The sequence below is a fragment of the Drosophila miranda genome, assembly GCF_003369915.1.
Source record: "Drosophila miranda strain MSH22 chromosome Y unlocalized genomic scaffold, D.miranda_PacBio2.1 Contig_Y3_pilon, whole genome shotgun sequence".
NCBI lineage: Eukaryota > Metazoa > Arthropoda > Insecta > Diptera > Drosophilidae > Drosophila > Drosophila miranda.
Genome location: NW_022881625.1, coordinates 372,629 through 443,659, shown reverse-complemented (window position 1 = coordinate 443,659; position 71,031 = coordinate 372,629). Strand labels below are relative to the sequence as shown.

Sequence of the window (71,031 nt, the reverse complement as noted above, 5' to 3'; positions counted from 1 at the left end):
AATGCTAATGTCAATGTAATGTTAATGTTAACAGCCCCAAATTTTAAAATTGCATTATTGTTGTAAGTTAAGCTTAAATGTAAGTTGCCATGTCCTAGGTAATAAGAAAAAGCTGGAAATAAACTCCGTCAGTAGCAAAACTGGCGGGCGAGTGTGCGCAACGTAGGCGTGCACTTGCATCAAAATTACCTCGAAAAAAAAAAAACAGACGTCTGCTGCCTCTGGCCCACGCACTGGGCGACGACGTCCAGAGCAGCCATTGAGCCATTCCCAGGCACCACAACAGCAGCAGCTACAGCAGCTGCAACAGCAGTCGTAGCGCGAACAACAACAGCGACAGCAGCAGCAGCAGCAGTTTGCCAACAACCGCTCCCGGCCTGCTGCCTCTGGCCCACGCACTGGGCGACGACGTCCAGAGCAGCCATTGAGCCATTCCCAGGCACCACAACAGCAGCAGCTACAGCAGCTGCAACAGCAGTCGCAGCGCGAACAACAACAGCGACAGCAGCAGCAGCAGCAGTTTGCCAACAACCGCTCCCGGCAGAAGATGCAGGGATCCCAGCCAGGAACTATTGGAGAATACGCAGAGGATGACGCGATTGGAAAAGAGGCTGGAAGTGACGATGTAACTACTCACATCGCTCATCCAATCCCAGGCAGTGACGGCAACTCCAGCAGTTGCAGTTACATCGGAAAATCCACCAACAATGGCAGCAGCAACAGTGGTTGCCCCAGCTCCAGCAGACAGGCGGTCAAAGAAACCACCACGATCACAGCCACCACAAAAAACGTTAGGGCCAACGCCAGCCGCCATTCCAGAGACGGATCCTGAAATGGATGAAGAAAATGATGACGATGAGATGTGGACAGATGACGACTCCATGGATGACATTAAGGCCTACGCCCGCAACATGAGGTACCATCTTGACAACCAGATATCCTGGAACGCTGTGTACTAATTGGACACATCTCTGCCACTGCATTGGATTAAATGACAAATGCATATCACTCGCATGCCACAACAAAAATGAACAACGGACGCTGCCGCCATCAAAGCATTCAGAGTGCCATGTATACCTGGAATGGAAATACACACACACACACAAACATCCATTACACTTGGGCGGCCGGACCTGTGCCGTTCGAGTTATGTGTGTCGTGTCCGCCATCGTCCTTAGTTGGTGGCCGGATCCAGTGCCATGGCATTCAGAGTGCCCTATGGTCCTGGAAAAGGAACAAAATCCATCAGCCACACATACGAAAAAAAGGGCTCTCAAAATACTTACCGCCAGCCATTCAGACACACACACACAAACACTTGGGCGGCCGGACCTGTGCCGTTCGAGTTATGTGTGTCGTTGTCCGCCATTGCCCACAGCTGGTGGCCGGACCAGTGCCACTCGCTCTACATTAGGGCCACAATTGCCGACGCACACACACACTCACATCCATTTCACTTTGGCGGCCGGACCCGTGTCGCCACAGTAAAATGTGTGCCATCTACTCCTGGCTCCCAGCTGGTGGCCGGACCAGTGCCACTCGCTCTACATTAGGGCCACAATTGCCGACGCACACTCACACTCACATCCATTTCACTTTGGCGGCCGGACCCGGGTCGCCACAGTAAAATGAGTGCCATCTACTCCTGGCTCCCAGCTGGTGGCCGGACCAGTGCCACTCGCTCTACATTAGGGCCACAATTGCCGACGCACACACACACTCACATCCATTTCACTTTGGCGGCCGGACCCGTGTCGCCACAGTAATATGTGTGCCGTCTACTCCTGGCTCCCAGCTGGTGGCCGGACAAGTGCCACTGGTTCTCCAAGAGGGCAGCCACAGCCACAACGACGACGACGAGGTGCTAATTGCACCTACTTCTGACGACTTCGGATGACGCCAATTTCGACGACCAGGGGGGACGACGGGGTCGGCCGGTATGCAACGCAATGTCTTTACAATCATTGTGTTTTGCTATGCCGGCCGATGATCCGCTGTTTCTTGTCTTCCCTGTAATTATAGAAAAAAAAGATATAGACATTATTTTAAATTGTTATGTTTATTGTAATATTGTAAACGTAAATCAATTGTACCTGTTTTGTCTCGTCTTTGTTCCAGTGTAGTATCTCTTTTATTACGTGTTTTACCTGTTTTTCCGTCGTCTTCACTCCAGTCTACTACTTATCTGTATTGTTATTTCTGCAAGTGCTTGTCTCTTTTATTTTTATTTTCCACGCAAAGCACCTGCATTGTTTACCTTTTCTCGTTATCTATTCCTCAATTGACTACGTGTTGCAACACTGCACTTTCTGAATTTTCGATCTCATTTCTTTAACCCCTTCTTCCCCCCCCCCCCCCCCATTGTTATTTTCGTAATACAAAAATATTACAATCTGTGATAAAAATCTTCGGCGGCAACGGTGCTGACAATTGATTATCGGTTTCAAATCGACTTTCAAATCAGCATCAGTTGCCGCCACACCACCATCACTACGGCCTAAATTGAGCCAAAAATGCTAGTCTTCGCAAAAACAATTACGCCCCCTATAAACTGCCCGCCCACATGTACATGCTACATTCCTAGTCGTCTGCCCTCAGCAGGCGGCAAGGGTAGTAGAGGGGACTGAAGACCACACACCGCATTACAGCCAACAAAACATCAAGTTGACGAACTCACAGGGGATTGCAAATCAAATTTTTAAGTTAGGGGGAATTACAAAGGGAAGAGACAGCATACTTTTGAGCGTGGCCCCACTTTACTTTCTTGACTCACACCACACACACACACACACACACACTTGACACACTATTACACACACTTGACGAGTCCCCCCTCCCCACTCTTGACAATTCGTACTTTTGGAGCCTTTTGCCCCGATCGTGGATTGGTCTCGAGTCTGGGTCTCTGTCCAAAGGAAAAGTCGTGTCGTGAACGTTGTGGAGTCGAGACGTGTTCGAGGTTTAGTTTAGTCCCTCCGTCAAAGTGCCGAATATTTTGTGTCTCTCTCTTTTTCCCTTTCTCCCCCCCCCCCCCCCCCCCCCCACCCTGCTGGCTGCGGGCCTATTTCGAGGTTACAAGTGTTTCGTTGCTGCAGTATTATATGTTTGTAAAGTTTATTGTGCCATCAAATGTACTAGTGTGTGTTTGAGTGTCATTTAAAGTTGTATTGTAAAACAAACACAAAAATGTACATAAATTAAATCAAGACATATACAAAAATTAATAAATCAACGCGCTTGGTTGCTGGCGGCTCACACCCCAGCCTCTCAGCCCCTCCACTGTTGGAGCACTGAGAGCCCTCAACCCAAAGCGGGTATATATTGAAAAAAAATCCAATAAAAAACTGTGTGAATAATTTGTCTTGAAAAAACTCCACTCGCGTCGGTCGAAAAAAAAAATTTATTACCAAATCCAACCAAAGCCAATCCAGCGCAGCTATGCCACGCGGATCCACTGCCAGAAGAGGACGACGACGACGAGGACCACACGGCGTCACAGCCAGGGATCGCCCCAAATCAGCCATTTCCACTGCCAGCTCCGACAGCGCCGACAGCGCAGCCACCGGCACCGTGGCAAACGCAGCGATACTGAGACGCCAATCCACCGACTCCGCCACCTGGTTGGAGGCACTTCCTCCAATTCCTGGACCGGCTCCAGCCACCATTACCGGGTATGTGAGGACCACATACCATGCCGACACCACCATCACGGCCACTCCGGCCACAAGCCCCATCCCCGACCCCGACCTGCCCTGCCCCAACAGCTGGGCGGCCATTCCCAACCTCACCAGCCAGGAGCAGTTCCAGATCGGCGACTGGGTGGAGGCGGTCCATACCCAGGAACGCCAGCAGCAGCAGCAGCAGACCATCAGCAGCAGCAGCGGTAGTCGCCGGCTTGAGGCATTGGCGGCGTCGGCAGCGGCAGCGGCGTCAGCCAAAGCACCGCAATGTCAAGCCAAGCCAAGCCAAGCGGTACCAAGCGCGCCAATAATTCCGCTTCCCACACTCCAACACACACAGACACGTATCGATGCACCGTATGCCGATGCATGGTGTGGAGAGAGACGGAAACAGCAAGGAGCGAGAGAAGGCGCAAAGAGAGCGGGTAACGACCTCGTACAGCGACAGTACGAGAGGGCACTCGAGCAGCCTCTGCACGAACAGCAGCCAACAAAAGATTCGTGTTCGAGTGCCCGTTCGGGAGAGAGTTCGAACTCGAACCGCAGCCATGGCACAAACCCCGCTCGATCGGCCACAGCAGCGGTTCCAAATGTAATGCACACAGCCAATACCACAACCACAACCACAAATACAATGATGACATACATCAGCACACAAACAGCGACATCAAACACAAAAACGACAACTACAATTACGTCGGCAGCCAGACGACGATGCCTGTTAACAGCAATGTTAACAGGCGGACCCCCCCCCACCACCGCCGCCAGAGGAACATCAGCAGCAGCAAACACATCAACATCAAAAACAACAACATCAGCCAACGGCAACAAACACAGCCAATACCGATGATATCCCATCCACCTCTGCTGCAGCGGCCCGTTCGCCACTGAAGCGCGTCCGCGCCGAGGTTGATGATGATGACGACGATGACAGTGATGTCATGGTTGTTGAGTTTGATGACGACGATGACGACGACAATTTGGATGCCAATCATGCATCGGCCAAACGACGACTCCGGGAAAGTACCAACCAACAGGCAAGCAAATCCCATATCCCCCAAATTCAAAACCATCCCCATCATCACCAACAATCAAACCAGCAACAACATCAGCGGACAATTACACAAAATGCCCCTGCCCCCACCCCCGCCCCTGCCCCTGCCCCTGCCCCTGCCCCTGCCACTGCCAATGCTCCACTAGCTCTGCCTCACTCACCTGCAAATGCAACTAGTAGTTGCGGCACAGGAACCCACAGCAGCAGCAGCGGCGGCGGCGTGGCTGCTCCAGCTGCCCTCCCTGAGTATTCCCAATGCCAGACAAATTCGGATGCTGCAGCGACAGCACCAACCAACGACAATTATTTCCCCCCCCATCATTCTGCCAGCTGTCCCCGACATTATGCCCATTCTGGACAAGCTGCAGAATGACCCGAGGGTGGGCAACAGTAGCTATCACACCAAGCTCATCAGCCGCAATGGTGTCCGTATCCAGGCCCGCGACATGGCTACCAGGGATGACATCATGGCAATCCTGGGCGATGGCGGCGGCAGCGAGGCGATGACTGGCCACTACACACACTAGCACAAGAGTGACCGTGGGCTACGGATCGTCGTGCGAGATCTCCACCACTCCTCAAGCACCCAACTAATAACAAATCAGATGGCCGAACTGGGCTATTCAGTTAAATTTATTAGAGCCATTAAAGCGAGATCCGATGGACAGCCACTCGACCAGTTCGAGTTGGAGATAGCCCCGAAGCCGGATGAAAGCCACCACGATGTCCTCCAATTAACCCAGCTGGGCAACCAGTTGGTGATCGTTGAGAGGCAGGCCAAGCCAGTGGACCCAGCCCAGTGCCACAGATGTCAGGCTTTTGGGCACACCCGCACCTACTGCAGGCGTTCAATCGTCTGTATGAAGTGTGCGGGTGCCCACGCGTCCACGGCATGTGCCAAGCCAAGGGCAGACGCCCCTAAATGCGCCATTTGCCAGGGCGCCCACATCAGCGCCTACAAGGGATGTCCGGCATTCAAGGCAGCAAGGGGCCGCCTTCTGTCGCACCGAGTGGCCATGCAGGAGTTGCGTCGCAAGCGCAGCTCGCTTCTGCAGCCATTGCCAGAGCAGCAGCCACCAGCAAAAACAACACCAGCACATCCAGGGCGCCGACAGCAGCAGCAGCAACAGCCAGCTCAAACGCCAGCCAATCCCTGGCGCGGACAGCAGCAGCAGCAGGCAGCATGGACGCCACTCAATGTCTCCTCTCCTGGGCGACGAAGAGGACAACAACAACAACATCAGCAGAAGCAGAAGCAGCAGCAGCCAATACATACAAAAAAACAGACGCCTGCTGCCTCTGGCCCACGCACTGGGCGACGACGTCCAGAGCAGCCATTGAGCCGTTCTCAGGCACAACAGCAGCAGCTACAGCAGCTGCAACAGCAGCCGCAGCGCGAACAACAACAGCGACAGCAGCAGCAGCAGCAGTTTGCCAACAACCGCTCCCGGCAGAAGATGCAGCCGAAACGCCAATCTTTCGAGGGATCCTGCAGCCAGGCACTGTTGGAGAATACGCAGAGGATGACGCGATTGGAAAAGAGGCTGGAAGTGATGATGTCACTACTCACCTCGCTCATCCAATCCCAGGCAGTGACGGCAACTCCAGCAGTTCCAGAAACATCGGAAAATCCACCAACAATGGCAGCAGCAACAGTGGTTGCCCCACCACGATCACAGCCACCACAAAAAACGTTAGGGCCAACGCCAGCCGCCATTCCAGAGACGGATCCTGAAATGGATGAAGAAAATGATGACGATGAGATGTGGACAGATGACGACTCCATGGATGACATTAAGGCCTACGCCCGCAACATGAGGTACCATCTTGACAACCAGATATCCTGGAACGCTGTGTACTAATTGGACACATCTCTGCCACTGCATTGGATTAAATGACAAATGCATATCACTCGCATGCCACAACAAAAATGAACAACGGACGCTGCCGCCATCAAAGCATTCAGAGTGCCATGTGTACCTGGAATGGAAATACACACACACACACAAACATCCATTTCACTTGGGCGGCCGGACCTGTGCCGTTCGAGTTATGTGTGTCGTTGTTCGCCATTGCCCACAGCTGGTGGCCGGACCAGTGCCACTCGCTCTACATTAGGGCCACAATTGCCGACGCACACACCCGCGAATTTTTCGAGTGCGGACGCGCCAAACAGCTGCTCTGCAAGACACAGACAAATCGCGAAAGATATCTGGAAAAAAATACCCGAAATTAGCTCAAGCTCTTGCTGACACCGCGTGCTCACCTGGGAGGATCGAGTCTCACCCCGACTGGCTTCTGATCCGGGCTGCGCGTTGCACTTCCACGGTCACCCAAAGGGGGCAGGGGCGCTGGGGCCCACCGTGAGTGCTTTGGACGGCGCTTTTCACTCGTCACTTGGAGATTCCCAACTTTTTTCATCCTTTCTCTCCTTTGGGCCGGTTCTCCCGTTCTTCTTCTTCACTACAGGCCTCGCAGCTGATCGACTGGGGTACCAGGGCTGGATAGTGCAGGCCACTAACCAGCTGATCGACTGCAGTGCGGTGAAGGGGCACTAAGTGCCAAAGCATCCAGCCCTCGACAGAGACCGCTGCGGAAGATAACTGCGCCCACAGCAGCTAGCTTCTGTCAGCGACCGCACCTGAGGGAAGGTACTGCCTAACTCCTAGGCGGGATCACCTGCAAACCGCACATACACCTACGCATAAGTTCCATCCTAAAGTCACGATATACAAGTCCATCCTCAGCCCCATATGGAAATACGCACTTCAAGTTTACGGCATCGCGTCAAAAACCAACTTAAATAAAATTAGAGTTGCTCAGTCAAAAATTCTACGACGAATATGCAATGCTCCATGGTACATACGAAACAGCGACATCGAGAGGGACCTAAAGGTTCCCAAAGTGGGCGATGTTATACAATTACATGCAGCAAGGTACTTGCAACGACTTGGTGGTCACCCTAATGCGCTAGCCAGACGTCTAATTAACCCGCCAAGGAAAAGAAGACTCAAAAGGAGTCATCCACTGGATCTCCCTACTAGATCCCTCCTATAACATCTCATTAACTTTTTGTAAATATTCTAAATAATGTATGTACCTACTCCATATATGTAACATTAAGTTTAAGTATGTATCTCCTGTGATCAATTGTTTTTCCCCTTAAATGTAAAACTAGATTAAGTTGCCACGAAAGGTAGCAGTAAACTTGTTTACAATAAAATACAAATTTTCCACATGAAAAAAAAAAAAAAAATAAAAAAATAAGTTCCATCCGAAATTCACACGCGTGGAGGAATCCCGTGGCCGGGGCGCGGACCCTGGAGGCCCTGAGAGATGTTCCCCCGAATCCTGCTTCGCCGGTGGCACACTTGGCCGACGAAGCAAAATTCGCTACAAGCCAAGGAGCAATGGCTTTCCAAAAAGCCTCAAAGGTGGCCCGAATACCGCCACAAGCAGCTTTAACACCGCCAATGAAGCAGAGCTCGTTGCACAGCTTTGCCAGTGGGGCCACGCAGGACGGCGGCAAGGGCACTGATACTCTGAAGAGGCCGAGGGACCCCCCTACACCATCGAGTAGCGGGAGAAAACCCCCCCCCAAGCGAAGCAGGAACTGCTTTCAGGACATAGACGAGATTGGCGCAATCCTGGACGACCTACTCTACCAGATGAACGAGAAGGGCCAGAACATGGCCATCAAGAAGATGGTAGCACGCATGAAGGAGTTGCAAGTGGAAGTCAAATCCCATCTGCAGGCGCCAGAGGATAAAAGGGCAGCGCCAGGAGGATGCCAGTGCCATGATCACACTGCAGGCCCAACTGGCCCCCTACCCAGGATGACCAAGCCCGGTGCGACTAAGGCGACGCAAACGGCATCAGGAGCCCACAAGAGCGAAGCAAAACCCCGAACTGAGGAGAAGAGCGCGCGCGGAAGGCCCAGGCAAGGACACCAAGCTGACGCCACTCGACAAGAGGAAACCAAGATGCAGTGCGGCAAGGCGGAAGACACCAACCCTACACAGAAGTGGAGTGAGGTGAGAGGCAGGCGTGCGAAACGCAAGCAGACAGGCCGACCAGACGCAGTGCTGGTCAAATGCACCGAGGAGGCATCATACGCCGACATCCTCAAACTGGTGAAGGCAGCACCAACGCTCCAGAGCCTCAAAAACAAGGTTCAGGGCATCAGGAAGACAGCCTCGGGCGAGCTGCTTCTAAGGATGCAACAATCCTCAGACCCCGCCACCCAGGAGCTGCAGAGACAGTCGCGGTTGAGGTACTCAACATAGACGAGCTCACGACAGGCGACGAGGTATGTGAGGCCATAGCTGCAGCGATCGACGGCGACTTAACACAAGGAGCAGTGCCGTACATGCGGAAAGCATATGGCGCAACGCAGGTAGCTACGCTGAACCTTCAGCCCGCACTCGCAAAGAAGCTCCTGGAGCTCGGAAAAGTTCGAATCGGCTGGGTTGTCTGCCGCGTGCGGCAACGGATTGCGCCAACCCGCTGCTTCAAGTGCATGGCCTATGGACACACTGCAGCCAGGTGCAGATCCAAGCGGCCTGTGTCAAGCAATGCATGCTACAAATGTGGTGGGAAGGGGCACAAGCACAACCAGTGCAACAACCCGCCAATGTGCATACTATGCGCTGGCAAGCCAGGAGACGTCCGCTCAGCAGCCCACTCGGCCCTCAGCCGCAGCTGCCCTGAGTATAAGAAGGCACTAGCAAAACTGGTTGATGGTTAAGCTCCTGCAGCTCAACCTAAACCACTGCCGAGCTGCTCAGGATCTGTTGGCGCAAACAGTCCTGGAGCAGAAGATCGACATAGCGCTACTCAGCGAGCCGTACGGCAAAAAACACGAAGGAGTCTGGCAGCAAAGCTCAGACGGAGGAGCAGCAATCTGGAGCTGTGGCCCACAACCAGGCCAGCTTACCCACAGAGCATCCAGAGTGGGATATGTGAGAGCTAAGCACAGCGGCACTTTTGTCTACAGCTGCTACATAGCACCAAGGTTCACGCAGCAGGAGTATGAGGCGATCATCAGCAACATCGCTAACGACGCACGAGGCAAATCGCCGGTCCTGATAGCGGGCGACTTTAACGCCTGGGCCACGACTTGGGGCAGCGCCAAGAACACACCCCGTGGGACATCGCTCCTGGACGAGTTTGCAAGCCTGAACGTCTGTCTCCTCAACACAGGAACCACACCAACGTTCAGCAAAGCAGGGCGGGAGTCTATTATAGACCTCACCTTTGCAAGCCCAGAGCTCGCACGCCACGCGAAGTGGCAAGTGCTGAGTGCTTACACCCATAGCGACCACTTAGCCGTAATGACGGAAACCTTTGCACCCAGGAACACAACAAGGATACAGCGGGCGCTCCAAGCCGGGTACAAGGAGGAAAGCCTGAGCAGAGCCGCGCTCCTCTCGGCAGCAGAAAACCTAAGCGCCGCCGGGGATGCTGAAGCATCCGCGCTTGCCGTTTACAGGACCGTCAAAGCGGCCTGTGATGCAGCCATGAAAAAAAGAAAGATCGGAGGAAGCAGGCACCGGCCAGTACCGTGGTGGAATGAGCACATTGCCAAGGCCAGGAGGGAGTGCTGCGCAGCTCGGCGTGCCTACCAGCGAGCAAGAGGCTCCGCCCAATTTGGCAGAAATGGCGCGGCATTCAAGGCCAAAAGAAAAGAGCTGAAGGAGGCCATCAGAAGCAGCAAACTCAAATGCTTCAAGGAGCTCTGCGATGCGGCCGATGCGGAACCTTTTGGTGGAGCATACAAACTAGTCATGGGGAGATTAAACAGACAGCCTATGCCCAAGGATCCGGTGCACATGAGAGAGATAGTCGGCACCCTATTCCCTAGACAACCATCCTTACAAGAGGAAGCTAGGGTAGAAGGAGCTAGCCTGAGGGACACCACCACCATCATCACTGCCAGAGAAGTACTGGAGGCCACGGGTAAGCTGAAGATCGGGAAAGCGGCAGGTCCAGATGGAGTCCCTAATGCAGCACTAAAATGCATAACTAGAGCCCATCCGGAAGCATTCGCCACAATGTACACCCAGTGCCTAGCGGAGCGGACAGTCCCACGAGCATGGAAACGGCAAAGGCTGGTTCTGATACCCAAGCCAGGCAAAGAGCTCAACGACCCATCGTCATACCGGCCGCTGTGCATGCTGGATACCATGGGCAAGATTTTCGAGAGGATGGTATGTAACCGACTGGAGGCGGAACTGGCTGAGCGTCGCGGACTTTCCGACCTCCAATTCGGGTTCCGCAAGCAGAGGAGCACCACTGACGCCATCGAGATGGTGACAAACCTTGCCAGAGAAGCCATGGCAGGAACGCGATGGGCTGGAGGCGACAAAAAGTACTGCCTAGTATGTACACTAGACGTACGAAACGCCTTCAACTCTGCCAGCTGGAAGAGCATCCTAGAGGCCCTGACCAGGAGGGGTATATCTGAGCAAATCACACGGACTCTGCGAAGCTATTTCACGGACCGCGTCCTGATCTACGACACGGAAGAAGGAGCAGAACATCACCAAATCCCCGGAGGCGTCCCACAGGGCTCGGTCCTAGGGCCGATACTGTGGAACGTGATGTATGACGATATCCTGCGGCTTACATTACCGGAAGGGTGCACCCTGGTGGGCTCCGCCGACGACATAGCACTGGTGACAGTGTCGAAACACGTAAGAGACGTAGAGGAGAAAACCAACGTAGCAGTGGGGATGATAGTGGCCTGGCTCGCAGCCAACGGGCTAGCATTGGCGGAGAAGAAGACGGAGGCTGTGCTAATGAGCAGCAGAAAAAAGGTCGAGCAGGCATGCGTGAGAGTCGGTAGCACGATCATCAGGACCAAGCCTGCGCTAAAGTACCTAGGGGTAATGATGGACCAGAGGCTGAACTTCAAGGCCCACCTGGAATACGCCAGCGCAAAAGCGACTGCAGCAACGGCGGCCATAAGCAGGATGATGGCCAATACAGGGGGACAACGCCAGCGTAGCAGGCAGCTCATCGCTGGGGTGGTCACCTCCATAATCTTATATGGATCAGCAGTGTGGGCACCAGCAATGATGGTTTCCACATACAGCAGAGACTGCAGAAGCGCATACCGACGCTGTGCCCTGAGGGTTACATGCTGCTTCCGGACGGTGTCTGAAGACGCCGCACTTATTGTGGCAGGCATGCTCCCACTGGATCTCCTGGCAGCTGAGCGGCAGAGCGGAGTGGAGGTAGCCAGCGAGCGGCGAGAGCGCACTATAGCCCAGTGGCAACGGCCCTGGGACCAAGCGGCAAAAGGGAGGTGGACCAGACGTCTCCTTCCCCAGCTTAGCCCATGGCTGCGAAGAAGGCACGGCCAAATGGACCATTATTTGGGCCAACTGCTGACGGGGCATGGCTGCTTCAAGCAGTACCTGCATCGCTTTAGGCATGCTGACGACCCGTATTGCAGCTGCTGCGGGCCTGGAGTCGACGAGGATGCAGAGCACGTCTTCTTTGTATGCCCCCGCTTCTCGCAAGAACGAACGAGGCTAGGGGAGACGCTTGCAGAAGTGAGTGTGGACACCCTCACCGACGAGATGCTAGCCGATGAGCAATCTTGGTACGCGGTCGCCTACATGGCAGCAAGCGTGATCAAGGAGCTGCGCAGGCTGGAGCGAAGCCGGACAAACTAAGCCAGAAGGATGACCCCACAGCCCGCACCGCGAAGTAATGCCTAGCGGCAGTCCCGCGGGAGCGGACCCACCCCCCTTCCCAGCCATAATTGTTATTTTATAAATATAAATTGTTTACCCAATAAAAAAAAAAAAAAAAAAAAAAAACACACACAAACATCCATTACACTTGGGCGGCCGGACCTGTGCCGTTCGAGTAGGTGTGTCGTTGTCCGCCATTGCCCACAGCTGGTGGCCGGACCAGTGCCACTCGCTCTACATTAGGGCCACAATTGCCGACGCACACACACACAAACACCCATTACACTTGGGCGGCCGGACCTGTGCCGTTCGAGTTATGTGTGTCGTTGTCCGCCATTGCCCACAGCTGGTGGCCGGACCAGTGCCACTCGCTCTACATTAGGGCCACAATTGCCGACGCACACACACACTCACATCCATTTCACTTTGGCGGCCGGACCCGTGTCGCCACAGTAATATGTGTGCCGTCTACTCCTGGCTCCCAGCTGGTGGCCGGACCAGTGCCACTGGTTCTCCAAGAGGGCAGCCACAGCCACAACGACGACGACGAGGTGCTAATTGCACCTACTTCTGACGACTTCGGATGACGCCAATTTCGACGATCAGGGGGACGACGGGTCGGCCGGTATGCAACGCAATGTCTTTACAAGCATTGTGTTTTGCTATGCCGGCCGATGCTCCGCTGTTTCTTGTCTTCCCTGTAATTATAGAAAAAAAGATATAGACATTATTTTAAATTGTTATGTTTATTGTAAAATTGTAAACGTAAATCAATTGTACCTGTTTTGTCTCGTCTTTGTTCCAGTGTAGTATCTCTTTTATTACCTGTTTTTCCGTCGTCTTCACTCCAGTCTACTACTTATCTGTATTGTTATTTCTGCAAGTGCTTGTCTCTTTTTTATTTTAGTGTATTTCCTCTTATTTTCCACGCAAAGCACCTGCATTGTTTACCTTTTTCTCTTTATCTATTCCTCAATTGACTACGTGTTTTCGTAATTAGTGCGGTTCTCCGACACCCCACTACAAAAATATTACAATCTGTGATAAAAATCTTCGGCGGCAACGGTGCTGACAATTGATTATCGGTTTCAAATCGACTTTCAAATCAGCATCAGTTGCCGCCACACCACTATCACTACGGCCTAAATTGAGCCAAAAATGCTAGTCTTCGCATAAAACAATTACGCCCCCTATAAACTGCCCGCCCACATGTACATGATACATTCCTAGTCGTCTGCCCTCAGCAGGCGGCAAGGGTAGTAGAGGGGACTGAAGACCACACACCGCATTACAGCCAACAAAACATCAAGTTGACGAACTCACAGGGGATTGCAAATCAAATTTTAAGTTAGGGAGAATTACAAAGAAGAGACAGCATACTTTCGAGCGTGGCCCCACTTTACTTTCTTGACTCACACCACACACACACACACACACACTTGACACGCCGAACTGCTCGTGGTGCGGCGACGCCACTGAAGACGCTGAGCACATCATTTTTCAATGTGGGCGCTTCTCACTTATTAGGGAGGAGTTGTGGCGAGCCGCCGGCGGGCATCTCACGCCGAACAACCTGATCGAAAAGATTGTGGAAGACCTCATGGTATGGTCGGCCTGGAGCAACTTTGCAGCCGGCGCCATGAAGGAGCTGCGTAGGTGCGAGCGCCGAAGGAACGAGAGTGGCTAGGAGGAACCATGGTCCCTGCGAAGCAATGCTTTGCGGCCGTCCCGCAGAGACCCGGAACTTCTTGCCGGTCTCTCCAACTTAATACAGCTCCCTGTCTAGCTTTAGTTAAGTCCCAGGCTTATAAAATTTAATAAAATTAAGAGTTAATACAGAAAAAAAACAAAAAAAAAAAAAAACACTTGACACACTATTACACACACTTGACGAGTCCCCCCTCCCCCCTCTTGACAATTCGTACTTTTGGAGCCTTTTGCCACGATCATGGATTGGTCTCGAGTCTGGGTCTCTGTCCAAAGGAAAAGTCGTGTCGTGAACGTTGTGGAGTCGAGACGTGTTCGAGGTTTAGTTTAGTCCCTCCGTCAAAGTGCCGAATATTTAGTGTCTCTCTTTTTCCCTTTCTCTCCCCCCCCCCCCCCCCACCCCTGCTGGCTGCGGGCCTATTTCGAGGTTATAAGTGTTTCGTTGCTGCAGTATTATCTGTTTGTAAAGTTTATTGTGCCATCAAATGTACTAGTGTGTGTTTGTAAATTAAATCAAGACATATACTGCAGAAAAAAAAAAAAAAAAAAAAATATATATTAATAAAGCAACGCGCTTGGTTGCTGGCGGCTCACACCCCAGCCTCTCAGCCCCTCCCCTGTTGGAGCACTGAGAGCCCTCAACCCAAAGCGGGTATATATTGAAAAAAAATCCAATAAAAAACTGTGTGAATAATTTGTCTTGACAAAAACTCCACTCGCGTCGGTCGAAAAAAAAAATGTATTACCAAATCCAACCAAAGCCCAAAATCAGCCATTTCCACTGCCAGCTCCGACAGCGCCGACAGCGCAGCCACCGGCACCGTGGCAAACGCAGCGATACTGAGAGGCCAATCCACCGACTCCGCCACCTGGTTGGAGGCACTTCCTCCAATTCCTGGACCGCCTCCAGCCACCATTACCGGGTATGTGAGGACCACATACCATGCCGACACCACCATCACGGCCACTCCGGCCACAAGCCCCATCCCCGACCCCGTCCTGCCCTGCCCCAACAGCTGGGCGGCCATTCCCAATCTCACCAGCCAGTAGCAGTTCGAGATCGGCGACTGGGTGGAGGCGGTCCATACCCAGGAACGCCAGCAGCAGCAGCAGACCATCAGCAGCAGCAGCGGTAGTCGCCGGCTTGAGGCATTGGCGGCGTCGGCAGCGGCAGCGGCGTCAGCCAAAGCACCGCAATGTCAAGCCAAGCCAAGCCAAGCGGTACCAAGCGCGCCAATAATTCCGCTTCCCACACTCCAACACACACAGATACGTATCGATGCACCGTATGCCGATGCATCGCGTGGAGAGAGCCGGAAACAGCAAGGAGCGAGAGAAGGCGCAAAGAGAGAGTGGGTAACGACCTCGTACCAGCGACAGTACGAGAGGGCACTCGAGCAGCCTCTGCACGAACAGCAGCCAACAAAAGATTCGTGTTCGAGTGCCCGTTCGGGAGCGAGTTCGAACTCGGTTCCAAATGCAATGCACACAGCCAATACCACAACCACAACCACAAATACAATGATGACATACTTCATCACTCAAACAGCGACATCAAACACAAAAACGACAACTACAGTTACGTCGGCAGCCAGACGACGATGCCTGTTAACAGCAATGTTAACAGGCGGACCCCCCCCCCACCACTGCCGCCAGAGGAACATCAGCAGCAGCAAACACATCAACATCAACAACAACAACATCAGCCAACGGCAACAAACACAGCCAATACCGATGATATCCCATCCACCTCTGCTGCCACTGAAGCGCGTCCGCGCCGAGGTTGATGATGATGACGATGATGATGACAGTGATGTCATGGTTGTTGAGTTTGATGACGACGATGACGACGACAATTTGGATGCCAATCATGCATCGGCCAAACGACGACTCCGGGAAAGTACCAACAAACAGGCAAGCAAATCCCATATCCCCCAAATTCAAAACCATCCCCATCATCACCAACAATCAAACCAGCAACAACATCAGCGGACAATTACACAAAATGCCCCTGCCCCCGCCCCTGCCCCTGCCCCTGCCACTGCCAATGCTCCACTAGCTCTACCTCACTCACCTGCAAATGCAACTAGTAGTTGCGGCACAGGAACCCACAGCAGCAGCAGCGGCGGCGGCGTTGGGCTGCTCCAGCTGCCCTCCCTGAGTATGCCCAATGCCAGACAAATTCGGATGCTGCAGCGACAGCACCAACCAACGACAATTATTTCCCCCCCCATCATTCTGCCAGCTGTCCCCGACATTATGCCCATTCTGGACAAGCTGCAGAATGACCCGAGGGTGGGCAACAGTAGCTATCACACCAAGCTCATCAGCGGCAGCGAGGCGATGACTGGCCACTACACACACTAGCACAAGAGTGACCGTGGGCTACGGATCGTCGTGCGAGATCTCCACCACTCCACAAGCACCCAATTAATAACAAATCAGATGGCCGAACTGGGCTATTCAGTTAAATTTATTAGAGCCATTAAAGCGAGATCCGATGGACAGCCACTCGACCAGTTCGAGTTGGAGATAGCCCCCAAGCCGGATGAAAGCCACCACGATGACCTCCAATTAACCCAGCTGGGCAACCAGTTGGTGATCGTTGAGAGGCAGGCCAAGCCAGTGGACCCAGCCCAGTGCCACAGATGTCAGGCTTTTGGGCACACCCGCACCTACTGCAGGCGTTCATTCGTCTGTATGAAGTGTGCGGGTGCCACGCGTCCACGGCATGTGCCAAGCCAAGGGCAAACGCCCCTAAATGCGCCAATTGCCAGGGCGCCCACATCAGCGCCTACAAGGGATGTCCGGCATTCAAGGCAGCAAGGGGCCGCCTTCTGTCGCACCGAGTGGCCATGCAGGAGTTGCGTCGCAAGCGCAGCTCGCTTCTGCAGCCATTGCCAGAGCAGCAGCCACCAGCAAAAACAACACCAGCACATCCAGAGCGCCGACAGCAGCAGCAGCAACAGCCAGCTCAAACGCCAGCCAATCCCTGGCGCGGACAGCAGCAGCAGCAGGCAGCATGGACGCCACTCAATGTCTCCTCTCCTGGGCGACGAAGAGGACAACAACATCAGCAGAAGCAGAAGCAGCAGCAGCCAATTCAGACAAAAAAACAGACGCCTGCTGCCTCTGGCCCACGCACTGGGCGACGACGTCCAGAGCAGCCATTGAGCCGTTCCCAGGCACCACAACAGCAGCAGCTACAGCAGCTGCAACAGCAGCCGCAGCGCGAACAACAACAGCGACAGCAGCAGCAGCAGCAGCAGCAGTTTGCCAAAAACCGCTCCCGGCAGAAGATGCAGCCGAAACGCCAATCTTTCGAGGGATCCTGCAGCCAGGCACTGTTGGAGAATACGCAGAGGATGACGCAATTGGAAAAAAGGCTGGAAGTGACGATGTCACTACTCACCTCGCTCATCCAATCCCAGGCAGTGACGGCAACTCCAGCAGTTGCAGTTACATCGGAAAATCCACCAACAATGGCAGCAGCAACAGTGGTTGCCCCAGCTCCAGCAACCAGGCGGTCAAAGAAACCACCACGATCACAGCCACCACAAAAAACGTTAGGGCCAACGCCAGCCGCCATTCCAGAGACGGATCCTGAAATGGATGAAGAAAATGATGACGATGAGATGTGGAAAGATGACGACTCCATGGATGACATTAAGGCCTACAACCAGATATCCTGGAACGCTGTGTACTAATTGGACACATCTCTGCCACTGCATTGGATTAAATGACAAATGCATATCACTCGCATGCCACAACAAAAATGAACAACGGACGCTGCCGCCATCAAAGCATTCAGATTGCCATGTGTACCTGGAATGGAAATACACACACACACACAAACACCCATTGCACTTGAGCGGCCGGATCCGTGCCGTTCGAGTAGGTGTGTCGTGTCCGCCATCGTCCTTAGTTGGTGGCCGGATCCAGTGCCAACGGCATTCAGAGTGCCAAAGGAGCTGGAAAGGAAAAGCAAGAAATTAATCAGCTGCAATTACGATTAAAATGACACCGACATTACTCTCCGCTACACAGACGCACACACACAAACATCCATTACACTTGGGCGGCCGGACCTGTGCCGTTCGAGTAGGTGTGTCATGTCCGTCATTGCCCTCAACTGGTTGCTGGAACCAGGTGCCGTGGCATTCAGAGTGCCATGTGTACCTGGAATGGAAATACACACACACACACAAACATCCATTACACTTGGGCGGCCGGACCTGTGCCGTTCGAGTAGGTGTGTCGTTGTCCGCCATTGCCCACAGCTGGTGGCCGGACCAGTGCCACTCGCTCTACATTAGGGCCACAATTGCCGACGCACACACACACTCACATCCATTTCACTTTGGCGGCCGGACCCGTGTCGCCACAGTAAAATGTGTGCCATCTACTTCTGGCTCCCAGCTGGTGGCCGGACCAGTGCCACTGGTTCTCCAAGAGGGCAGCCACAGCCACAACGACGACGACGAGGTGCTAATTGCACCTACTTCTGACGACTTCGGATGACGCCAATTTCGACGATCAGGGGGGACGACGGGGTCGGCCGGTATGCAACGCAATGTCTTTACAAGCATTGTGTTTTGCTATGCCGGCCGATGCTCCGCTGTTTCTTGTCTTCTCTGTAATTATAGAAAAAAAGGATATAGACATTATTTTAAATTGTTATGTTTATTGTAATATTGTTAACGTAAATCAATTGTACCTGTTTTGTCTCGTCTTTGTTCCAGTGTAGTATCTCTTTTATTACCTGTTTTTCCGTCGTCTTCACTCCAGTCTACTACTTATCTGTATTGTTATTTCTGCAAGTGCTTGTCTCTTTTTTTTTTATTTTCCACGCAAAGCACCTGCATTGTTTACCTTTTCTCTTTATCTATTCCTCAATTGACTACGTGTTGCAACACTGCATTTTCTGAATTTTCGATCTCATTTCTTTAACCCCTTCTTCCCCCCCCCCCCCCCCCATTGTTATTTTCGTAATTAGTGCGGTTCTCCGACACCCCACTACAAAATTATTACAATCTGTGATAAAAATCTTCGGCGGCAACGGTGCTGACAATTGATTATCGGTTTCAAATCGACTTTCAAATCAGCATCAGTTGCCGCCATACCACCACCACTACGGCCTAAATTGAGCCAAAAATGCTAGTCTTCGCATAAAACAATTACGCCCCCTATAAACTGCCCGCCCACATGTACATGATACATTCCTAGTCGTCTGCCCTCAGCAGGCGGCAAGGGTAGTAGAGGGGACTGAAGACCACACACCGCATTACAGCCAACAAAACATCAAGTTGACGAACTCACAGGGGATTGCAAATCAAATTTTTAAGTTAGGGGGAATTACAAAGGGAAGAGACAGCATACTTTTGAGCGTGGCCCCACTTTACTTTCTTGACTCACACCACACACACACACACACACCCACTTGACACACTATTACACACACTTGACGAGTCCCCCCTCCCCACTCTTGACAATTCGTACTTTTGGAGCCTTTTGCCCCGATCGTGGATTGGTCTCGAGTCTGGGTCTCTGTCCAAAGGAAAAGTCGTGTCGTGAACGTTGTGGAGTCGAGACGTGTTCGAGGTTTAGTTTAGTCCCTCCGTCAAAGTGCCGAATATTTTGTGTCTCTATCTTTTTCACTTCCCCCCCCCCCCCCCTGCTGGCTGCGGGCCTATTTCGAGGTTACAAGTGTTTCGTTGCTGCAGTATTATATGTTTGTAAAGTTTATTGTGCCATCAAATGTACTAGTGTGTGTTTGAAGTGTCGTTAAAAGTTGAATTGTAAAACAAACACAAAAATGTACATAAATTAAATTAAGACATATACTGCCCAAAAAAATATTAATAAAGCAACGCGCTTGGTTGCTGGCGGCTCACACCCCAGCCTCTCAGCCCCTCCCCTGTGGAGCACTGAGAGCCCTCAACCCAAAGAGGCTCGTTGCTCGTTGCTCGTTTGAGAAGTCGAAAGGTTTACCCAGGAGACGGAAAAGCCGGAAAAAGATACGAGAAATGCCTGCAAAGAAAAAACTTGAAGGCAAAGCTAAAGGTAAAGGAAGTACTCGGTTCTGCGGCCATCGGACAGTCGTAACTCATTTCTCATTTCGTCTCATTTCACCCGGGAGTATACCGGGGGATACAGGATCTGTGGCAACCGCGACTATGGTTCGGCGCCAAATGACGCCGCGCGCCTGCAAGAGCAAGAGCCAGAGCGCCGCCAGGCCCAGTCTTAGTCCCAGCCGCCTGGCCAAGAAGCCCAGCCTGACGCCGACCACCGGTTCTCAGGCGCCATCGCAGACCATCGCAAAGTCGAGGCCCACCGGTCTCGAGACGATTTTTGAACGGCCCGGCAATGAGGACGACGGGCCCACCAGCAGCCATGCCGTGGCATTCGGCGAGTGCCAGCGCCGCGTCCTCGCCCTGGGTACGGGCGAAAAAAAAAACCCTGTCGCAGAAGAGCTGCCTGAAGGTGCGCAACACCTTGGGCGAACGCAGCACCCGGCACATGATGACACTGCGGGCGTCTCGCACTACTTTGGACAGCGTAATGCTCGGGGGCTCGGACGATGAAGGCGAGTCGGTCGGAGTCGCTCCCGCAGTCGCTCCCGTAGCTGCTCCCGAAGTCGTTCCCGCTGGAGGAAATGCCGGTACAAATCAGCCGGCACCATTCGTGCTGCGCACCAGCAGGAGGCTCAAGAGTCTGCCTCCGTTTTAGATTGTTGCACCTTCCACCCTCCAAATGAAAGAAAAAGAATAAAGAAAAGAAAAGCAAAGAAAAGAAAAACCCTCTACAGAATGTCTCTTTTGCTCTCATTGTAAATTGAAGCGCCTCTTTCGGCGGAACCTACCCCAAGAGCGGAAAGCGGAGATCAATTAGAATTGTGAACCCCAAAGCGAGCGATTGATACGATACACTCACGAGTACTCATGCCCAAGCCCGAGTACTCTGTCCAGCATCCACATCGGGGAATCAACATAAATGGGTGGCTCCGCGGACGGTGTTCCAGCAGTCGCGCTTGGGCGGTCCGAGTGAGCAGTAACGGATCTTCTGCAGAAATCAGTGCATAGATACAGTATCTGAAGGATCAAAGTGTTGAAAATCAATTAAAAGGTGATCATCCATCCCACGACAAGGAGAGGGGGCAGGGGGCGAATGGCGCCACACAGATTTCTGTACGGGCCTCTGAAAGGGAATCGAATCGAATCGCTCCAAATTGGCGTTGGAATGTCCAATAATAAACGGTAGATTCTATTACTCGTTAACCCCGCGGGTCAATGAGAGAGAACTATGGCAAAAGATACAAAGTAGCTACTGTACCCTTGCCACAGCCACAGATACAGATACATGCCTCTGAGAGTGTGGCAGTAATTGAATTAACCTTTGCGTGCCGTCTGTCTCTGTCCGTGTCTGTGAATAAATCGCGGGTCTTGGCTCGAGTAACACTATTCCTCCGTCCTTCGTCGTACCGATAGATGGACGAGGCTTCTGGCACGACGACAACCGATGGCAAGTCCCTGGATGAGGCGCCGGTGGCCGCAGGACTGGAGCCCACACAGCCGATCGGCTTGCTGCAGCTCTTCCGCTTCTCCACCTGCGGGGAGATCGCGTGGCTCTTCTTTGGGTTCCTCATGTGCTGCGTCAAGGCGTTGACCCTGCCCGCAGTGGTCATCATTTACAGCGAGTTCACAGCAGTGAGTACCGGGCACAGATACTCCCGCAGATGCAGATTCAGATACTCCAACCACAATCTCTCTCCCTTCGATTCTCGATTCCGAAGCCCTCTCCGCTGCCACGAACATCACCACGCTGTCGTTTCCCTTCACGATGGCCAACAGCAGCGGCGGCGGGTACACCATTCCCACGGGGACCCTGAGCATCCTTCCCATCGCGGCGAACGCCCAGCTGCCGACCATCACGACAACAGCCAGTGGCTACGAGCCCAATGACGTCATCACCACGATCCCCGTCTCGCTCTCCATTCAGCGCTTCCCCTCGTCCCTGTCCATCGTGGACCTGGCCCAGGAGCAGGACGGCTACAGCAACAGTGGCTCCAGCAACGGCATGACCGTGGGGCCGGGTGCGGGCGGCGGCGGCGGCATCACCACCACGGCCCTCCTGTCCGTGAAGCCCCTGAACGGCAGCGGCAACGGCAACATTTCGCGGAACAACAGCTTCAGTCTGAGCTTCAACCTGCACGACCCCACAGTGCGCTCCCCGGTGCGTTCGGCAGGAGCCCCCACAGTGGATACAGTGGACAACTCTTCATCCGGTGGCACGATCGCCCTGCCCCAGAGCGGCGCCACGGCAACGGCCACGAGTGCTACCTCAACCCTCGCCAAACACAGTCCCGAGGCCAAGACAGGAGAGGTCTATGTCCGAGCGGAGGAACAGGACACCTATTCCGACCCATCCACTGGATTATAGCTTTCGTCGTAGGTTTAAGCACCCCCTTCCAGAACCACTGATACGATATTATCATCTAGGAAAGAGAACAAAACAAGAGTAATCCTCTCTTCGGATTGTACATACATATGCACACATCAATAGCCCACAGACGATATCGTATCGTAATGGATCGTATCGTACGGCACACGCGAGTCTTTCTCGATAGTTGGGCGAATAAATTACAAATAAAATCTTTACCAAGAGAATCTCCATTATATTACCCGTGCAAACATTGGACCGTGTAAATACTTTGGAACCCTCCCCCTCCCCCTCCCCCCCTCCACAAAAAACATAATATGTGATATGCGATTATTGTATGTGTTTTTTTTTTTTGTTCAAGCTATAAAATTTGTGCATCTTTAGGATTAATGTGGAACCAATCCATGTAGAGGATGGTAGAAGAACACAGATCTAAGAAATTCTAGGCTCCTTTGTACAGATACAGATACAGTTACAGATGATCGACGAGGCAGATGAAGCGGTGTGACACGTCGGGCGACTAACGAGCCCCTTAACTTGTTTGCCGCCCAACTAAACTGTGAAAAATTCTTAATTAACGCCAATAAGGAATACATTAAAATGCCGACGCCAAGCCAAGCAGCCATTTTCCCAACTCGCCCCACACACATTCACATTCCGCTTCCCAACCACTACCGACAAGCTTTATTTCCTCTTTCTCGCCAATGTAAATTAAAATTCTGTGCGCCACTAAACATATATTCAAATCACAAACCACAAAGAGAATCATAAAACACAAAGATTTCTTAAACCACAGACAACTACTGTCAACGCGGCTTCGGCTGTGTAAAGTGCGGTGGTTTCGTCCACCACCAACATATATTCAAATCACAAACCACAAAGAGAATCATAAAACACAAAGATTTCTTAAACCACAGACAACTACTGTCAACGCGGCTTCGGCTGTGTAAAGTGCGGTGGTTTCGTCCACCGCACCCAGCTAAATGCGAAAATTGCGGCGGTTTAACAACTTCTGTCAACGCGGCTTCGTCTGTGTAAAGTGCGGTGGTTTCGTCCACCGCACCCAGCTAAATGCCAAAGTTGCGGCGGTTTAACAACTTCTGTCAACGCGGCTTCGTCTGTGTAATCATCGGTATTGGCTGTGTTTGTTGCCGTTGGCTGATGTTGTTGTTGTTGTTGATGTGTTTGCTGCTGCTGCTGATGTTCCTCTGGCTGTTATTGCTGTTAGCAGGCATCGTCGTCTGGCTGCCGACGTAATCGTAGTTGTCGTTTTTGTGTTTGATGTCGCTGTTTGTGTGCTGATGTATGTCATCATTGTATTTGTGGTTGTGGTTGTGGTATTGGCTGTGTGCATTGCATTTGGAACCGCTGCTGTGGCCGATCGAGCGGGGTTTGTGCCATGGCTGTGGTTCGAGTTCGAACTCGCTCCCGAACGGGCACTCGAACACGAATCTTTTGTTGGCTGCTGTTCGTGCAGAGGCTGCTCGTGGTCGTTACCCGCTCTCTCTTTGCGCCTTCTCTCGCTCCTTGCTGTTTCCGGCTCTCTCCACACGATGCATCGGCATACGGTGCATCGATACGTGTCTGTGTGTGTTGGAGTGTGGGAAGCGGAATTATTGGCGCGCTTGGTACCCCTTGGCTTGGCTTGGCTTGACAATGCGGTGCTTTGGCTGACGCCGCTGCCGCTGCCGACGCCGCCAATGCCTCAAGCCGGCGACTACCGCTGCTGCTGCTGATGGTCTGCTGCTGCTGCTGCTGGCGTTCCTGGGTATGGACCGCCTCCACCCAGTCGCCGATCTGGAACTGCTACTGGCTGGTGAGATTGGGAATGGCCGCCCAGCTGTTGGGGCAGGGCAGGTCGGGGTCGGGGATGGGGCTTGTGGCCGGAGTGGCCGTGATGGTGGTGTCGGCATGGTATGTGGTCCTCACATACCCGGTAATGGTGGCTGGAGCCGGTCCAGGAATTGGAGGAAGTGCCTCCAACCAGGAGTCGGTGGATTGGCGTCTCAGTATCGCTGCGTTTGCCACGGTGCCGGTGGCTGCGCTGTCGGCGCTGGCTTCGCTGTCGGCGGCGCTGTCGGAGCTGGCAGTGGAAATGGCTGATTTGGGGCGATCCCTGGCTGTGACGCCGTGTGGTCCTCGTCGTCGTCGTCCTCTTCTGGCAGTGGATCCGCGTGGCATAGCTGCGCTGGATTGGCTTTGGTTGGATTTGGTAATAAATTTTTCGACCGACGCGAGTGGAGTTTTTGTCAAGCCAAATTATTCACACAGTTTTTTATTTTTTTTTTTCAATATATACCCGCTTTGGGTTGAGGGCTCTCAGTGCTCCAGCAAGGGAGGGGCTGAGAGGCTGGGGTGTGAGCCGCCAGCAACCAAGCGCGTTGCTTTATTAATATTTTGTTGGGCAGTATATGTCTTAATTTAATTTATGTACATTTTTGTGTTTGTTTTACAATTAAACTTTAAACGACACTTCAAACACACACTAGTACATTTGATGGCACAATAAACTTTACAAACATATAATACTGCAGCAACGAAACGAGACACAAAATATTCGGCACTTTGACGGAGGGACTAAACTAAACCTCGAACACGTCTCGACTCCACAACGTTCACGACACGACTTTTTGTTTGAACAGAGACCCAGACTCGAGACCACTCCACGATCGGGGCAAAAGGCTCCAAAAGTACGAATTGTCAAGAGGGGGGAGAGGACTCGTCAAGTGTGTGTAATAGTGTGTCAAGTGTGTGTGTGTGTGTGTGTGGTGTGAGTCAAGAAAGTAAAGTGGGGCCACGCTCGAAAGTATGCTGTCTCTTCTTTGTAATTCTACCAAACTTAAAATTTGATTTGCAATGCCCTGTGAGTTCGTCAACTTGATGTTTTGTTGGCTGTAATGCGGTGTGTGGTCTTCAGTCCCCTCTACTACCCTTGCCGCCTGCTGAGGGCAGACGACTAGGAATGTAGCATGTACATGTGGGCGGGCAGTTTATAGGGGGCGTAATTGTTTTATGCGAAGACTAGCATTTTTGGCTCAATTTAGGCCGTAGTGATGGTGGTGTGGCGGCAACTGATGCTGATTTGAAAGTCGATTTGAAACCGATAATCAATTGTCAGCACCGTTGCCGCCGAAGATTTTTATCACAGATTGTAATATTTTTGTAGTGGGGTGTCGGAGAACCGCACTAATTACGAAAATAACAATGGGGGGGGGGGGGGGGGGAAGAAGGGGTTAAAGAAATGAGATCGAAAATTCAGAAAGTGCAGTGTTGTAACACGTAGTCAATTGAGGAATAGATAAAGAGAAAAGGTAAACAATGCAGGTGCTTTGCGTGGAAAATAAAAAAAAAAGAGACAAGCACTTGCAGAAATAACAATACAGATAAGTAGTAGACTGGAGTGAAGACGACGGAAAAACAGGTAATAAAAGAGATACTACACTGGAACAAAGACGAGACAAAACAGGTACAATTGATTTACGTTTACAATTTTACAATAAACATAACAATTTAAAATAATGTCTATATCTTTTTTTTCTATAACTGCAGGGAAGACAAGAAACAGCGGAGCATCGGCCGGCATAGCAAAACACAATGCTTGTAAAGACATTGCGTTGCATACCGCCCGACCCCGTCGTCCCCCCTGGTCGTCGAAATTGGCGTCATCCGAAGTCGTCAGAAGTAGGTGCAATTAGCACCTCGTCGTCGTCGTTGTGGCTGTGGCTGCCCTCTTGGAGAACCAGTGGCACTGGTCCGGCCACCAGCTGGGAGCCAGGAGTAGACGGCACACATATTACTGTGGCGACACGGGTCCGGCCGCCAAAGTGAAATGGATGTGAGTGTGTGTGTGCGTCGGCAATTGTGGCCCTAATGTAGAGCGAGTGGCACTGGTCCGGCCACCAGCTGTGGGCAATGGCGGACAACGACACACCTACTCGAACGGCACAGGTCCGGCCGCCCAAGTGTAATGGATGTTTGTGTGTGTGTGCGTCGGCAATTGTGGCCCTAATGTAGAGCGAGTGGCACTGGTCCGGCCACCAGCTGTGGGCAATGGCGGACAACGACACACATAACTCGAACGGCACAGGTCCGGCTGCCCAAGTGTCTGTGTGTGTGTGTCTGAATGGCTGGCGGTAAGTATTTTGAGAGCCCTTTTTTTTCGTATGTGTGGCTGATGGATTTTTTTCCTTTTCCAGGACCATAGGGCAGTCTGAATGCCATGGCACTGGATCCGGCCACCAACTAAGGACGATGGCGGACACGACACACATAACTCGAACGGCACAGGTCCGGCCGCCCAAGTGAAATGGATGTTTGTGAGTGTGTGTGTATTTCCATTCCAGGTACACATGGCACTCTGAATGCTTTGATGGCGGCAGCGTCCGTTGTTCATTTTTGTTGTGGCATGCGAGTGATATGCATTTGTCATTTAATCCAATGCAGTGGCAGAGATGTGTCCAATTAGTACACAGCGTTCCAGGATATCTGGTTGTCAAGATGGTACCTCATGTTGCGGGAGTAGGCCTTAATGTCATCCATGGAGTCGTCATCTGTCCACATCTCATCGTCATCATTTTCTTCATCCATTTCAGGATCCGTCTCTGGAATGGCGGCTGGCGTTGGCCCTAACGTTTTTTGTGGTGGCTGTGATCGTGGTGGGGCAACCACTGTTGCTGCTGCCATTGTTGGTGGATTTTCCGATGTTTCTGGAGCTGCTGGAGTTGCCGTCACTGCCTGGGATTGGATGAGCGAGGTGAGTAGTGACATCATCCCTTCCAGCCTCTTTTCCAATCGCGTCATCCTCTGCGTATTCTCCAACAGTGCCTGGCTGCAGGATCCCTCGAAAGATTGGCGTTTCGGCTGCATCTTCTGCTGCTGCCGGGAGCGGTTGTTGGCAAACTGCTGCTGCTGCTGTCGCTGTTGTTGTTCGCGCTGCGGCTGCTGTTGCAGCTGCTGTAGCTGCTGCTGTTGTGGTGCCTGGGAACGGCTCAATGGCTGCTCTGGACGTCGTCGCCCAGTGCGTGGGCCAGAGGCAGCAGGCGTCTGTTTTTTTGTCTGAATTGGCTGCTGCTGCTTCTGCTTCTGCTTCTGCTGATGTTATTGTCCTCTTCGTCGCCCAGGAGAGGAGACATTGAGTGGCGTCCATGCTGCCTGCTGCTGCTGCTGTCCGCGCCAGGGATTGGCTGGCGTTTGAGCTGGCTGTTGCTGCTGCTGCTGTCGGCGCCCTGGATGTGCTGGTGTTGTTTTTGCTGGTGGCTGCTGCTCTGGCAATGGCTGCAGAAGCGAGCTGCGCTTGCGACGCAACTCCTGCATGGCCACTCGGTGCGACAGAAGGCGGCCCCTTGCTGCCTTGAATGCCGGACATCCCTTGTAGGCGCTGATGTGGGCGCCCTGGCAATTGGCGCATTTAGGGGCGTCTGCCCTTGGCTTGGCACATGCCGTGGACGCGTGGGCACCCGCACACTTCATACAGACGAATGAACGCCTGCAGTAGGTGCGGGTGTGCCCAAAAGCCTGACATCTGTGGCACTGGGCTGGGTCCACCGGCTTGGCCTGCCTCTCAACGATAACCAAATGGTTGCCCAGCTGGGTTAATTGGAGGACATCGTGGTGGCTTTCATCCGGCTTGGGGGCTATCTCCAACTCGAACTGGTCGAGTGGCTGTCCATCGGATCTCGCTTTAATGGCTCTAATAAATTTAACTGAATAGCCCAGTTCGGCCATCTGATTTGTTATTAGTTGGGTGCTTATGGAGTGGTGGAGATCTCGCACGACGATCCGTAGCCCACGGTCACTCTTGTGCTGGTGTGTGTAGTGGCCAGTCATCGCCTCGTTGCCGCCGCCATCGCCCAGGATTGCCATGATGGCATCCCTGGTAGCCATGTCGCGGGCCTGGATACGGACACCATTGCGGCTGATGAGCTTGGTGTGATAGCTACTGTTGCCCACCCTCGGGTCATTCTGCAGCTTGTCCAGAATGGGCATAATGTCGGGGACAGCTGGCAGAATGATGGGGGGGGGGGGGGGAATAATTGTTGTTGGTTGGTGCTGTCGCTGCAGCATCCGAATTTGTCTGGCATTGGGCATACTCAGGGAGGGCAGCTGGAGCAGCCCAACGCCGCCGCCGCTGCTGCTGCTGTGGGTTCCTGTGCCGCAACTACTAGTTGCATTTGCAGGTGAGTGAGGTAGAGCTAGTGGAGCATTGGCAGTGGCACTGGCAGTGGCAGGGGCAGGGGCAGGGGCGGGGGCAGGGGCATTTTGTGTAATTGTCCGCTGATGTTGTTGCTGGTTTGATTGTTGGTGATGATAGGGATGGTTTTGAATTAGGGGGATATGGGATTTGCGCCTGTTGGTTGGTACTTTCCCGGAGTCGTCGTTTGGCCGATGCATTGGCATTGGCATTGGCATCCAAATTGTCGTCGTCATCATCGTCATCAAACTCAACAACCATAACATCACTGTCATCATCGTCATCATCATCATCTACCTCGGCGCGGACGCGCTTCAGTGGCGAACGGGCCGCTGCTGCAGCAGAGGTGGATGGGATATCATCGGTATTGGCTGTGTTTGTTGCCGTTGGCTGATGTTGTTGTTGTTGTTGATGTGTTTGCTGCTGCTGCTGATGTTCCTCTGGCGGCGGGGGGTGGGGGTCCGCCTGTTAACATTGCTGTTAGCAGGCATCGTCGTCTGGCTGCCGACGTAATCGTAGTTGTCGTTTTTGTGTTTGATGTCGCTGTTTGTGTGCTGATGTATGTCATCATTGTATTTGTGGTTGTGGTTGTGGTATTGGCTGTGTGCATTGCATTTGGAACCGCTGCTGTGTCCGATCGAGCGGGGTTTGTGCCATGGCTGTGGTTCGAGTTCGAACTCGCTCCCGAACGGGCACTCGAACGCGAATCTTTTGTTGGCTGCTGTTCGTGCAGAGGCTGCTCGAGTGCCCTCTCGTACTGTCGCTGGTACGAGGTCGTTACCCGCTCTCTCTTTGCGCCTTCTCTCGCTCCTTGCTGTTTCCGGCTCTCTCCACACGATGCATCGGCATACGGTGCATCGATACGTGTCTGTGTGTGTTGGAGTGTGGGAAGCGGAATTATTGGCGCGCTTGGTACCGCTTGGCTTGGCTTGGCTTGACATTGCGGTGCTTTGGCTGACGCCGCTGCCGCTGCCGACGCCGCCAATGCCTCAAGCAGGCGACTACCGCTGCTGCTGCTGATGGTCTGCTGCTGCTGCTGCTGGCGTTCCTGGGTATGGACCGCCTCCACCCAGTCGCCGATCTGGAACTGCTCCTGGCTGGTGAGATTGGGAATGGCCGCCCAGCTGTTGGGGCAGGGCAGGTCGGGGTCGGGGATGGGGCTTGTGGCCGGAGTGGCCGTGATGGTGGTGTCGGCATGGTATGTGGTCCTCACATACCCGGTAATGGTGGCTGGAGCCGGTCCAGGAATTGGAGGAAGTGCCTCCAACCAGGAGTCGGTGGATTGTCGTCTCAGTATCGCTGCGTTTGCCACGGTGCCGGTGGCTGCGCTGTCGGCGCTGGCTTCGCTGTCGGCGGCGCTGTCGGAGCTGGCAGTGGAAATGGCTGATTTGGGGCGATCCCTGGCTGTGACGCCGTGTGGTCCTCGTCGTCGTCGTCCTCTTCTGGCAGTGGATCCGCGTGGCATAGCTGCGCTGGATTGGCTTTGGTTGGATTTGGTAATAAATTTTTCGACCGACGCGAGTGGAGTTTTTGTCAAGCCAAATTATTCACACAGTTTTTTATTTTTATTTTTTCAATATATACCCGCTTTGGGTTGAGGGCTCTCAGTGCTCTAACAGGGGAGGGCCTGAGAGGCTGGGGTGTGAGCCGCCAGCAACCAAGCGCGTTGCTTTATTAATATTTTTTTGGGCAGTATATGTCTTAATTTAATTTATGTACATTTTTGTGGTTGTTTTCCAATTAAACTTTAAACGACACTTCAAACACACACTAGTACATTTGATGGCACAATAAACTTTACAAACATATAATACTGCAGCAACGAAACACTTGTAACCTCGAAATAGGCCCGCAGCCAGCAGGGGGGGGGGGGGGGGGGGGGGAAGGGAAAAAGAGAGAGACACAAAATATTCGGCACTTTGACGGAGGGACTAAACTAAACCTCGAACACGTCTCGACTCCACAACGTTCACGACACGACTTTTTGTTTGGACAGAGACCCAGACTCGAGACCACTCCACGATCGGGGCAAAAGGCTCCAAAAGTACGAATTGTCAAGAGGGGGAGAGGACTCGTCAAGTGTGTGTAATAGTGTGTCAAGTGTGTGTGTGTGTGTGTGTGTGGTGTGAGTCAAGAAAGTAAAGTGGGGTCACGCTCGAAAGTATGCTGTCTCTTCTTTGTAATTCTCCCTAACTTAAAATTTGATTTGCAATCCCCTGTGAGTTCGTCAACTTGATGTTTTGTTGGCTGTAATGCGGTGTGTGGTCTTCAGTCCCCTCTACTACCCTTGCCGCCTGCTGAGGGCAGACGACTAGGAATGTAGCATGTACATGTGGGCGGGCAGTTTATAGGGGGCGTAATTGTTTTATGCGAAGACTAGCATTTTTGGCTCAATTTAGGCCGTAGTGATGGTGGTGTGGCGGCAACTGATGCTGATTTGAAAGTCGATTTGAAACCGATAATCAATTGTCAGCACCGTTGCCGCCGAAGATTTTTATCACAGATTGTAATATTTTTGTAGTGGGGTGTCGGAGAACCGCACTAATTACGAAAATAACAATGGATGGGGGGGGGGGGGGGAAGAAGGGGTTAAAGAAATGAGATCGAAAATTCAGAAAGTGCAGTGCTGCAACACGTAGTCAATTGAGGAATAGATAAAGAGAAAAAGGTAAACAATGCAGGTGCTTTGCGTGGAAAATAAGAGGAAATACACTAAAATAAAAAAGAGACAAGCACTTGCAGAAATAACAATACAGATAAGTAGTAGACTGGAGTGAAGACGACGGAAAAACAGGTAATAAAAGAGATACTACACTGGAACAAATACGAGACAAAACAGGTACAATTGATTTACGTTTACAATTTTACAATAAACATAACAATTTAAAATAATGTCTATATCTTTTTCTATAATTACAGGGAAGACAAGAAACAGCGGAGCATCGGCCGGCATAGCAAAACACAATGCTTGTAAAGACATTGCGTTGCATACCCCGTCGTCCCCCCTGGTCGTCGAAATTGGCGTCGTCCGAAGTCGTCAGAAGTAGGTGCAATTAGCACCTCGTCGTCGTTGTGGCTGTGGCTGCCCACTTGGAGAACCAGTGGCACTGGTCCGGCCACCAGCTGGGAGCCAGGAGTAGACGGCACACATATTACTGTGGCGACACGGGTCCGGCCGCCAAAGTGAAAAGGATGTGAGTGTGTGTGTGCGTCGGCAATTGTGGCCCTAATGTAGAGCGAGTGGCACTGGTCCGGCCACCAACTAAGGACGATGGCGGACACGACACACATAACTCGAACGGCACAGGTCCGGCCGCCCAAGTGTAATGGATGTTTGTGTGTGTGTGTCTGAATGGCTGGCGGTAAGTATTTTGAGAGCCCTTTTTAATCGTATGTGTGGCTGATGGATTTTTCCTTTTCCAGGACCATAGGGCACTCTGAATGCCATGGCACTGGATCCGGCCACCAACTAAGGACGATGGCGGACACGACACACATAACTCGAACGGCACAGGTCCGGACGCCCAAGTGTAATGGGTGTTTGTGTGTGTGTGTCTGTTTTTGGCTATTCTAGCAATCACCAACGCACTGCATTCGATTTGAATTTGTCAGGCCGTATGATTTTGCAAGTGTGTATGGCAGCATTTTTATTCGTTTATGTTTTATTTAATGACTTTGATGGCGGCAGCGTCCGTTGTTCCTTTTTGTTGTGGCATGCGAGTGATATGCATACCTGCCCCGTATGATAAAGATTTTCGCCGTAATGTTTAGCCCGATAGTGTCCCGTGAGTGCTATCCGGCGATTGCCTAAGCGCTCTCGGCGATACGCGTCGGTACCCCCGACCCCCGTAGTAATTCTTAGTTCGACAGCGTCCCGTAAGTGCTATCCGGCGATTGCCTAGGCATTCTCGGCGATGCCTGTCGATATCCCCGACCCCCGTAGTAATTCTTAGTTCGGCGGCGTCCCGTAAGTGCTATCCGGCGATTGCCTAGGCATGCTCGGCGATACTTGTCGGTATTTCCGCATAGCAAAGTTCCCCTTTCCGCGTCGTAGTAATTCTTAGGCCGACAGGGTCCCGTAAGTACCGTCCGGCGATAGCCTAGGTACTCTCGGCGATACTTGTCGGTATTCCCGCATAGCAAAGTTCCCCTTTCCGCGTCGTAGTAATTCTTAGGCCGACAGGGTCCCGTAAGTACCGTCCGGCGATAGCCTAGGTACTCTCGGCGATACCTGTCGGTATTCCCGCATAGCAAAGTTCCCCTTTCTGCGTCGTAGTAATTCTTAGGCCGACAGGGTCCCGTGAGTACCGTCCGGCGATAGCCTAGGTACTCTCGGCGATACTTGCCGGTATTTCCGCATAGCAAAGTCCCCTTTCCGCGTCGTAGTAATTCTTAGGCCGACAGGGTCCCGTAAGTACCGTCCGGCGATAGCCTAGGTACTCTCGGCGATACTTGTCGGTATTCCCGCATAGCATAGTCCCCCTTTCCGCTTCGTAGTAACTCTCAGGCCGGCGGGGTCCCGTAAGTACTGTCCGGCGATAGCCTAGGTACTCTCGGCGACACCTGTCGGTATTATCGCATAGTAAAGACCTCCGTATTGATTCTGAGTTCGGTGGGGCCCTGAAGGCGCTATTCGGCGATAACCGGAATGTTCTCGGTGAAACCAACTGCCCCGTCCCACGCTACGATCGCCCCCGTCCGCGGGACTGCGGCCCCGTCCCCCATCGTCGGTCCGAAATACGGAGTCCCGGCAAATTATAAATATTGCTGTAATTTCGACCCTGGAGTAGACTGAGATATGTACCCCAGCCCAGGATCGCTTCCTTACAAAAGTTAAGGTAACACTAGACTTAACATTAACATGTGTTTTCTTTTACAATGGATTGCGTCTTTTCAGTCCGTTCCCGTCCTCGGAGCGGGCTTCATATAAGTGGCGGCGCAAGGCTGATCCTCATATCAGCATCAGCATAGGCCCTGTAGTTGGCTGGGTGCGTACCGCCGCAACTTTGGCATTTAGCTGGGTGCGGTGGACGAAACCACCGCACTTTACACAGACGAAGCCGCGTTGACAGAAGTTGTTAAACCGCCGCAACTTTGGCATTTAGCTGGGTGCGGTGGACGAAACCACCGCACTTTACACAGACGAAGCCGCGTTGACAGAAGTTGTTAAACCGCCGCAATTTTCGCATTTAGCTGGGTGCGGTGGACGAAACCACCGCACTTTACACAGGCGAAGCCGCGTTGACAGTAGTTGTGTGTGGCTTAAGAAATCTTTGTGTTTTTTGATTCTCTTTGTGGTTTGTGATTTGAATATATGTTTAGTGGCGCACAGAATTTTAATTTACATTGGCGAGAAAGAGGAAATAAAGCTTGTCGGTAGTGGTTGGGAAGGGGAATGTGAATGTGTGTGGGGCGAGTTGGGAAAATGGCTGCTTGGCTTGGCGTCGGAATTTTAATGTATTCCTTATTGGCGTTAATTAAGAATTTTTAACAGTTTAGTTGGGCGGCAAACAAGTTAAGGTGCTCGTTAGTAGCCCGACGTGTCATACCGCGTACAAAAGTGGCCGTGTGTCCATGGCTGGCCAGCATTTCGGTGATGTATTGAGTCTCAATACCCACGCTACAAGGAGTGGAAACAGCAGCCGAGAGAGAGAGCGATCCCAATACCCACGCTACACGAAGGAGAAGCAGCAGCCAGAACAAGAGCCACGAAGAGGGGAATAGTCGGATCTCTCCCACTCCGACCAGTGACGCCGATGTGATCAACAACTCTCCCCGGCCAGCCCGAAGCCAACGCCTACAAGGGAGACCGAGAGAGAGGCCGCCGTCGCGAAACTGAGAGAGAGTTTTTCATTTAAAACAATGGGGGGAGCAACACCGGAACCAGATCCCACAGGAACCACGACGAGCATCACTAGCATTAATACCGACGTCACACGAAGGGGAAATCGCAGCCAAGAGAGAGCCAGGGCTGGAGCGATCCCATACCTTTGTCCACGAAGGGGAAATGGTAGCCGAGAGCGATCCCAATACCCACGCTACAAGGAGGGGAAACAGCAGCCGAGGAACTCCAGCGCCACCGCTCCTATACGCCATCTACTTATTTGTATATGTACTAAATTCAAATAATACATGCCATATTTTACATTTTACATGTAGTTGCAGTGTTTTTGGCTGAACAATGGGAAGGTAACACTAGTTACAGTAGTGGTAGGTATTCGGAATGTTTTTATGCAAGTATTTTGAGTAAAGAAAGTTAAGGTAACACTAGACTTAACATTAACATGTGTTTTCTTTTACAATGGATTGCGTCTTTTCAGACCGTTCCCGTCCTCGGAGCGGGCTTAATATAAGTGGCGGCGCAAGCCTGCTCCTCATATCAGCATCAGCATAGGCCCTGTAGTTGGATGGGTGCGTACCGCCGCAACTTTGGCATTTAGCTGGGTGCGGTGGACGAAACCACCGCACTTTACACAGACGAAGCCGCGTTGACAGAAGTTGTTAAACCGACGCAATTTTCGCATTTAGCTGGGTGCGGTGGACGAAACCACCGCACTTTACACAGGCGAAGCCGTGTTGACAGTAGTTGTGTGTGGTTTAAGAAATCTTTGTGTTTTATGATTCTCTTTGTGGTTTGTGATTTGAATATATGTTTAGTGGCGCACAGAATTTTAATTTACATTGGCGAGAAAGAGGAAATAAAGCTTGTCGGTAGTGGTTGGGAAGGGGAATGAGAATGTGTGTGGGGCGAGTTGGGAAAATGGCTGCTTGGCTTGGCGTCGGCATTTTAATGTATTCCTTATTGGCGTTAATTAAGAATTTTTAACAGTTTAGTTGGGCGGCAAACAAGTTAAGGGGCTCGTTAGTCGCCCGACGTGTCACACCGCTTCATCTGCCTCGTCGATCATCTGTAACTGTATCTGTATCTGTACAAAGGAGCCTAGAATTTCTTAGATCTGTGTTCTTCTACCATCCTCTACATGGATTGGTTCCACATTAATACTAAAGATGCACAAATTTTATAGCTTGAACAAAAAAAAAAAACACATACAATAATCGCATATCACATATTATGTTTTTTGTGGCGAGCGGGAGGGGGAGGGGGAGGGTTCCAAAGTATTTACACGGTCCAATGTTTGCACGGGTAATATAATGGAGATTCTCTTGGTAAAGATTTTATTCGTAATTTATTCGCCCAACTATCGAGAAAGACTCGCGTGTGCCGTACGATACGATCCATTACGATACGATATCGTCTGTGGGCTATATATGTATGTATATTGATGTGTGCATATGTATGTACAATCCGAAGAGAGGATTACTCTTGTTTTGTTCTTTTTCCTAGATGATAATATCGTATCAGTGGTTCTGGAAGGGGGTGCTTAAACCTACGACGAAAGCTATAATCCAGTGGATGGGTCGGAATAGGGGTCCTGTTCCTCCGCTCAGACATAGACCTCTCCTGTCTTGGCCTCGGGACTGTGTTTGGCGAGGGTTGAGGTAGCACTCGTGGCCGTTGCCGTGGCGCCGCTCTGGGGCAGGGCGATCGTGCCACCGGATGAAGAGTTGTCCACTGTATCCACTGTGGGGGCTCCTGCCGAACGCACCGAGGAGCGCACTGTGGGGTCCTGCAGGTTGAAGCTCAGACTGAAGCTGTTGTTCCGCGAAATGTTGCCGTTGCCGCTGCCGTTCAGGGGCTTCACGGACAGGAGGGCCGTGGTGGTGATGCCGCCGCCGCCGCCCGCACCCGGCCCCACGGTCCTGCCGTTGCTGGAGCCACTGTTGCTGTAGCCGTCCTGCTCCTGGGCCAGGTCCACGATGGACAGGGACGAGGGGAAGCGCTGAATGGAGAGCGAGACGGGGATCGTGGTGATGACGTCATTGGGCTCGTAGCCACTGGCCGTTGTCGTGATGGTCGGCAGCTGGGCGTTCGCCGCGATGGGAAGGATGCTCAGGGTCCCCGTGGGAATGGTGTACCCGCCGCCGCTGCTGTTGGCCATCGTGAAGGGAAACGACAGCGTGGTGATGTTCGTGGCAGCGGAGAGGGCTACGGATTTGAGAATCGAAGGGAGAGAGATTGTGGTTGGAGTATCTGAATCTGCATCTGCGGGAGTATCTGTGCCCGGTACTCACTGCTGTGAACTCGCTGTAAATGATGACCACTGCGGGCAGGGTCAATGCCTTGACGCAGCACATGAGGAACCCAAAGAAGAGCCACGCGATCTCCCCGCAGGTGGAGAAGCGGAAGAGCTGCGGGAAGCCGATCGGCTGTGTGGGCTCCAGTCCTGCGGCCACCGGCGCCTCATCCAGGGACTGTAGTAGCCAGCACAAAATATAGGGAATTGGTTATCTTCTTTCGTCTCGTGAGACCCCCTAGTGATATTTCGAACGATCAAGCTTTAGCCGCTCTTAAGGTTGGATCAAAGCCTTAGCCGCTCTTAAGTCCGAACGCCCACGAACACATACAAGCGACGGACAGTGGGAAGCATAGACGGCAATCGTACGATTGCCCAGTTAAGCTATGCTGTGCATTAGACGATCGTTTTATGCTGCTGCGAATGTTCTGGATCATACGATTGCACAGTTAGTAAAAAGCTCAAAAGCTCTGCTGCACTGGCTACTCAGTCCATCGTCTATTACTGCTTTGAACAATATAAGAAAGTTGATCGATCTGTAAAGACGTGATAATTTCCGAGTGCGAGCAACATACATATTGCACACACATATATATAGTGCTATCCGGAAAATATATATATTTCCACAAATATATGCTGGAAGCATATAGTTACAAGTGCCGTACAGTTCAGTGGTCAGTGAATGACAAGAATTTAGTGCAGATATATTTGGGAAAAGAGGTATGTTTTCATATTAGTGCCGTGCACGTGCTGACATAACCTATGTTGCAGGGAGGTGTACCTAAGCTGCCCCATCGCGGTATAGTCTCGAGAAGACTACCCTGGGAGCTGGCTTAGGCGAACAGTTGTCGAGGTTTCTCCAACTCCATCCATAATTCATCTTTTCTGGACCTTATATTGCCACCAAGTCGGAATCTCCAAAGATCCAAGTGGAACAGATCAGCCTTAATCGCCAAGAATATTTAGTGCTGCTCAGACATAAATAACTAAATACAAGCTTGGCGGAAGATTCGTCAGTACGGCCCGGAACCATATACATCGCACCTGTTGACCTCTAACCAACTTCAGGCGGTCAACAGTCTACAAAGCAGCAGCACAGGATCGAGTTTTGTCCAATTTACATTTAATTCATTATCAAGTTCCAACGCATAAACATCAGCAGTTTAACGTAATGTAACTGAAACTTTATTAACACCCCTCTTTGATGTTACGCGCGTACATACCTACATACATATGTGCATATGCACACTAAATTGTCTTCGTTTGCTACCTTTTGGTTCAATTTTCGCGATAGAGCATAACAATTAAATTTCTGTCTGTATTATGAAAACCAAAACAACTGACTGATGACTATGCGACGGTGTTTGTAGCGTAATTGTATTGTATGCATTATATATTTATGATTTCCATATTTTAAACAGCTGCGGTCAACATCTACGACATCATTGGGCCCAACGATCAGCGTAAGACAATAACGCCGGAGTGAGTAATTATGTACAGCAAAAAGTAGTTTGGTCAAAAGAGCCTATTAACTTGAAAGTGTAGATATGCATACAGTGTATAATGATTCAAACCCGTCTGCTCAGTGTGTATAATGCACCCCAGTCTGATCTAGCTTTGGTTTACGATTTCGATTCTTATTCTCTCGTTTATATATATATATATATATATCTATACCCTAATGTTTTCATGCTTTAAAATAATGAATTTATAACTAAACTTATATGATAATTAGGATTAAGGAAATATTACCCACAAATTAGAAGCTAAGTCAATTGTTGTGTTTCTACAACTGCAACGTAATGAATATTGAAATTGAAGTCTCACATTATATTAAAATATGAATCTTTTTGGATTGAAATGAATCTTTAAAATCATAAAAATGGCCTGTCGAGTATCCGTGCCAGGATCTTATAAAATGTGGTAAACCTTAGTAAAGGATTCATCAAGGGACAATGCAAGAACTCGAACGCATTGTCATGGTAGGGTGGGTACAGAAGAGAGGGGCAATCAACACCTAGGTTCTCTCTAAATAGAAATGGTTCAGTAGGGCTTTTATTTGGCGTGTCGGCGCTATCAGTATTTCAGTTTACTTTGTTTTTGTATAATCACTTATAGTTTCCCGTAAAGTGCACTATTTAAATGTAGTGGAGTACGATAGTACAATTAGGCGAGGAAGAACCCCGACCATCCGGCGAGCTAGACCCGAGCCTAGCAAGAGTGCACACGACCAACCCTATTTGTACGCCGTCCTTAAGTCAGTCATGGTCATCTGCTGATACCGAGGGCCTATATATCTGTTTACATATATATATATTTAACTCTGGTACACTACACATTTATGGCGCCCAACGTTGGGGCCAGGCAACTTGCCTTAGAATCTAAAACCAATTCAGAGCCGATATTAAAATTTGGATTTATAGTGTCTTACTATATAGGCCGTTTATTTTAATAAGACAAGCAAATCTTGCCTTGGTTCTCCAAGCTCAACCGGTAATACATCAAAATTTCAACGACACATTTTCTTTTGCAAAATATTGCACAAAGGTTAAAGATTTCAAAATTTATACTTTGACTCGGTTTTCGGATTTAGCAACTGCAATTCATTTTATTTCGGATTGGTTGACCAAAACAGACCTACAGTATCGAATTGTGAGTATCAGAGACAGTTATGCAATATCATACAGTGATCAGAATAAACAGGAATTGTTTTAGGATTTAGCGGTTCCAATTCAGTTTATTTTGGATTGATCGACCAAAGCAAACCTGCTTTTTCACTTTAGGCATCTTGAGTTATTCGGATTTACAATTTTATATTGCCAAATCGCGATAGTTGTCCAATGATTCAGTGCACGAGGTCATTAACTGATAATTAGTCCATATTAACGAAAATAGAAAAGCCTACTGAAACCAAATAGATATTTCGTAAGTATTCTGGCATGTGGGAAAGACAGACATTATTATTACAATTAATACCTTCTTATATAATTTTTTTATTGTTTTTTTTTCTTTAATTCCTTAAATATTGTCTGATATACAATGGCTGTAAGGCGAAGTACAGATGACATAACAACTGCGTTGCAGGAAGCAGAACCATTTTGTGGAATTTGCAACGAAGTATTGGGAACTAGTGAGATTATAGCCAACACCCCGTGTAGACACAAATTCCATAAACTTTGTATTTTGGAACAGATTAGGACAAACCCAAAATGTCCCACCTGTTCATTAGATTGTTCTGCTCTGGCACTAACATTCTCTAACAACCCGTTGTCAGCCGAGCTTAACGCCGAAGGAACACGACCAACTAGTGCTAACGAATCTTTTAGCACAATAGACGGAACGTCTAATCGACCTAAAAAGGGCCAAAAGTTTATTAGAAGGGGTATGAATACGAGAGCAACTCAACGATCCAGGTTAGATCGCTCACTAACAGAAACTGAAACCAACAACACAACCCTTCCAATAACCTCTCAAGTGGAAATCGCTAACTACGTCCAGTCTGCTGTAAGCATTCAACAGGCTCAGTTAATGGAACAACTAACTTCATTTTTAAGCAAAACAATTGAATCTTCGATTCAAAGTCAATTAGCGTCACTCCAGCTGACGCAACCAGAACATATCTCTCCCGATGTTTCCGGTGACAATAACATTAACCAAACAAATAACGTGGGTATCGGTCAAGCACGAGATAGTCACGCAGAAGTTCTTTTAGATTTTTCAAGAGCGAGTGCAAATCGAAGTAATTCGAGCTCACACGTAGCACCAGCAAAAGTTTCCAGTATAATGCAGAATTGGCGCATTAAATTCGATGGTTCAAAAACTTGCATGAGGATGGATGAGTTTATTTATCGAGTACGTTCTCTAACGCAACAAAATCTTTATAACAATTATCAATTGCTTTGTGATCACTTGTATCTTTTATTCGCGGGAAAAGCTAGTGATTGGTACTGGAAATTCCATCGAAATTACCCAAACTTTAATTGGGATACGTTTTGTATAGAGTTTAGAAGAAGATTTGAAGATGTTGAGACCGACTATGATATCTGGGAAAAGATTAGGAAACGTCGTCAGGGCGAAAACGAATCCTTCGATGACTTTCAATATGCTATCGAAGATCTCGTGGATAGGCTTCAAAATTCGGTTACAGAAGAAGATGTTGTGAATCTACTTATTAGAAATTCCAAGCCCACTCTTCACCACGAGCTTCTTCACTTAAAGATTGCCAATAGATCGTTATTACGACGAGAGGTACGTAAGCACGAGCAGTTTTATAACGATATAAGATCGGTCAAGCAAAGGACTCTTCGCTCATACGTATCGGAATTGTCAGGTCCAGACGATAGCGAGCAGCTATTCGATGACTTGGTCGAGCATAATGAAGTGTGTCAAATACAACGTCGTACTTCACAGTCAGTTCCAACTTGCTGGAACTGTGACAACAAAGGTCATAAATTTGACGATTGTGTAGGTCCTCGTAAGATCTTTTGCTACGGGTGTGGAACAAAAGATACTTACAAACCGGTATGTCCCAAATGTAACCCTCCGGGAAACCGGCAGAAGGATGTGTTAAACAACAACAAGCAGACACATCCTTAGAAAAAAGTTTGCAAGAATCACCTACTAGTTTAACGAACGACCAAAGTTTAAGGGAGCCTAAGATCAGCTCACAAACAGTAGAGGAAACCCTGCCTACGGCATATCATTTTTCATTTACTCCTTTACCTGAAGGGAATAAAAAAATTCCGCTCTTATATTGAGGGACAGGACTTCGTAGTCATAACCGATCACGCAGCACTTAAATGGTTAATGCAACAAAAGGATTTATCGGGTAGATTAGCCAGATGGTCTATGAAATTGCGTAGTTTCACATTTAATATCCTACATAGAAAGGGACACTGAATGTTGTCGCTGACACTCTATCGCGTCAGGATGAACCGGCTATAGAGGAGCTCACGCAAATAAACCCCATGGTTGATCTAGACTCAGATCAATTCAAATCAGCTGAGTATCTGAGTTTAATAGAAAGTATTCAACAGAATCAGAGTAAGTTCCCAGACTTGAAAGTGATAGACGGTCAAGTTTTCAAAAGGACAGTATTCGCTTCGGGAGATGAGTCTCAAGAGAACGCATCATGGAAACTTTGGGTTCCGTCAGGGTTAATTACGAACGTATTATATCAAGCTCATGACGCCCCTAGCTCCGCACATTGTGGGATGAGTAAAACCATAGAGAAGCTTAAAAGATATTTATTCTGGCCTCGCATGGTTAGCCAGACGCGCAAGTACATATCTGAATGCACCGTTTGTCGCACGACCAAGAGTCCGAATATGATTCTTAGACCTCCTATGGGTAAACCATTCACTTCGGATAGGCCGTTTCAGAAATTATACATAGATCTCTTAGGACCATACCCCCGCACAAAAAAGGGAAACATAGGATTGCTCATAGTTGTTGATCACAATACTAAGTTCCATTTTCTGTGTCCCTTGAAGAAATTTACAGCCCCTAAGATCTGTGAATATCTGGAAGGGTCTCTCTTTTATACATTTGGGGTGCCAGAAGTCATCTTGTCAGACAATGGATCCCAATTTAAATCTAGCTACTTTCAGGCATTTTTAAATAGCTTCGGTATAACACAAAAATGCACAGCTATTTATTCACCGCAAGCGAAGGCCAGCGAGCGACTGAACAGATCCGTGATAGCTGCGATACGAGCTTATATCGGTAACGAACATTCCAATTGGGACTGTTACCTAAATGCCATTAGTGGTTCATTGAGATCTACCTTACATAGGAGTACAGGGTATTCTCCATATTTTCTAGCATTTGGTCAAAACATGATGTTGAATGGGAAGGATTACGCACTCTTGCGTAAACTAGACCTTTTGAACGACGATACTAGAATGGAGAACCCCGATTCCTTGCAGCTAATCCGGCAACAGGCTAAAGCGAATGTCAATAAGGCACACGAAGAAAATTCGCATAGATACAATTTGCGCTGCCGTGATACACAATTAAAGATTGGAGATTTGGTATATGCTAGAAATTTCACACAAAGTAGTGCTATAAAAAAGTTTAGTTCTAAACTAGCCCCTGTGTTCATTCCCGCTCAGGTAATTAAAAAGCGAAGTCCGTACTATTACGAATTGGTCGATGGGAACAAGAAATATCTCGGCGTGTATCATCTGAAAGACATTCAAATCAGGAAATAATCTCTCCTAATCAAGTTCTTCAGATAATTATTCGTCGAGCAGGTCTTGTATAATTATCTGTGGTGTAGTAGCCAGCACAAAATATAGGGAATTGGTTATCTTCTTTCGTCTCGTGAGACCCCCTAGTGATATTTCGAACGATCAAGCTTTAGCCGCTCTTAAGGTTGGATCAAAGCCTTAGCCGCTCTTAAGTCCGAACGCCCACGAACACATACAAGCGACGGACAGTGGGAAGCATAGACGGCAATCGTACGATTGCACAGTTAAGCTATGCTGTGCATTAGACGATCGTTTTATGCTGCTGCGAATGTTCTGGATCATACGATTGCACAGTTAGTAAAAAGCTCAAAAGCTCTGCTGCACTGGCTACTCAGTCCATCGTCTATTACTGCTTTGAACAATATAAGAAAGTTGATCGATCTGTAAAGACGTGAAAATTTCCGAGTGCGAGCAACATACATATTGCACACACATATATATAGTGCTATCCGGAAAATATATATATTTCCACAAATATATGCTGGAAGCATATAGTTACAAGTGCCGTACAGTTCAGTGGTCAGTGAATGACAAGAATTTAGTGCAGATATATTTGGGAAAAGAAGTATGTTTTCATATTAGTGCCGTGCACGTGCTGACATAACCTATGTTGCAGGGAGGTGTACCTAAGCTGCCCCATCGCGGTATAGTCTCGAGAAGACTACCCTGGGAGCTGGCTTAGGCGAACAGTTGTCGAGGTTTCTCCAACTCCATCCATAATTCATCTTTTCTGGACCTTATATTGCCACCAAGTCGGAATCTCCAAAGATCCAAGTGGAACAGATCAGCCTTAATCGCCAAGAATATTTAGTGCTGCTCAGACATAAATAACTAAATACAAGCTTGGCGGAAGATTCGTCAGTACGGCCCGGAACCATATACATCGCACCTGTTGACCTCTAACCAACTTCAGGCGGTCAACAGTCTACAAAGCAGCAGCACAGGATCGAGTTTTGTCCAATTTACATTTAATTCATTATCAAGTTCCAACGCATAAACATCAGCAGTTTAACGTAATGTAACTGAAACTTTATTAACACCCCTCTTTGATGTTACGCGCGTACATACCTACATACATATGTGCATATGCACACTAAATTGTCTTCGTTTGCTACCTTTTGGTTCAATTTTCGCGATAGAGCATAACAATTAAATTTCTGTCTGTATTATGAAAACCAAAACAACTGACTGATGACTATGCGACGGTGTTTGTAGCGTAATTGTATTGTATGCATTATATATTTATGATTTCCATATTTTAAACAGCTGCGGTCAACATCTACGACATCATTGGGCCCAACGATCAGCGTAAGACAATAACGCCGGAGTGAGTAATTATGTACAGCAAAAAGTAGTTTGGTCAAAAGAGCCTATTAACTTGAAAGTGTAGATATGCATACAGTGTATAATGATTCAAACCCGTCTGCTCAGTGTGTATAATGCACCCCAGTCTGATCTAGCTTTGGTTTACGATTTCGATTCTTATTCTCTCGTTTATATATATATATATATATCTATACCCTAATGTTTTCATGCTTTAAAATAATGAATTTATAACTAAACTTATATGATAATTAGGATTAAGGAAATATTACCCACAAATTAGAAGCTAAGTCAATTGTTGTGTTTCTACAACTGCAACGTAATGAATATTGAAATTGAAGTCTCACATTATATTAAAATATGAATCTTTTTGGATTGAAATGAATCTTTAAAATCATAAAAATGGCCTGTCGAGTATCCGTGCCAGGATCTTATAAAATGTGGTAAACCTTAGTAAAGGATTCATCAAGGGACAATGCAAGAACTCGAACGCATTGTCATGGTAGGGTGGGTACAGAAGAGAGGGGCAATCAACACCTAGGTTCTCTCTAAATAGAAATGGTTCAGTAGGGCTTTTATTTGGCGTGTCGGCGCTATCAGTATTTCAGTTTACTTTGTTTTTGTATAATCACTTATAGTTTCCCGTAAAGTGCACTATTTAAATGTAGTGGAGTACGATAGTACAATTAGGCGAGGAAGAACCCCGACCATCCGGCGAGCTAGACCCGAGCCTAGCAAGAGTGCACACGACCAACCCTATTTGTACGCCGTCCTTAAGTCAGTCATGGTCATCTGCTGATACCGAGGGCCTATATATCTGTTTACATATATATATATTTAACTCTGGTACACTACAGGACTTGCCATCGGTTGTCGTCGTGCCAGAAGCCTCGTCCATCTATCGGTACGACGAAGGACGGAGGAATAGTGTTACTCGAGCCAAGACCCGCGATTTATTCACAGACACGGACAGAGACAGACGGCACGCAAAGGTTAATTCAAGTACTGCCACACTCTCAGAGGCATGTATCTGTATCTGTGGCTGTGGCAAGGGTACAGCAGCTACTTTGTATCTTTTGCCATAGTTCTCTCTCATTGACCCGCGGGGTTAACGAGTAATAGAATCTACCGTTTATTATTGGACATTCCAACGCCAATTTGGAGCGATTCGATTCGATTCCCTTTCAGAGGCCCGTACAGAAATCTGTGTGGCGCCATTCGCCCCCTGCCCCCTCTCCTTGTCGTGGGATGGATGATCACCTTTTAATTGATTTTCAACACTTTGATCCTTCAGATACTGTATCTATGCACTGATTTCTGCAGAAGATCCGTTACTGCTCACTCGGACCGCCCAAGCGCGACTGCTGGAACACCGTCCGCGGAGCCACCCATTTATGTTGATTCCCCGATGTGGATGCTGGACAGAGTACTCGGGCTTGGGCATGAGTACTCGTGAGTGTATCGTATCAATCGCTCGCTTTGGGGTTCACAATTCTAATTGATCTCCGCTTTCCGCTCTTGGGGTAGGTTCCGCCGAAAGAGGCGCTTCAATTTACAATGAGAGCAAAAGAGACATTCTGTAGAGGGTTTTTCTTTTCTTTGCTTTTCTTTTCTTTATTCTTTTTCTTTCATTTGGAGGGTGGAAGGTGCAACAATCTAAAACGGAGGCAGACTCTTGAGCCTCCTGCTGGTGCGCAGCACGAATGGTGCCGGCTGATTTGTACCGGCATTTCCTCCAGCGGGAACGACTTCGGGAGCAGCTACGGGAGCGACTGCGGGAGCGACTCCGACCGACTCGCCTTCATCGTCCGAGCCCCCGAGCATTACGCTGTCCAAAGTAGTGCGGGACGCCCGCAGTGTCATCATGTGCCGGGTGCTGCGTTCGCCCAAGGTGTTGCGCACCTTCAGGCAGCTCTTCTGCGACAGGGTTCTTTTTTTTTCGCCCGTACCCAGGGCGAGGACGCGGCGCTGGCACTCGCCGAATGCCACGGCATGGCTGCTGGTGGGCCCGTCGTCCTCATTGCCGGGCCGTTCAAAAATCGTCTCGAGACCGGTGGGCCTCGACTTTGCGATGGTCTGCGATGGCGCCTGAGAACCGGTGGTCGGCGTCAGGCTGGGCTTCTTGGCCAGGCGGCTGGGACTAAGACTGGGCCTGGCGGCGCTCTGGCTCTTGCTCTTGCAGGCGCGCGGCGGCATTTGGCGCCGAACCATAGTCGCGGTTGCCACAGCTCCTGTATCCCCCGGTATACTCCCGGCTGAAATGAGAAATGAGTTACGACTGTCCGATGGCCGCAGAACCGAGTACTTCCTTTACCTTTAGCTTTGCCTTCAAGTTTTTTCTTTGCAGGCAAAAAGAGAGGGACAAAATATTCGGCACTTTGACGGAGGGACTAAACCTCAGACACGTCTCGACTCCACAACGTTCACGACACGACTTTCCATTTGCAAGTGTGTGTGTGTGTGTGGTGTGAGTCAAGAAAGTGAAGTGGGGCCATACTTGTCAAAAGTATGCTGTCTCTTCTTTGTAATTCTCCCTAACTTAAAATTTGATTTGCAGTCCCCTGTGAGTTCGTCAACTTGATGTTTTGTTGGCTGTAATGCGGTATGTGGTCTTCAGTCCCATCTACTACCCTTGCCGCCTGCTGAGGGCAGACGACTAGGAATGTAGCATGCACATGTGGGCGGGCAGTTTATAGGGGGCGTAGTTGTTTTATGCGAAGACTAGCATTTTTGGCTCAATTTAGGCCGTAGTGGTGGTGTGGCGGCAACTGATGCTGATTTGAAAGTCGATTTGAAACCGATAATCAATTGTCAGCACCGTTGCCGCCGAAGATTTATCACAGATTGTAATAATTTTGTAGTGGGGTGTCGGAGAACCGCACTAATTACGAAAATAACAATGGGGGGGGGGGGGGGGGGGGTTAAAGAAATGAGATCGAAAATTCAGAAAGTGCAGTGTTGCAACACGTAGTCAATTGAGGAATAGATAAAGAGAAAAGTTAAACAATGCAGGTGCTTTGCGTGGAAAATAAGAGGAAATATACTAAATAAAAAGAGACAAGCACTTGCAGAAATAACAATACAGATAAGTAGTAGACTGGAGTGAAGACGACGGAAAAACAGGTAATAAAAGAGATACTACACTGGAACAAAGACGAGACAAAACAGGTACAATTGATTTACGTTTACAATATTACAATAAACATCACAATTTAAAATAATGTCTATATCTTTTTCTATAATTACAGGGAAGACAAGAAACAGCGGAGCATCGGCCGGCATAGCAAAACACAATGCTTGTGAAGACATTGCGTTGCATACCGGCCGACCCCGTCGTCCCCCCTGGTCGTCGAAATTGGCGTCGTCCGAAGTCGTCAGAAGAAGGTGCAATTAGCACCTCGTCGTCGTTGTGGCTCTGGCTGCCCTCTTGGAGAACCAGTGGCACTGGTCCGGCCACCAGCTGGGAGCCAGGAGTAGACGGCACACATATTACTGTGGCGACACGGGTCCGGCCGCCAAAGTGAAATGGATGTGAGTGTGTGTGTGCGTCGGCAATTGTGGCCCTAATGTAGAGCGAGTGGCACTGGTCCGGCCACCAACTAAGGACGATGGCGTACACGACACACATACCTCTAACGACACGGGTCCGGCCGCCAAAGTGAAATGGATGTGAGTGTGTGTGTGCGTCGGCAATTGTGGCCCTAATGTAGAGCGAGTGGCACTGGTCCGGCCACCAGCTGTGGGCAATGGCGGACAACGACACGCATAACTCGAACGGCACAGGTCCGGCGGCCCAAGTGTAATGGATGTGAGTGTGTGTGTGTGTATTTCCATTCCAGGTACACATAGCACTCTGAATGCTTTGATGGCGGCAGCGTCCGTTGTTCATTTTTGTTGTGGCATGCGAGTGATATGCATTTGTCATTTAATCCAATGCAGTGGCAGAGATGTTTCCAATTAGTACACAGCATTCCAGGATATCTGGTTGTCAAGATGGTACCTCATGTTGCGGGCGTAGGCCTTAATGTCATCCATGGAGTCGTCATCTGTCCACATCTCATCGTCATCATTTTCTTCATCCATTTCAGGATCCGTCTCTGGAATGGCGGCTGGCGTTGGCCCTAACGTTTTTTGTGGTGGCTCTGATCGTGGTGGTTTCTTTGACCGCCTGGCTGCTGGAGCTGGGGCAACCACTGTTGCTGCTGGCATTGTTGGTGGATTTTCCGATGTTTCTGGAACTGCTGGAGTTGCCGTCACTGCCTGGGATTGGATGAGCGAGGTGAGTAGTGACATCTGGAAGTGATCAGCCTCTTTTCCAATCGCGTCATCCTCTGCGTATTCTCCAACAGTGCCTGGCTGCAGGATCCCACGAAAGATTGGCGTTTCGGCTGCATCTTCTGCCGGGAGCGGTTGTTGGCAAACTGCTGCTGCTGCTGCTGTCGCTGTTGTTGTTCGCGCTGCGGCTGCTGTTGCAGCTGCTGTAGCTGATGCTGTTGTGGTGCCTGGGAACGGCTCAATGGCTGCTCTGGACGTCGTCGCACAGTGCGTGGGCCAGAGGCAGCAGGCGTCTGTTTTTTTAACTGTATTGTGTAATATTCGACGCTTGTCGTGCCTTCTTGTATTGTAATTACCCACGGCTAACTCCCAAAATTACAGCATAAAACTAGGCCGAAAAAAAAATTCGATATGAAGATCTTTTGAGCTTTGATAAAGCTTATCAACAGCTGTTTTGCGACCAAGCGGCAACGCTTTGATATGCAATTTTTCTGCCATGCACTATATTTTATGAAATATTGCTGTGTCTGGATTCTGTATAACAGAAGAAGACCATAGAAAGTGTGGAAAAAAACGTGGGTTGCTGTACTTAGCCGTCCCAGCCTCTTTCTTTTTCTCCTCGTGACCGTCAGAGTGACCGGCAGTGGAAAAAGAAGTCTTGTAGATCTGACCCAGTTCGCTAAACCAAGGTCAAGCCAAAGTCAAAGCCTAGTGCAAGTGCCAAGTGCGGCTCAAAGTGATCATTTAATTTGAGTCGACGCGCCAGTTATATATTGCCAGTACTGGGGCAGCCGTTCGACCATTTGGAAAACGAGCGCCCACAGTGTACTAAAATTTTTCAAAACAGTGGTGCAATTCTGTTGAGGTAATTATCAACCCAGCTACAGCGACCCGTTGAAAAATGTTCTGTTCTTTCCGCGTAGGATTAGCACCCCTAGTATCTACGTATTGAAACGCTGGTCTAGAAGTTACGGATTGGTTATTCCCGGAGACCTCTATTGGCCACGTGCCCGTACCACCGGTTAAACCCCCACCGTTTGACATTCGGATGAGGCGGTAGCCGAGGGCATGGACTTGCTCCTCTAGTAAACCCGATCGGTGGGCTCTGCAAGCGTCGCCGGGACCCGTTCGACCCATGGGGATGATCTGACAGACTCTTCAAATACACCAGTCGCCCCACGAGCCATCAAGTGTGCGGGTGTACCTAACCTCACGCCGCAGATGGACCGCGGTCATTGACCCTTGGCATCGGAAGCAGCAGAATTTTCCGGCGCCCGGTACAATCGTGTGCCACCTTCAGACCTCGAGTAGGAACTCGGTCTCCAGCCGGGAAGCATCGACCCCGCCTCGGATTTAGTTATATTTTCTATCTTTCTTTCGACATTAGACCCGATATGCGAAACCCTGTTTTTTTTATCCGCTTTCTGTTTAACTACGTTCTTTTGATACGGAAAAAATTTGCAACAGCCAATTAAATCCGGTATAAACAAAACGGGAATTCCTATCCATGGGCTAAATCGAACTTGAACAAATGAGTAGTGTATTAGTACCGATTATTTTTACAGTTTTTTGATTTTGGTTGCCACGCATTCATCTCATCATCTATGCAGATACTCATCACAATCACACACATCATCATACTCCTCCACCCATCAAATCATCTCATCCAACACACAACGAAAGATCTTTCTGCGTGGGAGTCGAAGCTATTAATCGTATCGTAAGTGATTATCCTGAACCAAGTAAGCCATCTGAAAAGAATGAATGTGCGGTGACTATTCGTTGGTCTTCAAACATGATCACGGTTTTATACACATATTACTCATGCCTTTAAGCGAGTTTCCATATACCCTATTTTTGTCTGGTTTTGGCACTGACCAAGTTTACGTAATGAAGTTTGAAGTTTTCTTGTTCCTATGATGAACACATAACCTAGCTCGTGCATTTATATATACCTACTACTAATCATTTTTATAGATTTAAGATCATTATACCCTACCTCGCCCCTATGATATTCTTTCCCCAGTATATGCTGTATAGTAATACCCTATAAATGTAAGACAATATCAAATAGCAGGATTATATTAGAGACTAAATTCTATTAGCGTTAGGTTTTATAGGAATTTAAATGAAGAACTATGGATTGCTTAAATAAAGTTAGTTTGGAAATGAACCAAGGCTAAATATCTTATATCGGAACCATGCAACCTCGTCTGACGGAGATGTGACCCACCGCAGTCTTTGTTGGAGGGATCCTGATTGTTAATAGGTGGCCCTGAAGGATCATGGTAGGGTGGGCGTTCTCGCCAATGGGCGATACCGCAGCCGACAAAGATCTGACCGGTGATCTTCTTCGTTTACGTATCCATGCTGATCTGTCCCTTTGACACCCGGTATCCCGTTTCCTAGTATCCTTTCCCTACTCGTACGCGACTTAATTTTTTATATAAATTCTTATCTCGACCATTTGCCAGAGCTCTAAATGGGTAGTAAAATATCCTCCATGCCCACACCCCGCCGACCAGAGACAAAAGCCGAAGCCAGCGCGTACTTCCTACTCCCCTTCGAAAAGTCTGTCCCGATTTTATGGCAGGGTTTTAAGAACGTTTTTTAAGAACTATACACATATACAAATTTTGGCGCCCAACGTGGGGCCCTTCTTCGGCATGCCCCGACCAAGAAAATTTGTATAAAGTCATCAACACCAATGCGAGCTGCATCTCAAGGCAGTGTCATAAGACTTATTCCTTTATCCATTAATTCCCAAGAGATATGCATGGTCGTGCATTGTCTGGGGGATTGACTTCGAGTAGCTGGATTGCGTAGCAGTTGCAAACAGGACTTAAAGCCCCGCGCTCGAGGTTAATCAACTTACTAGGCATAGCAACGAACCTGTAGTATCTGGCCGGATAGGCCACTCTGCTAAATAGCGCGTTCCAATTTTTCTGTCGGATTAGGTTTCAAAGTGGATTATCTCTACTGCCTACCCACAAAGGTGGGAGCGTGATGTTTGGGGGAGGAACTTGTCCATACCGTTGCTGATCATTGTCTGCCGTTTTGGCCTGGATCAGGTTAGTCAGTGGCTTAGAGCTACGGCCTGCCCGCGAACGAAGGCAATAGAATCGGAGATGGTATATTTCCTGGGTCAGCATAAACTATGTCTTCTTCTTCAGTTTTTCTATTGTTGTTCCGTTTTTTTTGTGTTTGACAGACGTAGGTGGAATGGCTCTGCTGTACTGTGGTTCTGGACAATTTGGTGGTCCGCGATCCAGAACTTTTTTGTGTTTTTGCGACCTACAGTATAAGTAGAGGGGCATCGGATTGTCGATCGTTAATAATATCACCAGAGTCAGTGGGGGACACATTCCTATTAGACGAAGGGTGCGTGGTTTCCGAATTTTGTGGATACAGAGTAGATATATCGATCGTTAAAAGTTAATAATCAAGAGTAGAACAGAAAATCATATATTAGTCAAATTAGGATAGGATGTCATTAAATGGGAGTTTTGACGAGATTGATCCAAACGACCATTCCGATATTATCTGCTGTATTTGCGTAAGACAGGTAGAATATCGGACACAGCTTTTAAGAACAAGTTGTAACCACGTATTTCATTTAGTTTGTTTTAATACGAGAAGAGGTGCAAAGACCGTGTGCCCGGCGTGCAACAAGCCCTTACAATCATCCGCTCCTAGCTTAGCGGAGGAGTTAGCCGTAGCGCAGGCATCCGCCTCGAATGTAGAGTCTTCTCAGCTTCTAATAAGAACCAGATCACAGCGTGTGACAGCAGCTCCAGCTGCGAATACTGAAAATTTACCTTCTGTTGGTCCAACTGAAGTCGGTGTTTCAATCATGCCAGTTCCGAGTAGCGAGCCAGCGAATGAAGCAAGCCCAGGCTTGGCTTAAATGGCACAGGCGTTGACGGACGCTATGGGTCAAATCGGGTTGTTGTCTCAAGCCATGACTCATATGACTCAGACTATGGAAATAGGATTCCAACATTTGGCAAGTCCAACGGTACAGCCGCCGAATGACCAAGCTGCTGGATCTTCACAGCCTAGTGGAGAAAACCAAACCTTCGAACAGTTGTTCCACATACCAACTCGAGAGTCCGTAGGTGCCCCGATAAATCAGGCTAATGATTCGGCTGTCTCGGTAACCCCATTGGGATCCCAACAGATAGCGGGACTACGACCCGATAGGATTGGACAAATAATCGCAGGATGGAAGGTGCGGTTTTCCGGAAATTCGTCCATGTCGGTGGAAGATTTCATATATCCAAACAGACATCCAAAACCAAACAGACCTTAGAGGGTTTTTTTTTTAATTTTTTTTTTTTTATTTTATAAGAAATCAGCTTTACTTAAACTTTGATCTAATATTAGTGATATTTACATTGGCTTACTACATATTATAAGAGTTTAATGATTAGGTTTATATATACATTTTAATGATGTGTTATTCAGCAAATTTTTCTATTTTTTATGTTCGATGGGTGGAGACGTTTGAGTCTGCGTGGGATTTGGGGGTGCAGTAATCCTCTAGCTGTTTCATTTGGATGGTTAATGAGCCTATCGTTGTATCGACTGCTATGATCGTTTATTTGATCTCCAATTTTTGGGATGAGGAGATCTCTTTCCAGCATTGTGGTCCGAACAAACCACGGGGCACCTGTCATCGCCCTTAGAGCCTTCGCTTGCATGACTCTGATTTTATTCAGATGCGTCTTCGCTGCACATCCCCAGACTTGAATGGCATATGTCCATATAGGGATTATAGTTGCCTTGTACAATATGACTTTATTGCGTAGGGGAAGCTTACTTTTTGAGTTCATGAGCCAGTGCAACTTTTTGAGTTTGTTTTGACATTTGATGACTGTAGCTCTGATATGCGGTCCCCAAGTTAGGCTTTTATCGAAGTGGACACCGAGGTAGCAGTGACTGCTCTTGCGCGGAATTATATTTCCGTTGAAGGTTAGGTCTGGTGGGTGCTTGCTTCTTAGAGTAAAATTTACGTTAACTGACTTTGTTTCGTTAATTGTGATGTTCCATTTTTTTGCCCATTTTTCCACGGATTCGAGGTAGATTTGAAGTTGTTCAGCAACGGCTCTGTAGCAGGTGGATGACGAAAGAATAGCAGTATCGTCAGCGTAAGTGGCGACCAGGAAGTTGCTTGGGTTGACGTGCGGTAGCGGCATGTGGCTTGTGAACAATGTGTACAGGATTGGCCCAAGGACGCTGCCTTGTGGAACTCCAGCTCTGATAATTTTTATGTCTGAAATAGCGTCCTTGATTGTGACAATAAACGTTCTTTCTCCCAAAAATGACTTTATGACTGAATACTGGGGGGCGGGTAGTAGAATCTTTAATTTATATAAAAGTCCCTTGTGCCAGACTTTGTCGAAAGCTTGTTTCACGTCGAGAAATACCCCTGAGCAGTATTGCTTAGTTTCATAAGCGTTGAGGATGTGTTGAGCCACTCTGTGTACTTGTTCCGGAGTCCCGTGCTGTCTTCTGAAACCGAATTGGTGCTGTGGAATAGCTTCCTTGACGCAGCTTTCTGCCACCATTCTGCTCAAGAATATTCTTTCGAATATCTTGGAGAAAACTGGCAGTAGGATTATTGGTCTGTATGACTCTAGGGCTGACGTTGGTTTACCTGGCTTTAGTATCATCACAATCATTGCACACTTCCATTGGGTGGGGAAGTGGCCGATGCGAAGGATGGCGTTGTAGAGTGCAACTAGAAACATAACTCCCTTGCGTGGAAGCAGTTTTGCGATGCGGGCATCTATTAAATCGTGCCCAGGAGTTTTGTTGTTCACAAGAGCTTTTATTTCCGCTTGGACTTCAGAAGGTGAAACTGGCTTGGTTGGTATCGACATCTGTAGGGGCGCTTCTAAGTACCAGGAGAGTGCTCGCGTGTGATCTTGAGGTGCTACATCGGCTGGAGTGAATCTGGGCTCTAAATTTCTAGCGAACGCTTCTGCTTTTTCCAAGTCAGACTTCACCCAGGTACCGTTGTCGTTTCTTAATGGAAAGCTGCACAGTGGCTGCCTCTTGATGCCACGGGTGAGTTTCCAGAGATTGACCTGGCTACTTTCGGTTGTATCGGCTCTTTTTAGCATTTCGTCGAAGTGTTTGCTGCTTTTCTCAGCGAGGGCCTTTTTTAAGTTTCTGCCCGCTCTGTGCATCTGAGCTTTAGTGTCTGGGTCGTGAGTTCTTATGAAAGCTTTCCTTAGTCTTCTCTTGATACGCACAAGGTTTTCGATGTGAGGGTCAGGTGATGCAGCAGGTCGGGTCGAGCGCTCCTCGGACGTGGGTGGTTCTGCGGAGAGAGCTGCTTCCTGGATGAGGCTATTAAGCGAGCGTACAGCCGCGTCAATGTCTTCTGGAGACTCGAATCTCCCGTTAAGTCGGATGTATGTATTTTGGCCCAAAACTAGATAATAAAGAGCGGAACTGAGAACTTGTCCATAAGGTAGCAGGAGGACAGTAGATAGCCGAGATAGTTGTTTCTCCTAGAGAGGTGCTTAGCACCATGTTAGCGGCTTGAATTTGGCCATCTGTAATTGGGTTGGTTGGGAAGTGCTTGAGGCTGCTGCGGATGAGGATAGCAGATCCTCCTCTGAAACTATCGGAGGGATGATTTGCAGTGTAGAGTTCGTATCCTATTAGTTTGAATGTTGTTCTGCTGCAGAAGTGCGTTTCCGAGAGAAGCATTATGTCGATTTGATTCGATGCAATGAAGTTTTTGAGTTCTAGGCTTTTGTTGGCTATGCCCGACGCATTCCAAATACCTATACGGTAAGGCATTTTGAGAGGCTAGTGGCTGAGAGAATGTTGAGGATCTGCTCTTGCATTTTCATAAGCCTGTTTTGCATTAGCATGAATTGGTCTAGCTTATCTGCAAGATTCATTAGCTTGTTCTCAAGAGGCGTGTTGTGAGGTGATTCTGGTTGGGTACGAGTACGGGATGGGTTCCGGTTTCCTGGTTCTCTTGCTATACTCCTTGATCGGTGCTGGGCTCCTCTAGCGACTTCAGCATAGGATATATGTTTTTCCTGACTTTTTGGCTGGGAAATGGACATATCGTTGCGTGGCATGTCCCTCTGTCTGCTGCTTCTCGAGAGCGAGCGAGAGTTTTTCTGGGTGCGCCCGGAATTCTTTCCCCTAGGTTGCGCCTGATGAGTGTTTTCCCAATTTACCTGTGGTGGTTGTGGGTACAATTTCAATAGAAGCTGTTGGTAGACCCTACAACCTCTATAATTGGCAGTGTGGGAGCCAAGACAGTTGGCACACTTGGGCTCGACGTCTTGTGGCTTTGAGCATTCTATGGTGGCATGCGGACCCCCGCATTTAACACAAACAAATTTTTTGTTGCAATATCTTTTGGTGTGTTCGTATTCTTGACAACGGTGACACTGTGATATCTCCTGTTTGCGTTGTGGCTGCTCAACAGTTATCTTTTGTCTGCAGAAGTCTGATACTTTGAAAATCTCTTTATTATTTTCATTTGGCTCTAAGCTCACGAAAAATAAGCTGAGCTGCTTCTTGGTGTCTCTGTTAAGAGGATTGTGGATGAATCGGGCTAGATGCCCCTTGGCCATGAGATCTTGCTTAATATAATCAGTTGGGGTGGAGTGGTGAAGATTTTTGATTACTACTCTATATGACCGTTCTTTCAACTGGTAGCTATGACAGAGAACGCCTTTAGCCATCAACGCGGAGGCGATTTTGCGGTAAGTGGTTGAGTCGTTGCATAGGAGTCTAATTTGTCCTCCAGTGCTTGTTTTTATACGGTAATTTTCGGGGCTTGCCAACGTATCCAGCATTGACCAGAACATTGCGATGTCGTTTACCCCGGGTATGATGATTGGAGGAGGCAGAGGGTTGCGTTTGGTTATAGGGGATTCATTACACTCCTTGTGAGGGCTGAGGTCCATATCTTCGGTACCGTCGGCAGTTGGGTCGTCAGTGTCCGCGAGTGGCGCATAGTAGTTTGCGAAAGAAGGGTTTCGACTACTTGGGAGACTGCGTTCAGTTGAGTGAAGTTTCCTTTTTGGAGGAGGGAGAGCTCCTCTGTCCTGCCAAGAAACATGAGGGTCGTCAGTTGGCTGTGGGGCATGGTAGTGGGGAATGTTATTGGGACCATCCGTAGCACGTTGGTCGTTAACTTGCTTTTGCGTAGAATTAAGTATTGTCAGTTCTGAAGTGAGCTGGGCTTTAAGAGCTGAGGCAGTAGCAGAACTCATTGGATCAGCAGTTGACGGTTTGTTAATGCTACGAGAGACTTTAGTAAGGGACTTAGATGAACGTAGTTCCATTTTTAAGTCAGGTAGATTTGGGCGTTTAACCCAGACGAAGTTGAGGTCTAGTCTGTAGGCGCGTGCACTGACCGTAGGTCGCGCCCGCTTTGGGGGCCCGTGAGCGACGGGGCCCACACGAGTACCGCGCGCTAAGGAACCCGAGCGGCGCTTAGTCCCACTGGTACTGCGCGCTTAGATTCACGAGCGGCACTTAGTTTCACGAGTACCGCGCGCTTAAACGTTTTCGCACAAGTAAGTTGTTTGTTGTTGCCACTGTAGTGGGCTTGTCCGTTTTTATTGCTTTTGCAAAGTCTTTCACAGCGATGTTGGAACGCGTCCGTATTCAACGAGAGCATGATCGAGACTACCTTAGAGGGTAATCTCGACATAGTGGCCAGAAACGCCATTTATTTATTTGAAGCCAGTGCTAGCGAGTGGTTTTGGCGTTACCATAAAAGCGTACCCTCCGTGACCTGGCCGCAGTTAAGTACAGCCCTAAAAACTCGATTTAGAGATGGGCGTACCGACCTAGAAATTCGTACGGCAATAGTGCAACGAAAGCAGAAGCCGCACGAACTATTTGATACATTTTACGAAGCCATTGTAACCTTGTCCGATAAACTAGTCAACCCCATGTCCGAAATGTCGCTGTTGGAAGTGCTAAAGTCGAATCTCTTGGCCGATATCCAACATGAAATTTTATACATTCCCATTCTGTCAGTAGCACAATTGCGCAACATAGTGCGTACTCGCGAACGTTTTTTGCAAGCAGTGGCTAAGCCTATGGGCAGCGCTGAGCCGAAGCGTATTCCTATACGACGACAGGTGCATGAAATTGTGGTGCAGACAGACCAGGAAGGCGATGAGGTCGATGAAACCGAACCGCTAGATATCGCTGCAGTAACCCTTTCCTGTTGGAACTGTGGTTGTCAGGGGCATCGGTATCAAGACTGCGTCGGTGATCGCACCGTCTTTTGTTACGGCTGTGGCAAACGGGATACGTATAAGCCGTCGTGCTCTAGGTGCAACGATCCAAAAAAACTCGTCAAGCCGTGCACAATCGACAGGTGCACGCAAACCAAACAGTTCGAAAGCAACGAACACCAATTAATGGACGTTTCGACAGTTCCATTACTCCCGGACTTACAAAAACTCCCAGACATGCCGTCACACACTTGTATTTTAACCCCAAGTGGGGAGAGAATTCAACTACCGACTCGATCTCGAAAGCGATTGCTCCAATATCGGCAAACTGGCAAAAACGAGCGCTCTAACGTATTGGCGTCAGTCGTTAATACGTCCAAGGACTGGCGACCCTATGCGGAAGTCACCGTACTGTGAAGGACGCTCAGTAGACTGAGGGATACCGGCGCATCCATAAGTTGCATAGGTGGGAAGTTTGCGGCCGACCTGGTTCAGAATCCGAACCCGATCAAGCCTGTGAGAGCAGCAGTACGCACGGCGGATGGGCAGAGCCAGCCAATAATTGGCAAGGTCACCACCGAAGTGGGTTTTCAAGGCCAGAAGAAAGTATTGAAACTGTTTGTAGTCCCATCCTTGGCGCAAGACCTATATCTAGGCATAGACTTTTGGTCTCATTTTAATTTGTTACCTGCTTTTCTAGCCCATAAATCATCCAGTCCAGAGTTGTCAGGCTTAACATTCGATAGTACGTTACATGTGTGTTTGTCGAAGCAGCAGCAAGCTCAGTTAGCAGAGACGGTCAACTTATTTCCCTCTTTTGCGAAGCAAGGTCTGGGAAAAACGGGCTGGCTGTCGCACGAAATTGAAGTGGGCAACGCTAAGGCAATAAAACAACGACATTATGCCGTGTCTCCAGCCGTAGAAAGGCTGATGTACGTAGAGGTAGACCGAATGTTAGCCCTTGGAGTTATCGAAGAATCAGATAGCGCATGGTCGTCACCCGTGGTCCTCGTTCGTAAACCTGGAAAGGTGCGATTATGCATCGACAGTCGGAAACTTAACGAAGTCACTGTTAAGAACGCTTATCCCATGCCATTGATCGATGGCATTCTCAGTCGGCTTCCTCGAGCTGAGTTCATCTCAAGCATCGATTTGAAGGATGCCTATTGGCAAATTCCGCTGGAAGCAAGCGCGCGTGAAAAAACGGCGTTTACAATCCCAGGGCGCCCGTTGTATCAGTACACGGTCATGCCCTCGACATTCGTACACCGCCGCCTACGCTCCACAAGCCAATGCCTCAGAGCGGGTAAATCGCTCGGTACTCGCTGCTATCAAAGCTTACATTAAGCCCGATCAATCCAATTGGGATGAGCAGATTAGCTTCATTACGTGTGCGTTACGGTCCAGCGTGCATGCAGCCGTCAAAAGTAGCCCATATCGTGTTGCTTTTGGCCAAAACATGATCACTGGCGGTTCCACTTATCAACTCCTACGAAACCTCAGTATGTTGGAGGACCGAACTGTAGTCTTCGATCGCGACGATTCCTTCGAGCTAATTCGCAAGACCGCTGCAGAAGCAATGAAACAGCAGCATGTTCGCAACGAAAATATCTATAATCTTCGAAGCCGAGAAGCAAACTTTCAAGTGGGTCAAGAAGTTTATAGACGAAATTTTGACCAGAGTAGTTTTGTGAAAGGCTTTAATGCGAAACTGGCACCTACGTTTCGGAAAGCCCGCATTAAGAAAAGACTCGGGAACAGCTACTACGAGCTGGAAGATTTCCAGTGTCGCTTTATTGGTAAATATCACGCAAAAGATATTAAACAATAAATCGTATTCAGCACTCCAAGTGTGGATCACGCTTTGGTTAGCAAGATCCCAAAGTGTGATTTCAGCGGGGGGGTGTAATATTCGACGCTTGTCGTGCCTTCTTGTATTGTAATTACCCACGGCTAACTCCCAAAATTACAGCATAAAACTAGGCCGAAAAAAAAATTCGAGTTGAAGATCTTTTGAGCTTTGATAAAGCTTATCAACAGCTGTTTTGCGACCAAGCGGCAACGCTTTGATATGCAATTTTTCTGCCATGCACTATATTTTATGAAATATTGCTGTGTCTGGATTCTGTATAACAGAAGAAGACCATAGAAAGTGTGGAAAAAAACGTGGGTTGCTTTACTTAGCCCTCCCAGCCTCTTTCTTTTTCTCCTCGTGACCGTCAGAGTGACCGGCTGTGGAAAAAGAAGTATTGTAGAGCTGACCCAGGTCGCTAAACCAAGGTCAAGCCAAAGTCAAAGCCTAGTGCAAGTGCCAAGTGCGGCTCAAAGTGATCATTTAATTTGAGTCGACGCGCCAGTTATATATTGCCAATACTGGGGCAGCCGTTCGACCATTTGGAAAACAAGCGCCCACAGTGTACTAAAATTTTTCAAAACAGTGGTGCAATTCTGTTGAGGTAATTATCCACCCAGCTACAGCGACCCGTTGAAAAATGTTCTGTTCTTTCCGCGTAGGATTAGCACCACTAGTATCTACGTATTGAAACGCTGGTCTAGAAGTTACGGATTGGTTATTCCCGGAGACCTCTATTGGCCACGTGCCCGTACCACCGGTTAAACCCCCACCGTTTGACATTCGGATGAGGCGGTAGCCGAGGGCATGGACTTGCTCCTCCAGTAAACCCGATCGGTGGGCTCTGCAAGCGTCGCCGGGACCCGTTCGACCCATGGGGATGATCTGACTGACTCTTCAAATACACCAGTCGCCCCACGAGCCATCAAGTGTGCGGGTGTACCTACCCTCACGCCGCAGATGGATCGCGGTCATTGACCCTTGGCATCGGAAGCAGCAGAATTTTCCGGCGCCCGGTACAATCGTGTGCCACCTTCAGACCTCGAGTAGGAACTCGGTCTCCAGCCGGGAAGCATCGACCCCGCCTCGGATTTAGTTATATTTTCTATCTTTCTTTCGACATTAGACCCGATATGCGAAACCCTGTTTTTTTTATCCGCTTTCTGTTTAACTACGTTCTTTTGATACGAAACAAATTTGCAACAGCCAATTAAATCCGGTATAAACAAAAAGGGAATTCCTATCCATGGGCTAAATCGAACTTGAACAAATGAGTAGTGTATTAATACCGATTATTTTTACAGTTATTTGATTTTGGTTGCCACGCATTCATCTCATCATCTATGCAGATTCTCAACACAATCACACACATCATCATACTCATCCACCCATCAAATCATCTCATCCAACACACAACGAAAGATCTTTCTGCGTGGGAGTCGAAGCTATTAATCGTATCGTAAGTGATTATCCTGAACCAAGTAAGCCATCTGAAAAGAATGAATGTGCGGTGACTATTCGTTGGTCTTCAACCATGATCACGGTTTTATACACATATTACTCATGCCTTTAAGCGATTTTCCATATACCCTATTTTTGTCTGGTTTTGGCACTGACCAAGTTTACGTAATGAAGTTTGAAGTTTTCTTGTTCCTATGATGAACACATAACCTAGCTCGTGCATTTATATATCCCTATTTTTATAGATTTAAGATCATTATACCCTACCTCGCCCCTATGATATTCTTTCCCGAGTATATGCTGTATAGTAATACCCTATAAATGTAAGACAATATCGAATAGCAGGATTATATTAGAGACTAAAGTCTATTAGCGTTAGGTTTTATAGGAATTTAAATGAAGAACTATGGATTGCTTAAGTAAAGTTAGTTTGGAAATGAACCAAGGCTAAATATCTTATATCGGAACCCTGCAACCTCGTCTGACGGAGATGTGACCCACCGCAGTCTTTGTTGGAGGGATCCTGATTGTTAATAGGTGGCCCTGAAGGATCATGGTAGGGTGGGCGTTCTCGCCAATGGGCGATACCGCAGCCGACAAAGATCTGACCGGTGATCTTCTTCGTTTACGTATCCATGCTGATCTGTCCCTTTGACCCCCGGTATCCCGTTTCTTAGTATCCTTTCCCTACTCGTACGCGATTTAATTTTTTATATAAATTCTTATCTCGACCATTTGCCAGAGCTCTAAATGGGTAGTAAAATATCCTCCATGCCCACAAACCGCCGACCAGAGACAAAAGCCGAAGCCAGCGCGTACTTCCTACTCCCGTTTAGCTAATATTAGCTCCTAGAACCAGTACGTTGTATGCTACAATTGGCTGCTGATGCTTCTGCTGATGTTGTTGTCCTCTTCGTCGCCCAGGAGAGAAGACATTGAGTGGCGTCCATGCTGCCTGCTGCTGCTGCTGTCCGCGCCAGGGATTGGCTGGCGTTTAAGCTGGCTGTGTGGGTTCCTGTGCCGCAACTACTAGTTGCATTTGCAGGTGAGTGAGGTAGAGCTAGTGGAGCATTGGCATTGGCAGTGGCAGGGGCAGGGGCAGGGGCGGGGGCAGGGGCATTTTGTGTAATTGTCCGCTGATGTTGTTGCTGGTTTGATTGTTGGTGATGGGGATGGTTTTGAATTTGGGGGATATGGGATTTGCTTGCCTGTTGGTTGGTACTTTCCCGGAGTCGTCGTTTGGCCGATGCATGATTGGCATCCAAATTGTCGTCGTCATCAAACTCAACAACCATAACATCACTGTCATCATCATCGTCATCATCGTCATCATCATCCACCTCGGCGCGGACGCGCTTCAGTGGCGAACGGGGTGGCCGCTGCAGCAGAGGTGGATGGGATATCATCGGTATTGGCTGTGTTTGTTGCCGTTGGCTGATGTTGTTGTTGTTGCTGTTGACGTGTTTGCTGCTGCTGCTGATGTTCCTCTGGCGGCGGCGGTGGGGGGGGGTCCGCCTGTTAACATTGCTGTTAACAGGCATCGTCGTCTGGCTGCCGACGTAATTGTAGTTGTCGTTTTTGTGTTTGATGTCGCTGTTTGTCTGCTGATGTATGTCATCATTGTATTTGTGGTTGTGGTTGTGGTATTGGCTGTGTGCATTGCATTTGGAACCGCTGCTGTGGCCGATCGAGCGGGGTTTGTGCCATGGCTGTGGTTCGAGTTCGAACTCGCTCCCGAACGGGCACTCGAACACGAATCTTTTGTTGGCTGCTGTTCGTGCAGAGGCTGCTCGAGTGCCCTCTCGTACTGTCGCTGGTACGAGGTCGTTACCCGCTCTCTCTTTGCGCCTTCTCTCGCTCCTTGCTGTTTCCGGCTCTCTCCACACGATGCATCGGCATACGGTGCATCGATACGTGTCTGTGTGTGTTGGAGTGTGGGAAGCGGAATTATTGGCGCGCTTGGTACCGCTTGGCTTGGCTTGGCTTGACATTGCGGTGCCTTGGCTGACGCCGCTGCCGCTGCCGACGCCGCCAATGCCTCAAGCTGGCGACTACCGCTGCTGCTGCTGCTGCTGCTGCTGGCGTTCCTGGGTATGGACCGCCTCCACCCCGTCGCCGATCTGGAACTGCTCCTGGCTGGTGAGATTGGGAATGGCCGCCCAGCTGTTGGGGCAGGGCAGGTCGGGGTCGGGGATGGGGCTTGTGGCCGGAGTGGCCGTGATGGTGGTGTCGGCATGGTATGTGGTCCTCACATACCCGGTAATGGTGGCTGGAGCCGGTCCAGGAATTGGAGGAAGTGCCTCCAACCAGGTGGCGGAGTCGGTGGATTGGCGTCTCAGTATCGCTGCGTTTGCCACGGTGCCGGTCGCTGCGCTGTCGGCGCTGGCTTCGCAGTCGGCGGCGCTGTCGGAGCTGGCAGTGGAAATGGCTGATTTGGGGCGATCCCTGGCTGTGACGCCGTGTGGTCCTCGTCGTCGTCGTCCTCTTCTGGCAGTGGATCCGCGTGGCATAGCTGCGCTGGATTGGCTTTGGTTGGATTTGGTAATAAATTTTTCGACCGACGCGAGTGGAGTTTTTGTCAAGCCAAATTATTCACACAGTTTTTTTATTTTTATTTTTTTTTTCAATATATACCCGCTTTGGGTTGAGGGCTCTCAGTGCTCCACAGGGGAGGGGCTGAGAGGCTGGGGTTTGAGCCGCCAGCAACCAAGCGCGTTGCTTTATTAATATTTGTGGGCAGTATATGTCTTAATTTAATTTATGTACATTTTTGTGTTTGTTTTACAATTAAACTTTAAACGACACTTCAAACACACTAGTACATTTGATGGCACAATAAACTTTACAAACATATAATACTGCAGCAACGAAACACTTGTAACCTCGAAATAGGCCCGCAGCCAGCAGGGGGGGGGGGGGGGGGGGGAAGGGAAAACGGAAAAAGAGAGACACAAAATATTCGGCACTTTGACGGAGGGACTAAACTAAACCTCGAACACGTCTCGACTCCACAACATTCACGACACGACTTTTCATTTGGACAGAGACCCAGACTCGAGACCACTCCACGATCGGGGCAAAAGGCTCCAAAAGTACGAATTGTCAAGAGGGGGGAGGGGGGGGACTCGTCAAAGCCGCTCTGGCGCGAAATGAATAATAGTGGTTGGCAAGTGTGTGTGTGTGTGTGGTGTGAGTCAAGAAAGTATGCTGTCTCTTCCCTTTGTAATTCTCCCTAACTTAAAAATTTGATTTGCAATCCCCTGTGAGTTCGTCAACTTGATGTTTTGTTGGCTGTAATGCGGTATGTGGTCTTCAGTCCCCTCTACTACCCTGCTGAGGGCAGACGACTAGGAATGTAGCATGTACATGTGGGCGGGCAGTTTATAGGGGGCGTAGTTGATTTATGCGAAGACTAGCATTTTGGCGGCAACTGATGCTGATTTGAAAGTCGATTTGAAACCGATAATCAATTGTCAGCACCGTTGCCGCCGAAGATTTTTATCACAGATTGTAATAATTTTGTAGTGGGGTGTCGGAGAACCGCACTAATTACGAAAATAACAATGGGGGGGGGGGAAGAAGGGGTTAAAGAAATGAGATCGAAAATTCAGAAAGTGCAGTGTTGCAACACGTAGTCAATTGAGGAATAGATAAAGAGAAAAGGTAAACAATGCAGGTGCTTTGCGTGGAAAATAAGAGGAAATACACTAAGATAAAAAGAGACAAGCACTTGCAGAAATAACAATACAGATAAGTAGTAGACTGGAGTGAAGACGACGGAAAAACAGGTAATAAAAGAGATACTACACTGGAACAAAGACGAGACAAAACAGGTACAATTGATTTACGTTCACAATATTACAATAAACATAACAATTTAAAATAATGTCTATATCTTTTTCTATAATTACAGGGAAGACAAGAAACAGCGGAGCATCGGCCGGCATAGAAAAACACAATGCTTGTAAAGACATTGCGTTGCATACCGGCCCACCCCGTCGTCCCCCCTGGTCGTCGAAACTCATCCGAAGTCGTCAGAAGTAGGTGCAATTCGCACCTCCTCGTCGTCGCTGTGGCTGTGGCTGCCCTCTTGGAGAACCAGTGGCACTGCTGGGAGCCAGGAGTAGACGGCACACATATTACTGTGGCGACACGGGTCCGGCCGCCAAAGTGAAATGGATGTGAGTGTGTGTGTGTGCGTCGGCAATTGTGGCCCTAATGTAGAGCGAGTGGCACTGGTCCGGCCACCAGCTGGGAGCCAGGAGTAGATGGCACACATTTTACTGTGGCGACACGGGTCCGGCCGCCAAAGTGAAATGGATGTGAGTGTGTGTGTGCGTCGGCAATTGTGGCCCTAATGTAGAGCGAGTGGCACTGGTCCGGCCACCAGCTGTGGGCAATGGCGGACAACGACACGCATAACTCGAACGGCACAGGTCCGGCCGCCCAAGTGTAATGGATGTTTGTGTGTGAGTGTGTGTGTATTTCCATTCCAGGTACACATGGCACTCTGAATGCTTTGATGGCGGCAGCGTCCGTTGTTCATTTTTGTTGTGGCATGCGAGTGATATGCATTTGTCATTTAATCCAATGCAGTGGCAGAGATGTGTCCAATTAGTACACAGCGTTCCAGGATATCTGGTTGTCAAGATGGTACCTCATGTTCCGGGCGTAGGCCTTAATGTCATCCATGGAGTCGTCATCTGTCCACATCTCATCGTCATCATTTTCTTCATCCATTTCAGGATCCGTCTCTGGAATGGCTGGCGTTGGCCCTAACGTTTTTTGTGGTGGCTCTGATCGTGGTGGTTTCTTTGACCGCCTGGCTGCTGGAGCTGGGGCAACCACTGTTGCTGCTGCCATTGTTGGTGGATTTTCCGATGTTTCTGGAACTGCTGGAGTTGCCGTCACTGCCTGGGATTGGATGAGCGAGGAGAGTAGTGACATCATCACTTCCAGCCTCTTTTCCAATCGCGTCATCCTCTGCGTATTCTCCAACAGTGCCTGGCTGCAGGATCCCACGAAAGATTGGCGTTTCGGCTGCATCTTCTGCCGGGAGCGGTTGTTGGCAAACTGCTGCTGCTGCTGCTGTCGCTGTTGTTGTTCGCGCTGCGGCTGCTGTTGCAGCTGCTGTACCTGCTGCTGTTGTGGTGCCTGGGAACGGCTCAATGGCTGCTCTGGACGTCGTCGCCCAGTGCGTGGGCCAGAGGCAGTAGGCGTCTGTTTTTTTAACTGTATTGGCTGCTGCTGCTTCTGCTGGTGTTGTTGTTGTTGTCCTCTTCGTCGCCCAGGAGAGGAGACATTGAGTGGCGTCCATGCTGCCTGCTGCTGCTGCTGTCCTCGCCAGGGATTGGCTGGCGTTTGAGCTGGCTGTTGCTGCTGCTGCTGTCGGCGCCCTGGATGTGCTGGTGTTGTTTTTGCTGGTGGCTGCTGCTCTGGCAATGGCTGCAGAAGCGAGCTGCGCTTGCGACGCAACTCCTGCTGCCTTGAATGCCGGACATCCCTTGTAGGCGCTGATGTGGGCGCCCTGGCAATTGGCGCATTTAGGGGCGTCTGCCCTTGGCTTGGCACATGCCGTGGACGCGTGGGCACCCGCACACTTCATACAGACGAATGAACGCCTGCAGTAGGTGCGGGTGTGCCCAAAAGCCTGACATCTGTGGCACTGGGCTGGGTCCACCGGCTTGGCCTGCCTCTCAACGATCACTAACTGGTTGCCCAGCTGGGTTAATTGGAGGACATCGTGGTGGCTTTCATCCGGCTTGGGGGCTATCTCCAACTCGAACTGGTCGAGGGGGTGTCCATCGGATCTCGCTTTAATGGCTCTAATAAATTTAACTGAATAGCCCAGTTCGGCCATCTGATTTGTTATTAGTTGGGTGCTTGTGGAGTGATGGAGATCTCGCACGACGATCCGTAGCCCACGGTCACTCTTGTGCTGGTGTGTGTAGTGGCCAGTCATCGCCTCGTTGCCGCCGCCATCGCCCAGGATTGCCATGATGGCATCTCTGGTAGCCATGTCGCGGGCCTGGATACGGACACCATTGCGGCTGATGAGCTTGGTGTGATAGCTACTGTTGCCCACCCTCGGGTCATTCTGCAGCTTGTCCAGAATGGGCATAATGTCGGGGACAGCTGGCAGAATGATGGGGGGGGGAATAATTGTCGTTGGTTGGTGCTGTCGCTGCAGCATCCGAATTTGTCTGGCATTGGGCATACTCAGGGAGTGTAACGAGTAACGAAGAGAATCTTCGCACGATGAAGCTGGTGGTCGGCTCACTGAGAAGGAGTACGCGCTCGCTTTCACGGCTGATCTCTGGTCGGACATGGGGATGGGTTCTTTGGGGTAACCCTCCAGTTAGGTTGCTTCGCTCCTGCTGGTATTATTTTATTTAAATTCGCGTACTCTTTTTGGGAATGGGAGGGGGACAGACAAGGAAATTATCGTTAGGGGTACGGAAAGTATAGTGGGGCAAAGATAGTGCAGAGAAGGAGTAGGGATCTACCACCGCGGCGGACATCTCTGTTTTGCTGGCACGGAGTCGTGCCACGCCCACCCTACCATGATCCTGAAAGAGCCAATAATAATATCAGGATCCCTGGAGTGTCCGGTATTGGTCATCCTATTTCGCTCACGAGCGGCATGGTTCCCCCAAATGCGGTAACGTCTAGCACATATTCATCTTAACAATCTTTTTATTAGAAACTATATTCAGATACTATATTCATGTTACAGGAAAAAAGAAACACTAACCGAGAACTCCAAGACAAGGCTAAATGGACAAAAGGAGGAACGAAAAGCGTCACAAGAGATATAGCTATTATTACTAGGGAATATTTAGATTAATAAATACGATAAGTGTAAATAGTTATAAGTGCATATACGATATTTTATAGTGCGATATAAACTAACGATTTTTCCTTAGATAGAAAGATAATACTATAGCGCAATATAGGTACACATTTCCCAGCACATCGGCTTCAGGGAGTAGTTGGACATACTATTCGTTCTACCAAGCGTATTGTAAAGGCAGAAGGCCAATCAGCTGTGACTACTTTAAAAGTGTGAGGTCAACGACCGACAAACAGATCTAGCAAAAAAAAAACGAAGCTTTTGCCACGCTCGCGGAATTTTGGGAGGCAATAAAATGTAATGTTGTTGGTATATTATAAAGCTCACTCAGTTTTTGTTTGTGTTCCCGCGGCGAAAGATCTTTCGTAGCTGGGCGTGTGGCTGTGTGTGGGTGCATTAAACTTTTACCTGCAAACCAAAAACAAAATCGTACAGCGCGTGCTGCATGGCATAAGCTCGCGGAGGGGACCCGGCCGAGCGGACGCTTTTAAGCTCAAACTTTTAAGCTTTTATCAAATGCATTTTCAAACTTTCCATGTGTTGGTGGGATTTTTTTTCTGGTTTTTTTTTCTGTTACGAGGTTCAAGGGAATGCGTGTCACGGTGGGATCTTACTGGCCTCAGTGGCTTTCAGTGGGCGGTGTATACATATGTATGTGAGCACATCTCTTACAGTTTTCATTCAGCCTACATAATGACACTAACGTGCACATAAGACAAACGCTGGCCTCCACTGCACTTTAAATAAACGTTTGGAACAGCTAGGCCGAATCACGAGAAGAACAAGAGAGGCGATACCACTAGGGGTCGCCGGGAGGTTATGTACACACGTGGTGCACTATTTTTTCCCGCCCGGTAGGAACATTTAAGCGGCTTCGGTCCTACGCTGACTGCAAGCACCGGCTTCCGTTTCTTGCCACGGTTTTGAATGCGAAACGATTACGCCATTTCGCCGCACTAAGCCCGTTCAGACGGCTGTCTTCGTCTCGCGCAGCCAAAGTTCACTGCCCGCGACTTGGTGGATCAGCTGGTTCGTAGTGCGGGGGCTTAAAGCTCGGGCTCCAGCTTTTGGATAATTCCCAAACTAAGTGCCGATTCTAATGTGGAATTTGAAAATACTGATCAGGCTACTTTTTCTAACAGTTACTCCATGCACATATTTACCCGGTTGGAACTGGCACTGCGAAAATAGGGGGATGGGGTTGAGGTGCTAATTCCTTCTTTCTCCAGGTGTTTTTTTTTTTTGTGTTGGGGCTGCTCACCTCCAAGCGGAAACTACAGAAAAAGTCGGAAAATCTAACTTCGAGGCTCCCAGCACTGTCGAAGGCCGGTACTCACGTTTTCGATTAGAGCCCAATCTGCTTTCTTGGGTTCTTTTTTCCCGATCGAGTGCACTTTGGTTTCACACCACGGTTATTTACGGCGGTTTAATTTTATTTTTATTATTTTTTTTTTCTCACCGCGCAACTGAATGCTTGTACGGCCACGAGGAGAAAGAAAGATTTGGGCGGATCTACTGACCAACAAAAATTTTGTTCTCCGGATCTGCCTTTGCACGATCCTTCGCCATTCACCTTGAATGGTTATGGACATGGTGGGGAGATTTTTGTTCGTTTTTAAGCATATTCTTAATGTCAACCCTAGATGGCGCTAGCCCCACACGACCAGGAACATTTAACATGTAACACCACAACAAGAAATTAAGCCAACCTAACTATACACTAACTATGGGGACTAAACTTAATAGTTAATAAGTATCTCGGTGAGGTGTGATATATACTTGTATAAATAATATAATATATATAAATATATTTATATATATAATATACATAAATATATAAATAATAAATAAATATATAAATAAATATATCTTTCAGGCGAAGAACACAAATATGCTTTCCTATCCAGTCCAAGTTCAACAGGAACTGGAATTCCTGTGTGTAAAACTGATTCTTCCCGCTTTCGCTATATTCATTACTTGCTCGTAGATCCCACCTTCTTCGGATATTTCAATTTATGAGCAGCACTTGTCCGCTTTAACCGCTGTTTCTTCCTCGCTATCTGATAAAGATCGTATGATAGTTCTTGGTGACTTCAACTTGCCAGGAACTGTTTGGTCTTCGGTAAACGAGTCTAGTATCCTAGTGCCCATGTCACGACATGACTTTGTTGACGGCTTGCTTGACCTATCCCTGTCTCAAGTCAACCATGTGAAAAATTCCTTGGGTCATAGTGTTGTTAAGCCGAGCCCTTCCGCTCACTATACCTGAAGACGCCTACCACCCTACTTTCGAGGTGTCGCTAGATATAGGACCAACTGTATTGGATCGGTCGAGTAGGCTGCCCGAACAAGTCCGCTTTGTACTTGTGCACTGATATCATAAAAGGCACAAACATTTTTTACAATGCTCTTGGCACATATTTCGATTCTTGTGTCCCGCTTTCTTGTCCGACTAGATCTGGAAAACCCCCTTGGTTTACCAAAGAGTTATCCAGTCTAAAAAACTTAAAATCAAGACTTTATAAAAAATTTCAAGAAGTGGGTTCTCCTACTTCTCACTCTCGCTATGTATTAGCTCGGTCAAACTTTTCAGTTCTTAATGCTCAATGCTATAAGAACTACCTATCTCGATGCAGGATACGTTTTTCTCAGGACCCTAAACAGTTTTACAGCTTCGTAAACAGTAAGCGTAGAACGTCCGCACACCCATCCTCGCTATCATTTTGTAATACGTCGGCAAATAATGATCAGGCAATTGCCGATCTTTTTGCCCAATTCTTCCAAACCACCTATTCTGAGGAAAGCTACTCTGGTCATCCGTACCCATACGGTTTACCGAGGTCGAACGGCATTTTCAGTCCCTTGTTAAATGAAT

General features: G+C 49.2%; 5 protein-coding genes and 2 long non-coding RNA genes across 7 annotated transcripts; 5 read left to right on the top strand and 2 right to left on the bottom strand.

Annotated features, from left to right (window-relative positions):
- Positions 1–3,209: 3,209 nt before the first annotated feature.
- LOC117194690 (mucin-5AC-like) lies at positions 3,210–4,815 on the top strand. Its single transcript, XM_033399200.1, has 2 exons — positions 3,210–3,314; positions 3,423–4,815. Exon 2 carries the CDS (start codon positions 3,439–3,441, stop codon positions 4,528–4,530), a length of 1,092 nt encoding a protein of 363 aa, XP_033255091.1. The 5' UTR covers positions 3,210–3,314; positions 3,423–3,438; the 3' UTR covers positions 4,531–4,815.
- A 16,919-nt stretch (positions 4,816–21,734) lies between these two features.
- LOC117194764 lies at positions 21,735–22,865 on the top strand. Its single transcript, XM_033399262.1, has 2 exons — positions 21,735–21,850; positions 21,937–22,865. The coding sequence occupies exon 2, from the start codon at positions 21,984–21,986 to the stop codon at positions 22,581–22,583; it is 600 nt and encodes a 199-aa protein (XP_033255153.1). The 5' UTR covers positions 21,735–21,850; positions 21,937–21,983; the 3' UTR covers positions 22,584–22,865.
- A 13,353-nt stretch (positions 22,866–36,218) lies between these two features.
- Positions 36,219–36,945, bottom strand: LOC117194515. Its single transcript, XM_033399065.1, has 2 exons — positions 36,907–36,945; positions 36,219–36,820 (listed from the first exon to the last, which is right to left on the bottom strand). The coding sequence occupies exon 2, from the start codon at positions 36,771–36,773 to the stop codon at positions 36,219–36,221; it is 555 nt and encodes a 184-aa protein (XP_033254956.1). The 5' UTR covers positions 36,774–36,820; positions 36,907–36,945.
- A 20-nt stretch (positions 36,946–36,965) lies between these two features.
- Positions 36,966–45,567, top strand: LOC117194514. Its single transcript, XM_033399064.1, has 2 exons — positions 36,966–37,084; positions 45,340–45,567. The coding sequence occupies exons 1-2, from the start codon at positions 36,968–36,970 to the stop codon at positions 45,565–45,567; spliced, it is 345 nt and encodes a 114-aa protein (XP_033254955.1). The 5' UTR covers positions 36,966–36,967.
- Positions 45,568–46,138: 571 nt separating this feature from the next.
- LOC117194513 (protein tantalus-like) lies at positions 46,139–46,693 on the bottom strand. Its single transcript, XM_033399063.1, has one exon. The coding sequence runs from the start codon at positions 46,691–46,693 to the stop codon at positions 46,139–46,141; it is 555 nt and encodes a 184-aa protein (XP_033254954.1).
- Positions 46,694–49,176: 2,483 nt separating this feature from the next.
- On the top strand, positions 49,177–50,249 carry LOC117194776. Its single transcript, XR_004474920.1, has 2 exons — positions 49,177–49,622; positions 49,681–50,249. It is a non-coding gene; the product is annotated as an uncharacterized LOC117194776 (long non-coding RNA).
- Positions 50,250–60,264: 10,015 nt separating this feature from the next.
- Positions 60,265–61,137, top strand: LOC117194663. The gene is made up of 2 exons (XR_004474865.1): positions 60,265–60,446; positions 60,505–61,137. It is a non-coding gene; the product is annotated as an uncharacterized LOC117194663 (long non-coding RNA).
- The last annotated feature ends 9,894 nt before the right edge of the window (positions 61,138–71,031 follow it).

Coding starts and splice junctions, on each gene's coding strand:
- LOC117194690 (XM_033399200.1), top strand. CDS start 3,439: ATGCCACGCGGATCCACTGCCAGAAGAGGACGACGACGACGAGGACCA.
- LOC117194764 (XM_033399262.1), top strand. CDS start 21,984: ATGGCCAACAGCAGCGGCGGCGGGTACACCATTCCCACGGGGACCCTG.
- LOC117194515 (XM_033399065.1), bottom strand. CDS start 36,773: ATGGCCAACAGCAGCGGCGGCGGGTACACCATTCCCACGGGGACCCTG.
- LOC117194514 (XM_033399064.1), top strand. CDS start 36,968: ATGAGGAACCCAAAGAAGAGCCACGCGATCTCCCCGCAGGTGGAGAAG. Junction 37,085..45,339: donor CCACCGGCGCCTCATCCAGG/GACTGTAGTAGC, acceptor GGTACACTACAG/GACTTGCCATCGGTTGTCGT.
- LOC117194513 (XM_033399063.1), bottom strand. CDS start 46,693: ATGGTTCGGCGCCAAATGCCGCCGCGCGCCTGCAAGAGCAAGAGCCAG.